The sequence below is a fragment of the Mytilus californianus genome, unplaced genomic scaffold (assembly GCF_021869535.1).
Source record: "Mytilus californianus isolate M0D057914Y unplaced genomic scaffold, xbMytCali1.0.p SCAF_7, whole genome shotgun sequence".
In the NCBI taxonomy this organism is placed as follows: Eukaryota; Metazoa; Mollusca; class Bivalvia; order Mytilida; family Mytilidae; genus Mytilus; species Mytilus californianus.
In genome coordinates this window covers 91,704,363-91,776,451 of record NW_026262723.1, presented here as the reverse complement: position 1 = coordinate 91,776,451, position 72,089 = coordinate 91,704,363, and the positions used below count along the sequence as shown (strand labels likewise).

Below are 72,089 nucleotides of genomic sequence, written 5' to 3'. Positions count from 1 at the left end.
GGTTCTTTGACATGCCAAATCTAACCGTGTATTTAGATTTTTAATTTTGGGTCCCGTTTTTTAAATTGTCTACATTAAGGTCCAAAGGGTCCAAAATTAAACTTAGTTTGATTTTAACAAAAATTGAATTCTTGGGGTTCTTTGATATGCTGAATCTAAACATGTGTTTAGATTTTTGATTATGGGCCCAGTTTTCAAGTTTGTCCAAGTTGGGGTCCAAAATTAAACTTTTTTTGTTTGATTTCAACAAAAATTGAATATATGGGGTTCTTTGATATGCTGAATCTAACCATGTATTTTGATTTTGGACATTGGACCATAATAGGTAAATTAAAAAAATTCAAGTTCTTAGACCACATTCTTTCTGTGTCAGAAACCTATGCTGTGTCAAATATTTAATCACAATCCAAATTCAGAGCTGTATCAAGCTTGAATGTTGTGTCCATACTTGCCCCAACTGTTCAGGGTTCGACCTCTGCGGTCGTATCAAGCTGCGCCCAGCGAAGCATTTTATTTGTTATTATCTTAGATATCATTATAATATCTAATATCTAATGCTATTAATTATGATTTTAACCTTATTTTACATGATTTTCAAAGCATCAGTAAATACAGGTGAGCGACACAGGCTCTTGAGAGCCTCTAGTTTATAGAACCCTCAAATTTTTTGCGTTCGTATTATGTTATGGAGATGTTGGCGTCCGGAGACATTTTGGTTTGTAGACTATAAATTGAGTATTAGTGTATGGATCTGTATGAAATTTTAGCACAAGGTTCCATACCACAATAGGAGGGTTGGGATTGATTTTGAGGGTTATTGTCGTAGCTGTTTTGTAATTCGGGGCCAACAAAAACAATTATTTTTCTGGTTCACAGACAATAACTTTAGTATAAGAGTATAGATCTCTATGATATTTTACCACAAGGTTCTATACTTCAAAGGGAAGGTTGGATTTGATTTTGGGGGTCATGGCCCAAACCGTTTAGGAATTCGGGATTTTCTGCTTTACGGACACTTATTGAGTATAAGTCTATGGATTGCTATTGTATTGTGCCACAAGGTGTTATACCATAAAAGGAAGGTTGGGATTGATTTTAGGGGTTATGACACATTGGTATGACGTTGGCGTCGTCGTCGTCCGAAGACACATTAGTTTTCGCACTCTAACTTTAGTTTAAGTGAATGGATCTCTTTGAAATTTTACCATAAGGTTCAATACCACAAAAGGAAGGTGGGGATTGATTTTGGGGGCTATGGTACCAACAGTTAAGGAATAAGGGGCCAAAAATAAGCATTTTCTAGTTTCCAGACAATAACTGTGGAACGGTGTATGGATCTCTCTGAAATTATACTACATTTTCCATACCACAAAGGGATGGTTAGGATTTGCTTTGGGGGGTTATGGCTCAAACCGTTTAGGAATTAGGGGCAAAAAAGGGGGAAAAACAAGGTTGTCTGGTTAATGGACAAATACTTTAGTACAAAACATAATTTAAAGCAGTGTAAGGGAGATAAATCAAATACATCATTGAAATTATCTCCCTTACACTGCTTTTAAATTATGTATAAAGTAATAATTAATGAACAATTAAGATAATTTAAAACAGTGTAAGGGAGGTAATCCAAATACAAGGTTCTGGTTACTTCCCTTACACTGCTTTTAAATTATGTTTAAAGAAATGCATATTTATAAAGGAAGACCAGTAAAAATATCTGCAAATGTTGCATCCATATGAAAGATTTGACACTATATTTTAAATTCTATTATAAAATTGATTAAGTTAGCACTATGGTAAATTTAAATGGGTAATTATGGTTGCAAACTCCATTGGAAATTTGATTGAGATTATGACCATATCTTGAGGGAAAGAATTTTTTTGGGGAAAAAAGGGGGGTGGGGGGGGGGGGTAAAAAGAAATTGTGGGGGGGTCAATTTTTTCTCATTTCAGATGTCAGAAATTAAAAAGAATTATTCTTCAAATATTATTTTTTTTTCAAATTTCAAATATTGAAAAATTTCAAGAAGTAATCTTTAATTGCACAGTATGGCGCATTAGATTTGTAAAATCTTTGACCACATTTATTTATTTGTTATGCCAAATCTAACCGTGTATTTAGATTTTCAAATTGGTCTACATTAAGGTCCAAAGGGTCCAAAATTAAACTTTGTTTGATTTTAACAAAAATTGAATATATGGGGTTCTTTGATATGCTGAATCTAAACATGTATTTAGATTTTTTATTTTTGGCCCAGTTTTCAAGTTGGTCCAAATTGGGGTCCAAAATTAAACTTTGTTTGATTTCAACAAAAATTGAATATATGGGGTTCTTTGATATGCTGAATCTAACCATGTATTTAGATTTTTTATTTGTGTACCCCGCTATCAAATTGGTTCATATTGAGGTCAAAAGGGTCCAAAATTAAACTTCGTTTGATTTCATCAAAAATTGAATTATTGGGGTTCTTTGATATGCCAAATCTAACCGTGTATTTAGATTTTTAATTTTAGGTCCTGTTTTTTTAAATTTGTCTACACAAAGGTCCAAAGGGTCCAAAATTAAACTTAGTTTGATTATAACAAAAATTGAATTCTTGGGGTTCTTTGATATGCTGAATCTAAACATGTGTTTAGATTTTTGATTATGGGCCCAGTTTTCAAGTTGGTCCAAGTTGGGGTCTTAAATTAAACTTTGTTTGATTTCAACAAAAATTGAATATATGGGGTTCTTTGATATGCTGAATCTAAACATGTATTTTGATTTTAGATTTTTGGCCCAGTTTTCAAGTTGGTCCAAAGTGGGGTCCAAAATTAAACTTTGTTTGATTTCAACAAAAATTGAATATATGGGGTTCTTTAATATGCTGAATCTAACCATGTATTTAGATTTTTTATTTGTGGGCCCGCTATCAAATTGGTTCATATTGAGGTCAAAAGGGTCCAAAATTAAACTTTGTTTGATTTCATCAAAAATTGAATTATTGGGGTTCTTTGACATGCCAAATCTAACCGTGTATTTAGATTTTTAATTTTGGGTCCCGTTTTTTAAATTGTCTACATTAAGGTCCAAAGGGTCCAAAATTAAACTTAGTTTGATTTTAACAAAAATTGAATTCTTGGGGTTCTTTGATATGCTGAATCTAAACATGTGTTTAGATTTTTGATTATGGGCCCAGTTTTCAAGTTTGTCCAAGATGGGGTCCAAAATTAAACTTTTTTTGTTTGATTTCAACAAAAATTGAATATATGGGGTTCTTTGTTATGCTGAATCTAACCATGTATTTTGATTTTGGACATTGGACCATAATAGGTAAATTAAAAAAATTCAAGTTCTTAGACCACATTCTTTCTGTGTCAGAAACCTATGCTGTGTCAAATATTTAATCACAATCCAAATTCAGAGCTGTATCAAGCTTGAATGTTGTGTCCATACTTGCCCCAACTGTTCAGGGTTCGACCTCTGCGGTCGTATCAAGCTGCGCCCAGCGAAGCATTTTATTTGTTATTATCTTAGATATCATTATAATATCTAATATCTAATGCTATTAATTATGATTTTAACCTTATTTTACATGATTTTCAAAGCATCAGTAAATACAGGTGAGCGACACAGGCTCTTGAGAGCCTCTAGTTTATAGAACCCTCAAATTTTTTGCGTTCGTATTATGTTATGGAGATGTTGGCGTCCGGAGACATTTTGGTTTGTAGACTATAAATTGAGTATTAGTGTATGGATCTGTATGAAATTTTAGCACAAGGTTCCATACCACAATAGGAGGGTTGGGATTGATTTTGAGGGTTATTGTCGTAGCTGTTTTGTAATTCGGGGCCAACAAAAACAATTATTTTTCTGGTTCACAGACAATAACTTTAGTATAAGAGTATAGATCTCTATGATATTTTACCACAAGGTTCTATACTTCAAAGGGAAGGTTGGATTTGATTTTGGGGGTCATGGCCCAAACCGTTTAGGAATTCGGGATTTTCTGCTTTACGGACACTTATTGAGTATAAGTCTATGGATTGCTATTGTATTGTGCCACGAGGTGTTATACCATAAAAGGAAGGTTGGGATTGATTTTAGGGGTTATGACACTAACGGTTTAGGAACAAGAGGCTCATGAGAGCCTGATATAGCTCACCTGTGATTTCTGTTTCAGGCATGTGACTTATTTGTAGATCTCACTTTGCTGAACAATTTTTTCATTTACACTTTCTCTCTTTCTATAATAATATTAAAGCAAATCCCCGAATACAATCTATAAACTAGATACCCTAAGGAACATTCAATTAAAGTTTTTAAGTATGTGGCCAAGTAGTTTCAGAGAAGAAGATTGTTGAACAAGTAATTAGACTTAAAAAAAAACTTTTTAAGGGCAATAACTCCTTAAGGGGTGAATTGACTATTTTGATCATGTTGACTTATTTGGAGATCTTACTTAGCTGAACATTTATTGCCATTTATACTTTCTCTCTGTCTATTATAATAAAGAAAATAACCAAAAACAGTAAAATTTAATAAAAATAAACTATTTCCAACAGTAACCCAACAATAGGTTTTCGAACTTGTCTGAAAATTTCATAACAGATAGATCATGACCCATTTATCACTTTATCACTTTAACTCCCTTTCACTTTTGCTGTAACTGCTGTAGTTTTTGAGATATAAGTCATAAACTGCTTTTGTCCCCTATGTTCTATTTTGGCCATGGCGGCCATGTTTGTTGATGGATCAAAACATCTGATACAATTTATAAACTAGATACCCTAAGGAACATTCAGTTAAAGTTTGGAAGTTTTTGGCACAGTAGTTTCAGAGGAGCAGATTTTAAATATTAGCAAACATGATGAACAAATTGTGTAAAATTGTCTTTAAAGGGCAATAACTCCTTAAGGAATCAATTAACAATTTTGGTCATTTAACTTTTGTGTAGATCTTACTTTGCTGAACATTTCTGCTGTTTATAGTTTATCTTTATCTTCAATAATATTCAAGATAATAACCAAAAACTGCCAAATTTCCTTAAAATTACTAATTTAGTGGCAGCAACCCAACAATGGATTGTTCGGTTCGTCTAAAAATTTCAGGACTGATAGATCTTGACCTATTGAACATTTTTACCTCATGTCAGATTTGCTCTAAATGCTTTAGTTTTTGAGATATAAGCCAAAAACTGCATTTGACCCCTATGTTCTATTTTTAGCAATGGTGCCATGTTTGTTGATGGATCAAAACTTTGGATACAATTTATAAACTAGATACCCTAAGGAATTCAGTTAAAGTTAGAAGGTATTTGGCCCGGTAGTTTCAGAGGAGAAGATTCTTGAAATAGTTTACACCGACGACGACGGACGACGACGGGCGCCAAGTGATGGCATAAGCTCGCATGGAGCCCTTCGGGCCTGGTGAGCTAAAAAGGGGCCAAAAACAATACCTTTGTAATACTTTGTACAAATTGCTTATTTCTTGAACAATTTCAATGGGGTTTAATTCAAAGTCTTGAATTCTTGGAGTTCTTTAATATGCTGAATCTAACTGGGTATTTGGAATTTTGATTTTGGGTCCTGTTTTTGAATTGATCCATTATTAAGGTCCAAAGGGTCCAAAATTAAACTTTGTTTGATTTCATCAAAAATTTAATTATTGGTGTTCTTTGATATGCTGAATCTAACCGTGTATTTAGGTTTTTAATTTGGGCCTGTCTTCAAATTGGTTCAAAGATTCCAAAATTAAACTTAGTTTGATTTATAAAAAAAATGAATTCTTGGGATTTGATATGCTGAATCTAAGCATGTATTTAGATTTTTGATTTTGGGCACAGTATTCAAGTTGGTCCAAATTTCATCAAAAATTGAATTATTGGTGTTCTTTGATATGTCAAATCCAACAGTGTTTTAGATTTTAGATTTTGGGCCCGGTTTTCAAAGTTGGTCCAAATTGGGGTCCTAACGGTCAAAAGTTAAACTTTGTTTGAGTTCACCAAAAATTGAATTCTTGGGGTTCTTTGATGTGCCCAATCTAACAGTGTTTTAGATTTTTGATATTGGGCCCATTTTTCAAACTGGTCCACATTAAGGTCCAAAGTATCGAAAATTAAACTTAGTTTTATTTTAACAAAAACTGAATTCTTGGGGTTCTTTGGTATGCTGAATCTAAGCACATAATTAGACTTTTTATTTTGGGCACTGATTTCAAGTTGGTTCAAATTGGGGTCCAAATCAAACTTTGTTTGATTTTAACAAAAATTGAATATATGGGTTCTTTGGTATGCTGAATTTAAGTGTGTATTTAGATTATGGATTTTGGGTCCTGTTATCAAATTGGTCCACACTGAGGTCCAAAGGGTCCAAAATTAAACTTTGTTGGATTTCTTTAAAAATTGAATTTTGGTGTTATTTGATATGCTGATTCCAACCATGTATTTAGAATTTGGATATTGGACCATACTTGGTAAATGTCCAATTTTAAATTATTTAAGTACTTAGACTACATTCATTCTGTGTTAGAAACTATGCTTCAAGCCATTGTTCCACTACTAAATTGTCTATTCTTCTTACCAGTACACTTGGTACAATCAAAAACCTGATAATAAATTGTTCAAATAAGGCCTTCGAAAATAGTGGAATTAATTACTTTTGGAGTGTCAAGAACTCGTTGGAAGTACTTGATAAATTACATGCATATATTGGTGATTTTGAATCTGTTCAAAGTTTTGATTTTTCTACCCTATATACCACATTGCCTCACATTCTCATTAAGAAAAAATTCACACACCTAATTAAATGGGCATTTAAAAAGTCAGAATGTGAATATATATGTTCAAACTCTTTTCGGTCATTTTTCAGTAGCAATAAACAAAAAAACTATGTCAATTGGACATGCTTTGATACTATATATGCCCTTGAATTTTTACTAGATAACATTTTTGTTCGCTTTGGAGATTCCGTATATCGTCAGGTTATCGGAATTCCAATGGGGACTAACTGTGCACTACTTATTGCGGACCTTTTTTTGTATTGCTATGAGTTACAATTTATGACAAAAAACAGCAAAGACCCATCGAAACAACATCTGATACACAAATTTAATAATACTTTTAGATATTTGGATGATATTTTGGCTCTCAATAATGACGACTTCAGTATGTATACTAAAGAAATTTATCCTGTTGAACTTACTTTAAATAAAGCTAATACTAACAATGACCACTGCCCTTTCCTCGATCTTGATATCTATATCATTAATGGAAAGCTTAATACTAAAATATATGATAAAAGAGATGATTTTTCATTTCCTATCGTTAATTATCCATTTTTAGATGGTGACGTTCCCTTGTCACCATCTTACGGTGTTTATATATCTCAACTTGTACGATTCGCTCGTGTATGTAACAATGTTTTAGATTTTAACGAGAGAAATTTATGTATTACTGAAAAATTATTACACCAGAGTTTTCGATATCACAAACTAGTCAAAACATTTACTAAATTTTATCATCGGTATAAGGACATCATTCGTAAATATAGCTCAACATGCAGACTTCTTATACGTTCAGGTATTTCACATCCAATTTTTTATGAAAATATTCTTTATAAAGCACAAAAATGTCAGTATTCACCTCTGAAGCTAACAAAACCTTTAAATAGACTTATTAAGAAGGGATATAGTTACGATACTGTTGTCAGGTCATTAAAGATTGCATATTTTGGCGTTAATATTGATTCACTTATAGGGTCTTTGCATCGGCACTAAACACATTTATTTAAAAACCAGTTGTTGGCATGACACGGGTTATGTTCTTCTCATATATGTTATGATGGTATGATACTAAACCCCTAACGGGAAGGATTGTGCCTGATATTCATATGATGAAGACATAATCTTTCAATCAGTTTAATTGAAGTCTGGAGCTGGCATGTCAGTTAACTGCTAGTAGTCTGTTGTTATTTATGTATTATTGTCATTTTGTTTATTTTCTTTGGTTACATCTTCTGACATCAGACTCAGACTTCTCTTGAACTGAATTTTAATGTGCGTATTGTTATGCGTTTACTTTTCTACATTGGCTAGAGGTATAGGGGGAGGGTTGAGATCTCATAAACATGTTTAACCCCGCCGCATTTTTGTCCCAAGTCAGGAGCCTCTAGCCTTTGTTAGTCTTGTATTATTTTTAATTTTTGTTTCTTGTGTACAATTTGGAGTTTAGTATGGCGTTCATTATCACTGAACTAGTATATATATTTGTTTAGGGGCCAGCTGAAGGACGCCTCCGGGTGCGGGAATTTCTCGCTGCATTGAAGACCTGTTGGTGACCTTCTGTTGTTGTCTGTTCTATGGTCGGGTTGTTGTCTCTTTGACACATTCCCCATTTCCATTCTCAATTTTATATCAAGTATTTAATCAGAATCCAAATTTAGAGATGTATTGCACAAATAATTGAAATTTTAAGTTGAGTCATTGTTAAAAAATAGATATAGCATCATATTCTAATTTTAGAAATTATGTATAAATATAGTTTGAAATTTACTGTTCATTATTAGATATTTTGAAAAGAGGTAAGGTTTATTGATTTTTTAAAGACATTGTATTAATAATGAATGATATTTTGGAAAATGTTTTTTTTCATTTTTTTTGTAAATTTTTTGAAGAACTTCGTGGTAGGTTTGTTTATTATTCTGTAAAAATAGATTTCAGAATGTTATATATATATATTTTTTTATGAAGCAAACCCCTTTAAAAACTTAGCTAATATTGTCCATTAACAAATAAATAAATCAAATTCTTGGTGTACTAAGATATTATGGTCCATTAATAAATAAATAAATAAGTTAAATTCTTGGTGTACTTGGATATGCTGAATCTAACCGTGTATTTAGATTTTGGATATTGGACCATAATAGGTAAAATCCAATTTCAAATTTTTCAGTTGTTTGACTTCTTTCATTCTGTGACAGAAACCTATGCTGTGTCAAATATTTAATCACAATCCAAATTCAGAGCTGTATCAAGCTTGAATATAGTGTCTTTACTTGCCCCAACTGTTCATGGTTCGACCTCTGCCGTCGTATCCAGCTGAGTCCAGCGGAGCATTTTATCTTTTCTTGCCATTATGGCATGGCATTGTCAGTTTATTTCGACTTGTGAGTTTGAATATCCGTTAGATATCTTTCGCTGCTCGGACTATAACAGAAATGCAATTTTTGACAAAAGGGTGCTCTAAAGGAGGTACTTATTCCAATTTAGATTTGACGAAAAAAGTTAAGTCCTTTTCGTTTTTCAATCAGTAAAGTCTGAAGTTGATATGACCATTTTTTACCCTTGGTCTGGTTTCTTTCCGACATTTGTCCATGACCTCACTTTCATCGTTCAGTGTCTTCATAAAATCTACTTTTTTTTCATAACTTGATGTTTGTTGATTACTGACGAGAATACTGTTCACTTTTACACTTTGATATTCTCCTCTGTAACCACTAAATATATTGAAACCAAATGTGACATAGCTGTTCCTTACTATGTCCTTTCCGAGTTTTGTTATTTTGTTACCGATTCGAATTCGTTATCAAAACCACCAACCATTGCCTTTTCAAATTTCTGATAAACCGAACTTGTGAAGGTCCTTTAACGGGTGTTGTTGCTTTGATGCCAATTTGAAATTTACAATGGTTGCTCAGTAGATGAGGTAAAATTTTACATTGCCAACTCTATAAGAAAATGCACTTCAAGGGTTCAAAAAAGGACCCAATGGTAGTTTTCTCCTCAACCACTAAAATTATTCAAACCAAACTAGCCGGATATGTTCCTGTGAAGATACAAATCTTATATTTTTGCGGATTGAAAATTCAAAATGGCCACAAGCAGAGGTCAAAGTTTACATTAAACACTGAGGGGTGACACGCTTTTCAGATGTGGGATTTAGGGGGTAAAAAGGTGGGGATGTAGGATACAGGGGGTAAAAGGGTGAGTATGTGGGATATAGGGGGTAAAAATTACAAAAAAGAGGGATTATGGAAATTGGGATATTACAATCCGTCTTCTTTAAATAACGGATGATGTGAAATGAAATTTTGACAAACCGTTCACAAATCTTCCTGAGAAGGTAATTCTTTTACTTTGATAGGTCCTGATAAAAAGTCCAAATTTTCTAAAAGAGACCAAAAGGGTATGAAATTGGTCTGATTTTCAAATTAAAGTGTTTCTCCAAAACCACTAAACCAATTTAAGCAAAACTTACCAGATATGTTACTGGGAGAAGCTAACGTCATCGAGCGCAGGTCAAGCTTTCCCGGGCTCTTCCCATATTTTTTTTGCAAATTCACCTACTTTTAATATTGTTTAGTAGTTAAACTTACTTACAGAAACATCTTCATGGAAAGTTTAAATGTCAATTGTGCAGAATATTCTTGGGTTACACCTACAATATATTATTATCTATTTTGAAAATAACAAAAACTTCACTCACATTTTCGATGTGAACAAACATACATGTATATTTCCGGCGATCCTGACTTGAGACTTTAAGAATTGAATGTACATCCATTAACTATATGTTCATGCATATTTTGATATTAATCAGGGTAGCAGCATCAGTTTCTAACACCAGCAAAACCCGGTAGAAAAACTCAATAAAGAAAGAGGTATCAATTCAATGCTATGACCATCTGGCTCATAAAGCTAGAATGCAATCTAGTAGTAAGCTGTCAGTTGTTTTATACAGATACATTAAAAATACACAAATGATATACAAACATAAATACACCAACATATATCTGATCATACTATGTGGCGAAATACATTCTAACCCCGGTCCACCAAAATACTCAGGCTTGTACACTATGCGAGAAAGCTTTAAAAAAATAAGTCAAAGTGTGATGAGTGCAAAGAGATGGACAGATAAATGAAGCCAAATACATCAAATGTTCCAGAAACGAACATATAAGCTGGATATGTCATAACTCTATTCACTAACGTGAGTACATCTTTTTTATCGGTCCTGCGACATTTATGAGGAAGCGAGACCTTCAATTCTAGATTCCGTCGTCGGCGTTAACATTTAGGTTCAGTCTGTAAAGTTTTTTATGACATCAATAAATTTGAGGTAGGGCCAATTTCCCCTGATTTTTTTCACAGAAGGGCCAATTTCAAAAAGTGCTGAAAGAATAAAATTTACGATAAAAACAAGAAATAAAAATGTTTTTCGATCAATATCTCGATTTTGATTTATTATGATATGTCGGAAAAATAGTTAATCTAACCCCCCAAAAAAGATGAAAGTCAAATATGCGGAAATTTACCGTGTTTTTATGTGGGAAAAACAGGGAATCCCCCGAGAAGGACATTTCAAAACAAAACAAAGTTATGTTTTTTGTTGTTGTTGTAATTTATATAACTTTTTTCCTCGAAAATGAAATTGGTTTAGTGTGTCCTTAATACCTAAAAAACAACTATTTTAATAAAAAAAATGGAACACCACTAAATTGTACCTATATAGCAGCTTAATAACAAATTTGAATACAAGAGTTGCTGTGGCTCCATCGGTAGCGCACAGAACTGTAAATGACTAGAAGACTGCTTGTAAGAAGAGGTTCAAATCTCTTGAGATTTTTGCATTTTTTGTGGTTGAAATATTAAATTGTAATATTTCTATCATATTTTTTCGGATGTTTGTTTAATTCATAGAGTCATTATGGATCATTTTGACTATATATCATTTCATTAAAGAAAAAAAATAATGTGTTGCTTATTGGGTGCGTTCCTATTACTATCCATACTCTTGACTTACTTCCTATTCCTGTGTTAAAATTTATTATATATATACAAGGAACAATTGCCGTCAAACTGAAGTAGGTGCTTGTACATAACCAATAACACGAGAATTGATTATAAAGCAATGAAGCCCAAATGTTGTGTGTGTAATATACACATAACGAAAAAGGCCATAGCAGAACAAAATTCAAACTAAAAACAATTTTTCGAAACCTTGAACAAGAACGTTTTTGAAAATGGTATTATATGTAACAAATGCAGACAGCAATTTTAATTATCGCCAATCCACCAACTGTGTAGATATTAGTACTGACATTGTTACCACCGTCCCTGTACCGGTACCCAAGTCATCAGAAAATAAAACAACACCACAGAACAAATCAATTACACTACCAATCGTGACTGTAGGTAAAACATCAAGAAAGTGTAGCATCTGTATCACTACAAAGGGTCCATTTGTTATAATGCCAGAGAAGGCCAGATTACATGTGTTTGTAACACAAGGTGTTCTAGTACCAACTGGTGTAAGATGTTGTCCGGTTCATATAGACGGTAAAACCTTAAAAATCGGGACAGCGATAGATACATCCAGATTGAGGAAAACAACATCCCAGTTAAATGCGCCCGATATTATTTGACTTCTTGACAGGTTACGTGGTATGGTATCTCATGCAAAGAAAAATGGACTAGACTTGTTTATTGTTAACGGTTGGTTTTGTGAGTGTAAGGCGGGAGCCCGAACTATGGGATGCTGTGCCCATGTAGCTACGATATTGTGGTACATGGGATATGCCAGACATACAGAATATAAAACCAAAACAAACAGATATTCCGCTGCATTTAAAGATGCCAGTATAGACACTGAAACAGAGACCGATCTTGAATCAGATTAGCTGGTTTATATCAGATAATTAGATTATTAAATGTGTTTTGTATTTATATTTAACCCCCTTTTTTATTATTTTGTTAGTTTTAAGTTAAACAAAGCTATAAAATAAATGTACGCTACAAATCACCTACCAACATTAACACGCTAACTGAAGCAACATCACATGTTTTTTTAATACAAAACTAATTTTAGATATCTATTAGTTGATAATTCATATTTTAATGCACCTCAGAGGCGTTCAAATAATCAATAGTCTTGGCCTTGTTTATTGTAGGAATACCTGTTCAAGGTATGAAAATAGATGATATGCATATTTTCATGTACTATAATAAGCATCTATCGGGCTATTTAAAAACATGATTTACCTACCTAATCAAATGAAAAAAAAAATCAGGGGGAAATGGCCCTACCTCTTTCATGCTATTATATGAAATTTGGACAGACTTGAGCGTGTTTATGACCAAAAGACAGTATATATCCAGAGCAAACTTTTTAATTTTTTTGTTTTCGTTTTATCCTTATTTCACTGATAAATGGACTCGGTGTTTTTACAGTTATCATTAAGGTTACAGTCTAATGTTAAAGTTTTTCAGTCACCTATAACTTTGTCAAACTTCTACAGTATTTTAAGTAAGTTGGACCTAAGCTTTTTTATGATAAAAACAACAGTACCCAGAGCATTTCATTTTCCCGTTTGTTACACATCAATTATACTTTGTCGAACCTTTTATGGATTTTATGAAACTTTAATTGGCATGAGCTTTTTGTTGAATGAAGCAAAATTTTGAAAATATATTTCAATGCATTTTTCAGTATTTTACTGATATATGGACTTTTGTTTTGCAGTTAACAATTATCCCAGTCTGGGATTAATTTTTTTTTTTACATTATGAATCTGTAAACTTTCATGAATTGTTATGAACTTGGACAGAAATAATCTTCAAGATCGAGAAATAGCATTTAAAAAAAACGTTAATTTTTTTTAATTCTGTATTTTACTGATAAATGGACTCACCTTTTACAGTCAACATTACACTTTTACACTGACCGTAGCAATCGCAGGCAAGGTACATAGTTCCGGGCCTTCTACCTGTTCTCGAGTCCATATGATATCACATGCACTGCTTGCTGGCACCTGGCACACCTCTATCTCCTTTTTCTATGTTTAATTATTTCGTATTGATCAGTTGGTTGGTAGAAAAGATGGATTTTGAAAGTTTGGTCTCGCTAACAAAATATATCTGGTCTATATATATATATATATGGATGTCTACCATTGATTGGAATGCTAATATTTTAATGAGTATAGACTGGTTGTGTTGATGCCAATCATTGTCAAGATGTTTTTTCGACTTGATATTAAATTTGTTGTCTTATTTGTATCTTGCGTTTCATCATCAGTGTAAGAATTTGATATTGAACTGAACCAATTGTTTTTGCTTATAGTAAAGTTAAATTCGTTAAGGTTTCCAAATAAGAACCTCTATATTGGATCATTCTACAGAAATCCAAAAGGCACCATAGAACTCTCAAGAAACAACTGGGAAAACGGAACAATCAAATCATCACCTCAATATGGTACAAATATAAACCAAAAGATGTCTGACATTATGAGCGACCACAAGATTGAAGAAGTTGTATCAGACGATACTATAACACCAAGAAGTCATCGAAATTCCACACTAACTACCTTTGTTAACAACAGAAAATAAATTGCTTCGCCGAGTGCAGCTGGATACGACCGCAGAGGTCCAACCCTGAACAGTTGGGGCAAAAATGGACACAATATTCGCGCTTGATACAGGTCGGAATTTGGATTGTAATCAGAGTTGTAATTAAATATTTGACACATTATAGGTTTCTGACACAGAATAACTGTAGTCAAAGAACTTAGAATTGGTTATATGATTTAAATTTATATTCATTTTTTTGCTTTTGTGCAATACACTATGCTGTTGCGAATTATACCCCTCCCCCCCAAAAAAAAAATTAAAAAATATTTTACCCCCCTTTTTTTTTGCTTTTGTACAATATACTATGCTGTTGCGAATTGACCCCCTCCTCCAAACAAAATTTTTTTTTACCCCCCTCCCTTTTTTTTTGCAAAAAAAAAAATATTTGAAGAAACTTTCTTTTTAATTTCTGAAATCTGAAATGAGAAAAAAAATGCCCCCCCCTCAATTTTTTTTCACCTCCCCCCCTTTTCCCCCCAAAAAAAATTCTTTCCCTCAAGATATGGTCATTATCTCAATTCAAATTTCCAATGGAGTTTGCAACCATAATTACCCATTTAAATACATCATAAAAGTCTTAAAATTGAAAATGACATACATAATCATGTCTAAAATTAATATTCCTTAATCAGAATTTTTAATAGTAACTTCTAAAAATAAATTGACAGCTAATCACCTCAAGACAATGCATCATTTCTTTATACATAATTTAAAAGCAGTGTAAGGGAGGTAATCCAAACACAAAACATTGTACTTAAAAGTAATTATCCATTCACAAGGAAACCCTTGTTCCCCCCCCCTTTTTTTTTGCCCCTAATTCCTAAACGGTTTGAGCCATTACCCCCCCCCCCCCCCACCAAAGCCAATCCTAACCATCCCTTTGTGGTATGGAAACTTGTGGTATAAATTTCAGAGAGATCCATACACCGTTCCACAAGTTATTGTCTGGAAACTAGAAAAATGCTTATTTGGGCCCCTTTTTGGACCTAATTTCTACACTGTTAGGACTATAACCCCCAAAATCAATCCCAACCTTCCTTTTGTGGTTATAACCCTTGTGTTTAAATTTCATAGATTTCTATTGACTTATATTAAAGTTATTGTCCGGAAACCAAATGTCATCGGACGACGCTGACGACGACGACGACGGCGTGATACCAATATACGACCGCAAAATTTTTTGCGGTCGTATAAAAACGTGACATTGTCACATAGTCAATACCATGCAACCCAGTGCAACACCTCTGAATATGAACACAACTTCTATTTTAGGACAATCCGAGACTGAAACCAGTTATAACTTTCAGGAAACATCGTAATGGATACCGACTTGGAAACATTCAAAGAAAACCTCTGGTTGCACTTTCATCGTGAGATCAGGGACGCGGTGGCGCTTTAGAATTCCGTCCATGTTATTATCCTGCAACCACATTTTTATTTGTACATATAATTTTGCGTTTTCCGTTGATATGTCCGTTTCTCGGGTACGTAAAGAGTAATAGGTCAACTGTATTTGGTATATCGAATGACTGTATACGGTATATGACAATAATAATGTTCGTCTGATACTAGTAGGGTTCATCTCAGCGTTACCTCATTTTCATGGATGATCGATGATGTAATATATGATATCTAATATTCCAGATTATATTGTATTTTTCTTCTTTATTTTTTATAACAATAGAAGATCGAGAGAATGGAAACAGGGAATGTGTCATAGAGACAACAACACGACCAAAGAGCAGAAAACAGCACAAGGCCCACAGGCACGTGTCTCTGTTTTTTTTATATATATACTTAATATACCTTATATACGGCGCGTGACGTTTGCGCTTTTTGATAGGACACTTGATGGACATTAGCGCTTTAATATTTTTGGACATTTGCGTTTTTAAAAAAATGACATTTGCGCTTTATTAACACAACATTTGAGTTATATTATGGTTAACAGTTTAAAAGATCATTCGATCAAAACACAATACATTCATTCGGCACTAAACACATTTATTTAAAAACCAGCTGTTGGCATGACACGGGTTATGTTCTTCTCATATATGTTATGATGGTATGATACTAAACCCCTTACGGGAAGGATTGTGCCTGATATTCATATGATGAAGACATAATCTTTCAATCAGTTTAATTGAAGTCTGGAGCTGGCATGTCAGTTAACTGCTAGTAGTCTGTTGTTATTTATGTATTATTGTCATTTTGTTTATTTTCCTTGGTTCCATCTTCTGACATCAGACTCAGACTTCTCTTGAACTGAATTTTAATGTGCGTATTGTTATGCGTTTACTTTTCTACATTGGCTAGAGGTATAGGGGGAGGGTTGAGATCTCATAAACATGTTTAACCCCGCCGCATTTTTGCGCCTGTCCCAAGTCAGGAGCCTCTAGCCTTTGTTAGTCTTGTATTATTTTTAATTTTAGTTTCTTGTGTACAATTTGGAGTTTAGTATGGCGTTCATTATCACTGAACTAGTATATATTTTTGTTTAGGGGCCAGCTGAAGGACGCCTCCGGGTGCGGGAATTTCTCGCTGCATTGAAGACCTGTTAGTGACCTTCTGCTGTTGTCTGTTCTATGGTCGGGTTGTTGTCTCTTTGACACATTCCCCATTTCCATTCTCAATTTTATATATATTTTATATACCGCTAAAAGACTATATTTGCCATCATGCTTGTGTCAGATAAAAACGACAACACTTCAAGAGGGCGAATGGAAGTAAATTCCTTATAACAACCATGACTCTCTCTAAAAGACAACATGGACAGCAGGTGGTTTTAAAAAAATCAAATTTCGGTTTTCACAAATTGAAACCAGCTTACTAGATAAGCCATGATGTTACGGTTCCACGGAATATCCATGCAATAGAATGGACACAAGAGGAATATAATTTCTAATTTAAATCCACGAATTTTATTAAGCTGTTTACGGAATTATGTTCAAAATTTAAATGTTCCATCCATAAAAACTTCCTTTTCTCTATCGTTTATCCGAATAATTCTTTTCTGATTTTGTCGTTTGTTCAGTAGAACATTCAAAGAACATGTGAACATATTTCCATTACTTTGTTTAATTTGGTTAAGATTACAGGTAAACTATCTTGAGTAAAAAGCGCAAATGCCCGGTCAATTAAGTTTAGATGTATTAGAGTTTAAGCGCAAATGTACATAAAAGCGCAAATGCCCGGTCAATTAAGTTTAGATGTATTAGAGTTTAAGCGCAAATGTACATAGTGTTAAGGGGCGCATTGCATTTGCGCCAAGTTTTACAAAATCCAATCTTTCATTTGCGCCACAAGCTTGTATTTCATTTGCGCCAAATTTGAATTTCATTTTATTTATTTTCCAAAAATGGTTTGGTAGTATTGCAACTTTATCACTAAGAACATTATAGACCAACAAGTCCGTAACAACAAACGAGCGGTCATAGTTCCAAACAGTAAGACAGACCAGTTAAAACACTCTATTTTTGTGCGCACTGCAGTAGTGAGTGGAACCATCTGGAGGACTCGGTAGCGTGCGTCATTACAACCGAGGAGTTTAAAACAGCACACCTCAGCAAGCGCGACTATCTTGTGCGCAGACCAACCCGTCACACAATAGCCGAAAGGAATCTGTGACGTACCCATCCATATACAGAAGTGGGAAATACAGATACAGATTGCAAGATTTTGTTCCGGGGTCGAAATCAAACGGACATGTTTTATCCTCGGTCCTTTCCGGCGGAAGCACGTGTAGTAAAGTTGACATCGTTTGCACTGACCGTCGATTATGAAATTAACAGAAGAAGAAACTAACACAATGAAAACAGAAACTTGTAAAAAGGAAAAGAAAATCGTAAGCTTTCATAATTTTGCCCGAAAGTGGATACTATCCTCGTATAATGGGGTTTCGTGCCATTAAGTGCATTATGACGTCACAATTTCTATCAATCGAGTAATTCTTTCCTTCTGTATTTGTTTAATATGTGTAATGTTATAATCTCATGTTGCCCCTTGTGGGCTCTTTAATTTGGAATAAAATATATTCTATTCTATTCTATACTACTTACTTACTAAATGTTACTTATAAATATTGTTTTCCGGTACAGGGTCCACAACGGTTCCTCTTCACCAGACTCATATATTATATTTTGATCTCTATTATTTCTGTTGTTGTTATCGAACCAAATGAATTTTATTCAAAGTCGGTAAAAAGCATACAATACAGTTAAACATATCCTCGTATTATTTATCGGTTTTCATGCAATTAAGAACGCATTGTGACCATTCAATTATACTGCATGAGTTATCATAAGCTACAAAAATTCAGGCAAGATATTTTCTTAAAATGGATAAATAATTGTATCAACAATTATCCAACAGAGAGGATACGGATCTCCTGTAGTTGGTGATCGCAATACTGGTATACTAGTATTGTGCACAATACTGGTATAAAAATATGTACCAGTATTGTATTCCAGTATTGTACCAGTATTGTGTTTTTTTTTAAATAAACAATACAGATAGGTAATTAATCTTTTATTAAAGGTGTCATATATATATGCATAATGATATTAACATATGACATGACAATTTTATATGGAATGATTGTATGTTTAACCGGAGACATAATTATACACATATGTATATATGTCTATATACACATGTATATATGTCTCTGGTTTAACTGATGATGCCATTGATGGTACACTGTGATTGTAACCAAAGAAAGTTTTAAATCTTCTGATGTTTTTTTTCTTAAGGGAACTGTACTGTCTCAGCATTTTAATAAACTCTTTACTTTCTTCTGTTTGCTTCCAGCTGTCTCTTTCCAAAACCCAATAGTATATTTTGGTGAATTTTATATTGACATTAATGCTGTTATAGCTTCTGTATCATTAGCATTGGCATTGTTTATTTTTTCTTCAGAAGGCATTTCTACAACCCCCACTTCCTATATTGATATTTAGGTATTCAGTCTGTGGACTTTCTCTTATGCTTACTAGATTACATGCTTGTTTAGATAGCACCTGTATGGCTCTCTTACTGTAGGAGTGCTTGTCTAGTATTAGTATTTGAGTATTTGTACCAGTAGATATTTTTGCTACAAATTGTATTGCCCATTGGTCTGAATCAAATGCTTTAACTACCCTTAACATTCATGTAGACAAACTAGTTAATTTGATTATAATCAGGTTCCCCTATTAAGCAACTTTTTATGTTTAATGGATATTGATATCTTTTATCATTTTTATTGTGAAAGATTAATAAGAAAATAAAGACAAACAAATGCATATGATCTTAGTATACATGTATTAAAAATCTGTAAAAAATATACGCTGGCATACATGTAACTGCTGAATTTACAGTGTTATAGTGTAATAATTTGCTTGAATTTATTAAATAATAACTCAGATAATAAAGCTTTTATTTCTAATGAATAGGATGAGTTGATTACAATAATCTTTTGTTTATTTGTACAAGTACTAGTAATTATTTCTAACTGGTTGTTAATTGATTTCACAATTATCCTCTATAATCATCTTTTTTAGTTCATTTAATCTCCCTTTGATTTTCAATATCTAATTTTGCTTAAAATTCATTTTTCATAATACACCTTAAATAAAGTATAGTGAACAATACAACTACAATACTGGTATATCAGTAATGTACCAGTATTGCTGTTTTTTTTATAAAAAGTTACAATACTGGTACAAAATGTTTATACCAGTATTGCGATCACCAACTACAGGAGATCCAACAGAGATAATTAAGGCAAAAAAAAAATATATGTGTGGTTCTAGTTACATGACTTCCTGAAAAAAAAAATAGGATAGGTAGGTAAGTTTTTTTGTTTGAATACGACCGCAAAAAATTTTTGTTTTGCGGTCGTATACTGCTATCACGTCGTTGGCATCGTCATCGTCTGAAGACATTTGGTTTCCGGACAATAACTTTAGTTTAAGTGTATGGATCTCTATGAAATTTAATCAAAGGGTTCAATACCACAAAAGGAAGGTTGGGATTGTCTTTGGGGGTGATGGTCCCAACCGATTAGGAATTAGGGGGCCAAAAAGGGGCCCAAAACAAGCATTTTTCTAGTTTCAGGACAATAACTTGTGTATAAGTATTTTGATTGCTCTGAAATTGTACCACAAGATTCAATACCACAAGTAGAAGGTTGGGATTCATTTTGGGGGTAATTGTCCAAACCGTTCAGGAATTAGGGGCCAAAAAGAGTCTAAAACAAGCATTTTTCTAGTTTTCAGACAATAACTTGTGTTTAAGTGTATGGATGTCTCTTAAATTGTACCACATTTTACAAAAAGAAAATTTCTTCAAACATTATTTTTTTTGGAGGGTGGGCGATTTTTTTTGGGGGGGGGGCAATTTTTCTCCTCAAGATTTAAGAAATTAAAAAGAAAATTTCTTCAAATATTATTTTTTTTGGAGGTGGGGGGTTAATTTTTTTTTTCCTCAAGATTTAAGAAATTGTTGAATATTTTGGTAATTTGTTATCAAATGAAAGATGAATGATTGGTGATCATTGTAGAACATTTTTTGACAGATACATTGCATGCAATTTATAACGGAGGATATATTTTGCTGGTTTCTAAGGTCTGAATTACCTGTTTTGGCACTTCCTAAGTTCCTGGAACCAGTATACTCTTATATGCAATTAAAGGTTATTGATTTTTCTTTTCACAAGAGAAGTTAAGGTAGTGCTTTGACATGAAATGGCTGTCACTTTATTTTTGAACATGGGACAAAAAAGGTATGAATGCTTGAAATTGAGGAATTTGACATGGAAAGCAAATGGACCAAGAGTTACATGTAATGGTGTACCTCCTATAATAATAAATGTTTACAGTTATATATTGTATTAACTAGTTCTAATCTCACATGATTTATTATTATTAAGAGATTTGTTCAAGGAACTCCCAAGTAAATGAAAAAAATCAGAGATACATGTAACTTGAATTATTTTTTGTTTTAGAAGGAAAAAACAAAAGTGAAAAAGGAAAAGAAATCAAAGAAAAAAGACAAAGCAATCAATGGACTAGAGGAGTCTGCACTATCCAATGACTGCACAGAGGATCAAGCAAAAGTTGATGACAAAACAGCAGTGAAGGAATTAACACCTGAGGAAAAAAATGGTGCATTCGACAATTTTAACATATCTGAACAGTCCCTAAAGAAACTAAGTGGTAAAATATTTTTCCTTTGCATCCATGTACCGTCTTTTGGTGTGTATAAAACGCACTCATGAATAGTACGCACCCCCTTTTTATACGACCGCAAAAAAATTTTTGTGGTCGTATATTGGTATGACGTTGGCGTCGTCGTCGTCCGAAGACACATTGGTTTTTGCACTCTAACTTTAGTTTAAGTAAATGGATCTTTATGAAATTTTACCACAAGGTTCAATACCACAAAAGGAAGGTTGGGATTGATTTTGGGGGTTATGGTAATAACAGTAAAGGAATTAGGGGCCAAAAAGGGGCCAAAAATAAGCATTTTTGTAACTTCCAGACATAACTTGTGTGTTAGTGTATGGATCTCTCTGACATTGTACCACAAGGTTCCATATCACTAAAGGAATGCTGGGATTGATTTTGGGGGTAATTGCCTCCAAATTTTAGGAATTAGGGGCCAAAAAAGGGGCAAAAAACAAGAATTTCTCTAGTTTCATGACAATAACTTGTGTGTAAGTGTATGGATCTTTCTGAAATTGTACTACAAGGTTCCATATCACAAAGGGAAAGCTGGGTTTTGAGTTTTGGGGGTAATTGCCCTAAACTTTTAGGAATTTGGGGCCAAAAAACACATTTTTTTCTAGTTTCCAGACAATAACTTGTGTTCAAGTGTATGGATCTCTCTGAAATTGTACTGCAAGGTACCATACCACAAAGGGAAGGCTGGGATTGAGTTTGGGGGTGATGAATCATAATGGGGGTTCAAAAAAATTTGGGGGGGGGGATTTATTTTTTTTTCATTTTTTTTCTTTTTTTCCTTTTTTGTTTCTTTTAAAATTTTCCATTTTAAGTTGGTTATTTCTGATTTATATTTAAAATCAAATAATAATGATATGGTAGGAGATACACACCAAACAGGATGTGTAAATTATTATATAATAAGTATTGTGCAATAGCAAGAAATTTTCAATTGCACAGTATTGCACAATAGCAAGAAATCTTCAATTGCACAGTATTGCGCAATAGCAAGAAATCTTCAATTGCACAGTATTGCGCAATAGCAAGAAATATCCAATAGCACAATATTGCGCAATAGCAAGAAATTGTCAATTGTACAGTATTGCGCAATAGCAAGAAATATTTAATAGCACAGGATTGTGCAAAAGAAGATACTTCCTATAAATTGCTTATTTCTTGACCAATTTCAATGGGGTTTTATTCTTGATTTCATGGGGTTCTTTAATATGCTGAATCTAACCGTGTATTTAGTTTTTGGATTTTGGGCCCCGTTTTTAAATTGGTCCACATTGAGGTCCAAAGGGTCCAAAATTAAACTTTGTTTGATTTCATCAAAAATTGAATTATTGGGGTTCTTTGATATGCCGAATCTAACTGTGTATTTAGATTCTTAAATTTTGGTTCCGTTTTCAAATTGGTCTACATTAAGGTCCAAAGGGTCCAAAATTAAACTTAGTTTGATTTTAACAAAAATTGAATTCTTAGGGTTCTTTGATATATGCTGAATCTAAACATGTATTTAGATTTTTGATTATGGGCCCAGTTTTCAAGTTGGTCCAAATCGGGGTCCAAAATTAAACTTTGTTTGATTTCAACAAAAATTGAATATATGGGGTTCTTTGATATGCTGAATCTAACCATGTATTTAGATTTTTGATTTTTGGGCCCCGTTATCAACTTTGTCCACATTGAGGTCAAAAGGGTCCAAAATTAAACTTTGTTTGATTTCATCAAAAATTGAATTATTGGGGTTCTTTGATATGCCGAATCTAACCGTGTATTTAGATTCTTAATTTTTGGTTCAGTTTTCAAATTGGTCTACATTAAGGTCCAAAGGGTCCAAAATTAAACTTAGTTTGATTTTAACAAAAATTGAATTCTTAGGGTTCTTTGATATGCTGAATCTAAACATGTATTTAGATTTTTGATTATGGGCCCAGTTTTCAAGTTGGTCCAAATCGGGGTCCAAAATTAAACTTTGTTTGATTTCAACAAAAATTGAATATATGGGGTTCTTTGATATGCTGAATCTAACCATGTATTTAGATTTTTTATTTTTGGGCCCCGTTATCAACTTTGTCCACATTGAGGTCAAAAGGGTCCAAAATTAAACTTTGTTTGATTTCATCAAAAATTGAATTATTGGGGTTCTTTGATATGCCGAATCTAACCGTGTATTTAGATTCTTAATTTTTGGTTCTGTTTTCAAATTGGTCTACATTAAGGTCCAAAGGGTCCAAAATTAAACTTAGTTTGATTTTAACAAAAATTGAATTCTTAGGGTTCTTTGATATGCTGAATCTAAACATGTATTTAGATTTTTGATTATGGGCCCAGTTTTCAAGTTGGTCCAAATCGGGGTCCAAAATTAAACTTTGTTTGATTTCAACAAAAATTGAACATATGGGGTTCTTTGATATGCTGAATCTAACCATGTATTTAGATTTTTGATTTTTGGGCCCCGTTATCAACTTTGTCCACATTGAGGTCAAAAGGGTCCAAAATTAAACTTTGTTTGATTTCATCAAAAATTGAATTCTTGGGGTTCTTTGATATGCTGAATCTAACCATGTATTTAGATTTTGGATATTGGACCATAATAGGTGAATGTCCAATTTAAAATTTTTAAGTTCTTAGACCACATTCAATCTGTGTTAGAAACCTATGCTGTGTCAAATATTTAATCACAATCCAAATCCAAAGCTGTATCAAGCTTGAATGTTGTGTCCATACTTCCCCCAACTGTTCAGGGTTCGACCTCTGCGGTCGTATCAAGCTGCGCCCTGCGGAGCATTTTATTCACCCTTGAAACTTGAGAAAAAAACACGCTTAACACGCAGGGACTTTCTGGGAAAATCCCAACTTGAAACTTGGTAAAATGAATCTATTGGAAATGATTTCTTTTTTGGAGACAACTTGAACTCCAGTCCTGGTTGATTACAGGATAATGAAAATATTGTTGGAGAATAAATAATTTAGCAAACGATGTTTGATTCTTTATTGTATCTGGGGATGTGTTGATTGAGAACAACAGGAAGTGTTAAATCGGGAAGTTGTTTAAATGCAAATTGTAGTTGGTGAATCTTGTACGGAATATTGAATCATTACGAATATTCTTAATTACACAATAAATGAATAAATTGTCATATTTATGTTGATAAATTAGTGCTGAAATAAATATTAATACCTGCTAATTTTATTTATTGTTTGTTTGTATTCATTGAATCGTTTAATCCAGATTATCACAGTCTTATTGAATATCAATAAGGAAGTCTAATCGCTGCCAAAACAAATCAATTGACTGATTAATTTTGTTCCTTTATCAAGTCTGTTCAGTTTACAAGATGGCATTGACATGTCTGCAATTATGATTTGTATGAAGGTTTTTATGCCCCCGCTGTAGCGGAGGGGGCATTAAGTTTTACCCTTGTCCGAATTTTGGTGGTTTCACTTTAACTGTTCTAGAGTTATGCCCCTTTACAAACGGGAAAATTGCTGAATTTTTGGTTTCCGTTCTCTAACTTAAGTTTGCCTCAACCAAATTTTATGAAACTTATACACAATACTTATTATTACAAAAACTCAGATCAAGTACAAATTTCGGTAGCGTCACTTTTACTGTTCTTCAGTTATGTCCCTTTATAACTTAATATGATATGCAAGCGGGGGCATCATCTGTGTCCCATGGACACATTCCTCATTTATTTAAAAAAATGTTTCAAGTTAAAATGTGTTTAAAATCATCACTTTATTCAACTTTACAACCTTTAAAAGTCACACGACACATGATCACCTATACAAAGTAAGTAATAAACTTGGGAAACACCTACACTAATTTGGTCTTTGACAGAATCCTTCATCTCTAATTTAGACATGATCAAATGCAACTTCCGGGCGGCAACACAGAACACAAGAAAACACTGAAAAACAACTACTCAAGCTTGAAAATTGATTTTTATTTGCATATAACATTACAAATCCGTTACAAGAAGGTACAAATATACATGTAAAACATAACAATCACCTTTATACTACGGAAATATTTTCCTCCAGACCACCTGGTTTCTTGTTTGGAATTCGGCCTGAAAAAAAGTCTAAAGAATAGTTTAGCCATACATAATACACCCCTTCCCCTTTCAGAAATCATTCCCAGGTTAAAAACCCGTGTACTATACACACTTAAAGACGGTAAACACACATTTAGTATACAACAAATAATCATAGGCTATAATCATCGAAGTGGGCTTATTTTCCGGGTTTTGTAAAGCAAAGTTTCATTTGAATCCAGCTTGCATGTGGCGTAAGCAGACAATTAAATATAATTTCATTTAGAAAATTTTACAAAGAAAAAATCTGAGGTTTAGGCCATCTTTACTAGACTTTTTTTATACGACCGCAAAAATTAAAAAAATTTTGGTCGTATATTGGTATGACGTTGGCGTCGTTGTCGTCGTCCGAAGACACATTGGTTTTCGCACTCTAACTTTAGTTTAAGTGAATGGATCTCCATGAAATTTTACCATAAGGTTCAATACCACGAAAGGAAGGTTGGGATTGATTTTGGGGGTTATGGTACCAACAGTTAAGGAATTAGGGGCCAAAAAGGGGCCAAAAATAAGCATTTTTGTAACTTTCAGACAATAACTTGTGTGTAAGTGTATGGATCTCTCTGACATTGTACCACAAGGTTCCATATCACAAAGGGAAGGCTGTAATTGATTTTGGGGGTAATTGCCTCAAAATTTTAGGAATTAGGGGCAAAAAACAAGCATTTTCTAGTTTCATGACAATAACTTGTGTGTAAGTGTTTGGATATTTCTCAAATTGTACTACAAGGTTTCATATCACAAAGGGAAAGCTGGAATTGAGTTCGGGGGTAATTGCCTGAAACGTTTAGGAATTGGGGGCCAAAAAGGGGGCAAAAATAAGCATTTTTCTAGTCTCAAGACAATAACTTGTGTTCAAGTGTATGGATCTCTCTGAAATTGTACTGCAAGGTACCATACCACAAAGGGAAGGCTGGGATTGAGTTTGGGAGTGATGAATCAAAAAATTTGGGGGGGGGATTTTTTTTTTTCTTTTTCTCCTTTTTTTTTTCTTTTGAAATTTTCCATTTTAAGTTGGTTATTTCTGATTTATATTTAAAAGCAAATAATAATGATATGGTAGGAGATACACACCAAACAGGATGTGTAAATTTTTATATAATAAGTATCGTGCAATAGCAAGAAATTTTCAATTGCACAGTATTGCACAATAGCAAGAAATCTTCAATTGCACAGTATTGCACAATAGCAAGAAATCTTCAATTGCACAGTATTGCGCAATAGCAAGAAATATCCAGTAGCACAATATTGCGCAATAGCAAGAAATTGTCAATTGTACAGTATTGCTCAATAGCAAGAAATATTCAATTGCACAGTATTGTGCAAAAGAAGATACTTCTTATAAATTGCTTATTTCTTGATCAATTTCAATTGGGTTTTATTCTTGAATTCTTGGGGTTCTTTAATATGCTGAATATAACCATGTATTAAGTTTTTGGATTTTGGGCCCCGTTTTTAAATTGGTCCACATTGAGGTCCAAAGGGTCCAAAATTTAACTTTGTTTGATTTCATCAAAAATTGAATTATTGGGGTTCTTTGATATGCTGAATCTAACCGTGTATTTAGATTCTTAATTTTTGGTTCCGTTTTCAAATTGGTCTACATTAAGGTCCAAAGGGTCCAAAATTAAACTTAGTTTGATTTTAACAAAAATTGAATTTTTAGTGTTCTTTGATATGCTGAATCTAAACATGTATTTAGATTTTTGATTATGGGCCCAGTTTTCAAGTTGGTCCAAATCGGGGTCCAAAATTAAACTTTGTTTGATTTCAACAAAAATTGAATATATGGGGTTCTTTGATATGCTGAATCTAACCATGTATTTAGATTTTTGGGCCCCGATATCAACTTTGTCCACATTGAGGTCAAAAGGGTCCAAAATTAAACTTTGTTTGATTTCATCAAAAATTGAATTCTTGGGGTTCTTTGATATGCTGAATCTAACCATGTATTTAGATTTTGGATATTGGACCATAATAGGTGAATGTCCAATTTAAAATTTTTAAGTTCTTAGACCACATTCATTCTGTGTCAGAAACCTATGCTGTGTCAAATATTTAATCACAATCCAAATTCAGAGCTGTATCAAGCTTGAATGTTGTGTCCATACTTGCCCCAACTGTTCAGGGTTCGACCTCTGCGGTCGTATCAAGCTGCGCCCTGCGGAGCATTTTATTGTATCATGGACTCACTTTTCCAGTTTAAAAGTGACACAAGGAGTAATTACTGTACAAACAAACCCTAATATAGATAGCTCCTCATCAAAACATTTATCACTATCAAGGTTAATTCAGTGTCTGATAGGTCAAATTTACCTGTTCATTTGACAAGTAAGATAAATCAAGAAATCAGTTGATCTTTTTGAAGTTGACTCTAGTGCTGAACTGGTTTGCAACAAAATAATTTTAGCAATACATGTACAAAGAACAACATTGAAACTGATTAAAAAAAAGGTTTAAGAGCGAAAAATGGACAGAACCACATTGTTCCAGTGTGCATGCAGGTGTTAAACTTAATTTTGCCACTGAAAGCTTTCAAATTGAAAAACAAAATTATACCAGTTATTTTATGATTGTTTAATGCATTTAATTGAAAAAATAACATGATGAGAACTACTTGAACTGAAAGATGCTTGACGAATAAGGTACATAGATTTCACATATATATATATATATGCTGTTTTTGTTCTAAGTTCAAATGATTTCACATATGATTCTAAATTACAAATATTTTATTATATGTACAATGATTGCAGCAGTCGTAAGTCTCTTAAAGATAATATATAATATAAGAAATGAGACTAAATTTAAACAATGAATTTGCCATTTTAAAAAGCCATTGCCTGTGATTACATGTATAAATTTGGATTGTAATGAAATACATGATACTTTTTTTTTTCAGAAAGAGGAGTAACCTACTTATTTCCTATACAAGCCAAGACATATAACATTGTGTATGAAGGAAAAAATCTGATTGCGCAAGCACGTAAGTACATAGTCGGTCAATTAGGCAGACTTCACCAAAGAAAAAAAGTATTCATGTCATTTTGGTTTTAAAGTAAATGTCACTGTTGACAATTATAATGAATATGAATGACATGAGATGTTGGTAAATCTCAGTGAGATAGCAACCCATCGACACTAAACACTAAATACAGCTGTATATTACATGAAAAGATTAGTAGGAACCACCATAAATACTTATCAGTACAATCGACCACCTGACTATTATGAAAATACAAATGTACAATCACGGACAAAACAAATAAATCAGATAGCCTGACTTGGTAAAGACCCAAATGTGGTGGGGTTAAACCAGTCTTTATATCTTGTCTCATCATTCCCTTATTCAGGTTTTGAATTATATTTATCAGTTAAAAAGGTTGTATTTTATTTGCTCATTTAGAGGGTTGTGGGTTGTAATAACATCACAAATTTTGAAAAAACATCTTTTTATACTAGGATTTTAAAAGAAAAGGAGGTTTTTGTCGAGCCTGCGACTTTTGTCGCAGAAAGCTCGACATAGGGATAGCGATGCGGAGGCGGCGGCGTTAGCTAACTTCTTAAAAGCTTTATATTTTAGAAGATGGAAGACCTGGATGCTTCATACTTTGTATATGGATGCCTCATGTTACGAAGTTTCCGTCAGTCACATGTCCAATGTCCTTGACCTCATTTTCATGGTTCAGTGACTACTTGAAAAAAAAGTTCAGATTTTTTGTAATGTTAAATTCTCTCTTATTATAAGTAATAGGATAACTATATTTGGTATGTGCGTACCTTGCAAGGTCCTCATGCCCGTCAGACAGTTTTCACTTGAACTCGACCTCATTTCATGGATCAGTGAACAAGGTTAAGTTTTCGTGGTCAAGTCCATATCTCAGATACTATAAGCAATAGGTCTAGTATATTCGGTGTATGGAAGGACTGTAAGGTGTACATGTCCAACTGGCAGGTGTCATCTGACCTTGACCTCATTTTCATGGTTCAGTGGTTATAGTTAAGTTTTTGTGTTTTGGTCTGTTTTTCTTATACTGTATGCAATAGGTCTACTATATTTGGTGTATGGAATGATTGTAAGGTGTACATGTGTAGCTGGCAGGTGTCATCTGACCTTGACCTCATTTTCATGGTTCAGTGGTCAAAGTTAAGTTTTTGAGTTTTGGTCTTTTTTTCTAATACTGCATGCAATAGGTCAGCTATATTTGGTGTATGGAATGATTGTAAGGTGTACATGTCTAGCTGGCAGGTGTCATCTTACCTTGACCTCATTTTCATGGTTCAGTGGTCAAAGTTAAGTTTTTGAGTTTTGGTCTTTTTTTCTAATACTATATGCAATAGTTCAATTTTATTTGGTGTATGGAAATATTTTATGATCTATATGTCAGTCACGCAGGTTTTATTTGACCTTGACCTCATTTTCAAGGTTCATTGCTCAGTGTTAAGTTTTTGTGTTTTCGTCTGTTTTTCTTAAACTATAAGCAATAGGTCAACTATATTTGTTGTATGGAAGAATTGTTAGCTGTACATGCCTGCCTAGCATGGTTCATCTGACCTTGACCTCATTTTCATGGTTCATTGGTCAATGTTTAGTTTACTTGGTTAATGTTAAGTTTATGTGACAGTTGTAATAAAGCTTTATATTTAGGACTATCAACATAATATCAATGATTAGTAAAGAAGGCGAGACATTTCAGCGTGTGCACTCTTGTTTATGACTACATATCTAACTATCAATTTCAAATAAGGTTTTATTATACGACATTTTTTGCGGTCGTATATTGGTATCACGTTGTCGTCGTCCGAAGACATTTGGTTTCCGGACAATAACTTTAGTTTAAGTAAATAGAAATCTATCAAATTTAAACATAAGGTTTATAACCACAAAAGGAAGGTTAGGATTGATTTTGGGGTTTATGGTCCCAACAGTTTAGGAATTGGGGGCCAAAAAGGGACCCAAATAAGCATTTTTCTAGTTTCATGACAATAACTTGTGGAACAGTGTATGGATCTCTCTGAAATTATACCACAAGTTTCCATACCACAAAGGGATGGTTAGGATTGGCTTTGGGGGGTTATGGCTCAAACCGTTTAGGAATTAGGGGCAAAAAAGTGAGAAAAAACAAGAGTGTCCTGGTTAATGGACAATAACTTAAGTACAAATTACAGTGTAAGGGAGGTAATTCAAACACAACTTTGAATTACCTCCCTTACACTGCTTTTAAATTATGTAAAAAGAATTTTTGTATTGACTTGAGGTGATTAGCTGTCAATTCATTTTTAGAAGTTACTATTTTAATAATTTTAAAAATGTTGATTAAGGTAAATTACTTTTAGCTATGATTTATATGTCATTTTCTATTTTGAGACTTTTATGATGTATTTAAATGGGTTATTATGGTTGCAAACTCCATTGGAAATTTGAATTGAAATTATGACCATGACTGAGGGAAAGAATTTTTTTTTGGAAAAAGGGGGGGGGGGGGGGCAATTTTTTCTCCTCAAGATTTCAGAAATCAAAATGAAAATCCTTCAAATTTTTTTTTTGTTGAAAAAAAAAGGGGGGAGGTCAATTCGCAACAACATAGTGTATTGCTCAAAAGCAAATTCAAATCATATAACCAATTCTAAGTTCTTTGACTACAGTTATTCTGTGTCAGAAACCTATTATGTGTCAAATATTGAATTACAATCCAAATTCAGACCTGTATCAAGCGCGAATATTGTGTCCATTTTTGCCCCAACTGTTCAGGGTTGGACCTCTGCGGTCGTATCCAGCTGCGCTTGGTGAAGCAATTTATTAACAATTATCATTATGAATCATAGCTAAAACAAAGACTAGATAGCAATTATGTCACTTAAAATATGTGCATTAGCGTTTTTTCATGGCATCACAGATTGCCCATATTTAGATTTTCTACAAAATCTAATTTCCATTGGTTTTTAGGACCTGAAACAAAAAGTGCACACATAGACAAAATTATCTTTCAAAATCATGTTTTTTATAGCAGTCTAGCAGATTACATATTTGACTTGAATATTTAGTTCGTCAAACTTACATCCTATGTTTTTCTAGGCCCAAATGTGTTTTAAATGATATTTAATGTAGAATTTTATTTCTTTTGTAGGGACTGGAACAGGCAAAACTGTAAGTCTTGGTTTTCACTAATTACATGGTAAAACATATATAATACAGAAATACTTACAAACCAACCTTATTGTGTTGATAACTGAGATAAGATCAGATATTGTGTCAGTCCCTGTAAAATTCCTATCAATACATTGTTACTTAAAGACCAACCTTATTGTGTTGATAACTGAGAAGATCAGGTATTGTGTCAGTCCCTGTAAAATTCCTATCAATACATTGTTACTAACAGACCAACCTTATTGTGTTGATAACTGAGAAGATCAGGTATTGTGTCAGTCCCTGTAAAATTCCTATCAATACATTGTTACTTACATACCAACCTTATTGTGTTGATAACTGAGATAAGATCAGGTATTGTGTCAGTCCCTGTAAAATTCCTATCAATACATTGTTACTTACAGACCAACCTTATTGTGTTGATAACTGAGATAAGATCAGGTATTGTGTCAGTCCCTGTAAAATTCCTATCAATACATTGTTACTTACATACCAACCTTATTGTGTTGATAACTGAGATAAGATCAGGTATTGTGTCAGTCCCTGTAAAATTCCTATCAATACATTGTTACTTACAGACCAACTTTATTGTGTTGATAACTGAGATAAGATCAGGTATTGTGTCAGTCCCTGTAAAATTCCTATCAATACATTGTTACTTACAGACCAACCTTATTGTGTTGATAACTGAGATAAGATCAGGTATTGTGTCAGTCCTGTAAAACTCATATTAATACATTTTTAACTGATGAGTCAAACTTAGTTGAATCTAAATCTTAGTCAACTCCAATATACTTGAAGTCCCCTTTAAGAAATATTTACATTAATTAAACCTGATGTGTCAGCTCAAATGTAAAAGAAAATATTGATCAGGTTGGATTGTGTTTTTGCAGCACATTTTACCTGTCAGATGAAATTATTGAACAAAATAACCTTGACGGTGCTGTCCCATATTTTATTGTACATGTATGACAGGCAGGATTTTGGGGCTGTTAGCTCCAGTTGTTTCTGTGCAATATCTGGAGAATCCTTCAACCAATAAATTTCTAATTTTGAAATGTTCTTACTCAATACTGATGACAGAATTGAGGCCGTGCTAAACAATTTTCACTTTCCCTTGATCTCATTTATTTGTACCTCACATCTTTTTTTATACGACCGCAAAAAATTTTGCGGTCGTATATTGGTATGACGTTGGCGTCGTCCGAAGACACATTGGTTTTCGCACTCTAACTTTAGTTTAAGTGAATGGATCTCTATGAAATTTTACCATAAGGTTCAATACCACAAAAGGAAGGTGGGGAATGATTTTGGAGGTTATGGTACCAACAGTTAAGGAATTAGGGGTCAAAAAGGGGCCAAAAATAAGCATTTTTGTAACTTCCAGACATAACTTGTGTGTTAGTGTATGGATCTCTCTGACATTGTACCACAAGGTTCCATATCACGAAGGGAATGCTGGGATTGATTTTGGGGGTAATTGCCTCCACATTTTAGGAATTAGGGGCCAAAAAGGGGCAAAAAACAAGCAGTTTTCTAGTTTCATGACAATAACTTGTGTGTAAGTATATGGATCTTTATGAAATTGTACTACAAGGTTCCATATCACAAAGGGAAAGCTGGAATTGAGTTTGGGGGTAATTGCCCAAAACGTTTAGGAATAAGGGGCCAAAAAGGGGCCAAAAATAAGCATTTTTCTAGTTTCCAGACAATAACTTGTGTTCAAGTGTATGGATCTCTCTGAAATTGTACTGCAAGGTACCATACCACAAAGGGAAGGCTGGGATTGATTTTGGGGGTAATTGCCTCATTATTTTAGGAATTAGGGGCCATAAAGGGGCAAAAAAACAAGCATTTTTCTAGTTTCTGGACAATATATTGTGTGTAAGTGTATGGATCTTTATGAAATTGTACTACAAGGTTCCATATCACAAAGGGAAAGCTGGGTTTGAGTTTGGGGGTTATTGCCCTAAACGTTTAGGAATTTGGGGCCAAAAAGGGGCAAAAAAACAAGCATTTTTCTAGTTTCCAGACAATAATTTGTGTTCAAGTGTATGGATCTCTCTGAAATTGTACTGCAAGGTACCATACCACAAAGGGAAGGCTGGGATTGAGTTTGGGGGTGATGAATCATAAGGGGGTTCAAAAAATTTGGGGGGGGGGGGATTTTTTTTTCTTTAAAATTTTCCATTTTAAACTGGTTATTTCTAATTTATATATAAAAGCAAATAATAATGATATGGTTTGAATAGGTAAATTAAAATTTTTTAAGTTCTTAGACCACATTCATTCTGTGTCAGAAACCTATGCTGTGTCAAATATTTAATTACAATCCAAATTCAGTGCTGTATCAAGCTTGAATGTTGTGTCCATACTTGCCCCAACTGTTCAGGGTTCGACCTCTGCGGTCGTATCAAACTGCGCCCCAGCGGAGCATTTTATTCATATTTGTAACTACAAGGGGAAAAATAATTATATTTTTGTTTCAGCTGTCATTTGCTCTGCCATTGGTGGAGATCCTACAGAAATGTGACAAAACAAAGAAAACAGCTAGGGCACCAAAGGTAAGACATATACCTTTTCCTGTTGGAATTGTATCTCAACGACAATATCAATTATTAGGAAAATAAATCATATATTTGCCATATCACAATAAACGAATCAAATCATAACTTCTGTTAAATTTTATTTAAAGCAAGACACCAAATTTGAGACTGGTCAGAAATTTCATCAGTTTTAACTAGGACACGCAGAGTGTGAGAAATTAGTCCATATGTAATCGAGAACTGGAATGATTGGACAATGCAGGACTTGTATTTAAATTGGATATGTGTTAAACAAAAAGTTGTACAACTTACACTTTAATAGTTTTAAATCTTTGAAAAAACTTTGATACTGTTTTCAGTCATGCAGCCTTTTGTTAAATGGAAGGAGAGACACAAAGGGTGAGACAAATCTGTGCTGGCATCATACTTAAATGGCACATTACATTGTCTATCTGTAGACACAATGATTTTTGTTATGTAACTGATTATTATCGGTGGTCCCTCTGTCTATATCACTCTGCTTAGCTCTAAATAAAATTGCATATCACAGCTTTGTGATGTCAAATACATTGACCCGGCCTTAATAACTTTGACCCGGACATATCACCGACCTCATAATATATGAACCGACGTTGATCCAAACTTATCACGTCATCTTCCGGTTTGCTGGTGAAACAGAGAAAACACTCACTTCTATCATGCAAAATACGCAAATAAAACCCAATAAATCTATTATCTGGTTGTCTGCATATTTATATTGTAAAATATCAGCTGCTGGACACAATATGAAGCCTTTTTGATCTCGTTCCCTGCGCTCACTCGACAAAAAGCTTCAAATTGTGACTAGCAGCTGATATTTTACGATATCAATATGCAGACAACCTGATAATTGGTACACATTGCAATCACCTTGTTATATTATTGAAAACTGAATTTCTTTTGTAGGTTTTGGTTATGGCCCCTACTAGAGAGTTAGCTAAACAAGTCTGTGAAGATTTTTCTTCTGTTAGTACAAATCTATCAGCATTCTGTATATATGGTGGTTCACCCTATGCACCACAAGGTAAGGAGTTTAAACTGTTAGGGATTCAGGTAGAATCACAATAGTTAACATGTTAAAGTTTGTTCTTAAGGTAAACTATGATTGCTTATTATAGGGATTCGGGTAGAAAAAAGGAACAGTGAATCACAATAGTTAACATGTTAAAGTTTGTTCTTAAGGAAAACTATGATTGCTTATCATAGGGATTCGGGTAGAAAAAAGGAACAGTGAATCACAATAGTTAACATGTTAAAGTTTGTTCTTACGGTAAACTATGATTGCTTATCAAATATGAATAAGAATAAATCAGTTTTTATATGTCCCATAGATGGGGTAAATTATGGTATACCAAAGTAAAAGTGAATAATGAATTTACGTTTCAGAATATGCACTGAGATCTGGAATTGATATTCTGGTTGGGACACCTGGTAGAATATATGATCATATAGAAAGAGGAAATCTTGATCTTACTAAATTAAAGCATGTAGTGTTAGATGAAGTGGACCAGATGTTAGATATGGGTTTTGCTGATATGGTAGACAATATATTACAGCATGCCTATGGTGCAGGTAAGATGTTTATAATGTCCTAAATGGACTTCCTCAGTTCTTGCATTCATTTGACATTAGTCATCCCTGAAGTTTTTACAAATCTCTGTCTGAATAATGCTAATTGGTTTATTAAAAAGTGTACCATTTAGAAATTCTCATAATCCACTTAACAACTAGCAAGGCAAGCACATTTTCAGGGCCCATAGATGATAAATTAAGGGAATTATGAACAGTAATACTACCAAAACTGGTACCAATGACTCAAAACTATTCCTACCAAAACTGGTACCAATGACTTAAAAATTTTCCTTCCAAAACTGGTACCAATTACTCAAACAAATGTGAATGTTACAATAAAATGATTGCAATTCATAGGATTATCTGTCACGTTTAAAAGTTAACTAGCGGTAGTAATGAGGCATTATAAACATGTGCCATCTACATGAAAAGGAAGAAAGAAAAATAAATCAAATTTACAAGCTAATTACATTCTGACAGTTTAAATCAGGTTGTAAGCCTTCACTTAAAGTGATTTTTCTTCAACAGAAAATTCATTGGAAAATTTTCTTCAGTCGTGAAGTTTGGAAATATAAATAAAATTTAGTCAGAAGGATACTTGGGGTTATTTATAGTTAAGCATTACTAAATGGGTAAAACTAAGCTGATGGCAAGGCATATTTGTTTCACCTGTCATCTGTATGTGTTGTCAGTAAACTATAATATTCTAAAACAACTAGACTAGTGGAGATTTATTCTTGTCAGTTGATCTTTGTTTGTGTTAGAGAATTATAAATGTATATAGAAATCCTGTCCAATTGTATTTTATTAATATAAGTGGAAAATTTATTCCCACATCAATGGAAAATTTAAAAGAACAAGATGTAGGGTATATCAATAAACATTGTATTAAAGTTTAATGACAGTATGCAATTTTTTAAGTGATAATGGTATTAAAAACCCAAATATTAGCGAGACCCTCATGGGTAGTCAAGGTTGTTAAACACCCCCTAGTAGTATTAAACAGAGTGTAAATAATTCAATATTATGTATTTTAATCAGCTTTTTATGCAATTTTAAGAGCAAGAGAAGAAACCACAGACCCTTCTTTTTTCTGCTACCTTGCCTCCATGGGTTCAACAAACTGGCAAGAAATATTTTGGAGATAATGTGGAAAAAGTTGCTCTTGTTGGCAGTCAGGAAAATCGTACAAGTAAAAATGTAGAGGTAAGGTAGATTCAGTTAATAGAAATTAAGTTTTAATTTTAAATTTTAGAGTAAATTTATCTGCGGTTATTCAGAAAAATATACTGATCAATAAAATTTAAATTGGAAGTGTTTGCACTATTCAAATTTAAAATAATTGAATATTCGTTAACTATACAAAACAAAATAATAATGAATGGATAGGTTTTAATATATTTTTTTATCGTTTTTCAGCATTTAGCCATTAAATGTAGTTACTTTGATAGAGCTTCAACTATTGGGGATGTTATTAAAGTTTATAGTGGTAACCATGGGCGAACTATGGTCTTCTGTCAGACAAAACGTGATGCAGATGAGTTAGCAGTTAGTCCATCTATCAAACAGGACTGTGAAGTATTACATGGAGATATTCCACAGATGAAAAGAGAAAGAGTACTCAAGGTAGTGTACATCTCCATGCATGCAGTTTGTTTTTTGATTTTTTTAAATTAATTATGCAGTACTGTTTATATATATGTATATGAAGATATGGTACACAATAATGATTTTAACAATTACAGTACAAAATAATGGTCGATCCAGCTCATGCACAGTTTCTTGGTTTGCTTTAGAAAATTTGTAAAAATGGACAAAAACAAAAGTGGACCCCTTTCATTCCCAAGATTTAATGAGTTCACCTTCATCCCCTACAAAAGTTGTTGTATTTTTCTCCTGAATAAAGATTAAGAAAGTTTTTCCAGATTTAATGTTGTAAGGATAATCTATTAGCATTGGTACTGTGACAATTGCCATGAAAAGGATAAGTTAGGATTTGTGGCAAATTGGCTCAAATATCAATTGTATTGCAGTTACTCCAAATTAAGAAGTAAGAGTTGAATATTTGTACTTCAACTGGGCATTGATTTTTTTATGATTTGTTCCCATATAATTTGTTTTGCCATAAAATGATTCGGGCTTGAGAAAATTGGCACAATTGCCTAAATCTTTACCCTTTGATTCACACATTCTGAGAAATAATATAGAAAATAACCCTCACCCAAAAAGATATTCCTAGAATTAACAAATTAATTTTTTTTCTGTAACAATTCTATGCAGTAGCCTTGCTTATATAAGTAAGTCAATACTAACATTAGATAAAATTGAAATTGAAATAAGATTTTGGAGCATAAATGGATATTATTCCTAAATCTTTGAGAGTATAAAGAAACAAGGTTCTGATTCTGAAGAATTAATAGTTGCATTTTACTTAAAAGTTGATTTGTTTTGTAGAGTTTCAGAGAAGGTAAATGCAAAGTATTGATATCTACTGATGTAGCAGCAAGAGGGTTAGACATCCCAGAAATTGACCTAGTAATACAATGTAGTCCACCAAAAGATGTAGACTCTTACATTCACAGATCAGGTAGAACTGGCCGAGCAGGGAGATCAGGGATTTGTCTGTGTTTCTATAAACCTCAGGAGGAATATGATATACAGTTAGTAGAAAGGAGAGCTGTAAGTTTGCAGTTATGTCAAAAATGAAACACACTCACACACTTATAGCATCCATAATTAGGTCTTCATGGTAGAATTGTCCCCCACTGCGGGGGATATGGTAATAGTGTCCTTTTGAAATACTTTATGAATGCAACTCTGTGGAGACTGTTTGACAGAAAACTCTCGTACTTAGTAGAATTGTTTGCATATTGTACCACCATTTTGATGCGACAGTTTTTATTACTGGAGTTATGGGGCTTTGATCATTTTTTTAGTGTAGTTATATTACACCTTGTGAACGCAACTCCTCTAAGACTGTTCGACAGAAAACTTGCAGACTTTAAATAGAAGAATTTTTTGCCATTGTTTAGTTGACTCTATTTCACCACCATTGTGATTCAACAATTGTTATGGGAGTTAGACCATTTTTTTTCGTATTGTAACATTGATACCAAGTGAACTAAACCCTGATGAGACTGTTTTACAAAAAACACTCATACTTAGTGGGATTGTTTGCAATCATGTGTAGTTGACCATATTGTACCGCAATTTTGATGCAACAATTTTTACTGGAGTTATTGGACTTTAACCATTTTTTTGGTGTATTGTAACATTGATACTTTGTGAACACAACTCCTCTGAGACCTTTTGACAGAAAGCTCTGATACTTTAAAGGATTGTTTGTTATCTTGTTTTGTTGATCATATTATACCTTCATTTCTGTTTTTCCATTTTATAGAACTTCTGGAATTAGAATATGATTTCTACTAGTGTACCACAATGAACTATTGAATAACGTACTGTAAATTCAGAAATTATTGCAAATTTTGTAAAATGGACTAAAATGCAAGATTAATTATTATGATTTCAGGAAAATCTGCATACAGTTATATGTATCAGATATAAGAATGTGAGTTCTTATTATTGCGATACTCATTCAGTCGCATTAATAAAAACCTTGCAATAATTTATGCATTTACAGTAATAATAGCTTAACGTTGTGTCAGCACAAAAATGGCTATATTGTTACAAAAGATTTGATACAATTAATATCTCAAGTTACAATTTTAAATAGTTTATAAATAACTTCATTTTATAAGTTTTACTTATCGTAATTTGTAGATATAATTTCTATAATATTTATTAGACAAACAACTAATTAAAGATGACATGCACTTGTTGTAGATGAACTCTCATATAAGATGTTTCACAAAATCTGATAAGCATGTTATCCTGTACCTTTAATATTTGTTTAATGCTTTACAGAATATAAAATTTAAGAAGATAGGAGGACCAACAACAGAAGACATTATAAAAGCCTCAGCAACTGATGCAGCAAGGTAATGTTATATACACTATTTGCACACAGTACTAAAGTGAACTTTTCTTATCACTTGTGGTTGTTCTTTGAACATTATAATAAAAGACTTTTAACTCTGAAACCACTGTGCCAAATAAGACCAAACTTCATCAAATTTAATTTTCAGGGCTGTTCCAGATTTAAATACATGAGGGATGGCAGACACTCAAATTTATATATTGTGGGTGGTTTTATTTTCTTTAGAATTTTGTAAAATTTGAAGTAAAATGAAAATTTTATATTATTGGTGGTTGGAGCCTAAAAAAAGTACCTGTGTGTCCTTCCCGTCCTGTTTTAGGTTTAAGTTTTAGTTTCAGATAGTATAACCATGAATTTGGTTTCACATCATCTTGAAACTTTGTGAACATGTTCATTATGATGTGATCTTTTTAAAATATATACTAAATTAGGGTTTTGACCCAGATTTTGTGGTTCACTGAACATAGAAATGGGATTGTGTGAGGGGGCATTGTTTCCAATGGACACATATTCTTGTTTCTTGCTGTGTAACTTATAATATGCATTCCTTTGGATTCATTGTTGTTTTGCTTGAGTTGTTGTCCTTTAACTCTTCCTATACATTGTTAAAAATATCAATTGGGGGAGATATTAAAACTTTCACATATACATTTCTTTTTTATTTAAAAAACCAAGTTCATAAAATTTGGGACACTTCAGAAATCATGTTCCTTTAACCTTTTCAAAGGTAATATACTGTGGACATAAACATTTTACTGAGATATGAATATCAGAAATTCTAACTTTTAAATACCATATTGGGGTCTTGGAAACCAAGTGGTCGTGGAAACTGATTAACTTCTACCTTTGACTTTTACCTTGCACATGTTTGATATTAACTTCTGCACCTCTTGGGTAATAGAGCTGCTTCTGTGGCAGCATGCTTGTCTTGAGTTAGAGGATCATGGGATCAATCCATAGGGAATCTTATATGTAATTGCATGATTAGCATTTGGCCATTCCATGTTAGTCATGTACAAAGCAAGGTACATTCTTATCATATTAATGTTTTCTTACATTTTAAAGTAAATTAGTTTTTGAGCTTAGAATTGACCACCAAACAATTACCTAATCTTCCACCATTCAGCCAAATAACTTTTAATTGTTAAGAGTTTTTTAATCTATTTGGTGGTCTTTACATCAGGCGCTCTGGTTTTCATAAGAAATTCAATGAAAACACAGTCTCTATAAAGGTAGCAAACTAATGAATCCAAAGCACCACTATACATGCTATAATAAGTTGATATTGTTAATTACAGGTCATTAGAACTGGTTGATGATGAAACATTACAGTACTTCAGGGAATCAGCACAAGCCTTGGTGGAGGAGAGAGGAGCAGTAGATGCTGTTGCTGCCGCTCTAGCTGTTATATCAGGAAGCACAAAAATTGTACCAAGGTCATTGTTATCTTCCAAGGAGGTTAGTACACCACTTTTGTTTGTAAACATTGACATATATCCAGGAGAAAGGAGTATGATATGTGGATTCGTTTATTTTCGTTGGTGTCAATTTTTTGTGGTTAGAGAAAATAATGTCACTTCAAAGGTATTTAATTTCTTGGTCTCATACATGTAATTTGCGCCATTCAAAGTAACCAAAATTTGTATTTCGTCAAGTATTTAAATTTGTAGTTTTCCTCTACCTATGAAATCCACAAAAATTAGTATCCCAAGAACATAAATGAATCCACAGAATCATCACTAGATAGGAATTAAACCCATTTCTCTCAATTTAGAAAACTACTTCTGACCATATGTCGGTGTAATGGTCCCATGATGTGATTACACAGAAAATTTCTTTGATGAACCTTGTCCACAATGTGACTACTGAAGGTCGGTGGTTCTCCAAGCTCTCCGGCTTCCTCCACCAATAGCACAATAGTGATGAAAGTTGAGTTAAACACCAATCAATCAATCAATCCACCATGTGACCAACCATTATATTTACATTGCTATAACTAAACACATACAATACATATTAAGGCAATCTGTTTTTGTAGAAATCATTCAAGGGACAATTTAAGAGAAGAAAATTTGTTTATGAGCCAGCTCTTTTTTTTACTTTCAATATATAGCATTATCTCTAATGCCAAAATTCTGCAAATTCTGCAAACAATAATTGATGATCTTCATTCTAGAAATATAAAATGTAGCATTCAGTTTTACTGGCAGTTCTTTACATTCTACCATTGGTATTCTTGAGCAAATGAAGCTTCTTTAAGCAGTAGTCATTACAAGGCCATCTATGGAACTAATGTAGATATATTCCATTCACTTATTGTAAATTCAGTAATATAAGCGTGCATACATTATAGTGTCATTTTGTATACATATTTTGAGAATTTTTTACCTAATTACCTTTTGGTGAAGCTTGGTTAATTTTCATCTGGATTCTTGATATGAGAGATTTCAATTAACAATATATGGATCGAATTCTTAAAGTAGTACCAATTGAAAAATTTTGAAAATCTATGAAAGGTTTATAGAAAATTTTTATGGAAGTGATGTCCCTTTGAAAAAAAAACTATGTAGAAAATGGCATTCTTACAGTGCTTGATGGGTTTTGATAAAAATTATTGGGGTAAAGATAGTATTCATGCAATCAAAACGTTTGTGTGGTTTGCATGATAGTTATCAATTTTCCAGATTTTATCACTATTTTTGATAAACACAAAACAACGTGCATTGAGCACAACATTATATACATCCTTCCAATGAGCATTTCAAGAAATTTATCAATGAAATATATACTTTAAATTCAGAAATTATTGTCAGGCTTTTTTAATGGCAATAATGCGACTGGGTGAGTAATGCAATAATAAGAACTCACATTATGATATTTGATACATATATCTGTATGCAGATTTTCCTTAAATTGCAATAATTAATCTCACATTTTTGTCCATTCTTCAAAAATTGCAATATTAAATGCACGCAATAATTTATGAATTTACAGTACTTGGATATTCAAGTTGCAAAATGATGTGATAGTTGTCAAAACAATTACATTTATTGTGCATGGTGTATGAATCTGGTATCTGTCCTTAAAATATCCATGATGGCATTGTTAAAGTAATATATAAAATTAGGGTTATCCTCCTTTATACATAATTGTAGTTGAAACGACTACAATTATATCTCTAATTGATAGTATTGTCTTCCAATGCCTAATATACAATTCAATGTTAAGGTTTTAGTTACCACTGCAAAATGAATGCAATATTTACCCTTCAGTGCTCACAAGCACTTTGATATTTGATATCATATTCAAAAGTTGGTGTCAATAAGATTGTTTATGGATGTTATGGCCCTGATTACTTGTGCTACAAGTTGTATGTCCAATAATTACACTTTGTGGCTTCTACAAAAGTTTGCATGTTCCATGCAGTTTTCTTTAGAAGCAAAATGACCACTGTATAATGATGACTACCTCTGGTAGATTGTGTTCAGTGTTTAAATAAATTCTTCAGATGTTATTATTTAAAAGCTTTCATGAAAAAATCATAGAACAATATCCTGGTACATTTCTTTCTTACGAACTCCTTATTTGTTTTGTATGTTTATCATAGTTTTATGAATTCAGAAAATAACTCTGAATGCATGTAAGAAATATCGTAAACTGTCACCAATGAACATCTGCTTGCTAAGTCTCAACAACCCACTTGAGAGTCAAACTCGCATTAACAAGACCATCAAAGTTTCTAATGGTATCTTATAAATTTAAATAACATCTGCAACTGATCCTGGAGTCTGGGTTTCGGATAATCATATGAATCCCTTGTTAAACAAGATATTCTCTTAGATATACTGTCAGACCATATAATATTTACCAAAACAGCCATAAGTAGCTTCATCAATGCATGAAAGACCTTTTGAGAAAAGCTATAGAACAAAATATTGGAATTCTTATTTTTAGCAGTTTTAATATCTTATATGACTTCTAGATGTCTTTTTGATTTTATTGTGTTGTTGGGTTTCTGCCTGAATATCTCCTTTTAATCAAATTAAATAATAAGTTATCTTTTCTGTGAAACGACACTGAAATAACATATTTTAACAAGAGTTGTCTCTCTTAGTCTGATAAAATATTTTTTGCTGTATGATTATTATAAAAATTTTAAACAAAGTAGTCTTGGAAAAAAAAAAAATTTCAGAGTCTGTCTGTAAATTGACTTTTTATGAAAAAGTTTGCTTTGATGCTAACATGAATGATTTATGTTTATAAAAAAGTTTGTAGCTAAAGTCAGTCACATGAGCTGGAAGAAATGAATCTAATAAGAACCAAATAGGAAACCATATGTAAATAGTCACTGTTTAGTCAGTGCAGAAGACATATGATGAGCACCTGTTTGTGCTTTTCTGATTTGTCAGATACCTACTTCCTGTTTGCATATACATACTTTGAATATGCTAAGCAGGACAATGTGTCCATTTTTGTTGATTTTAAATGAAAAATGTGATGCTTTAGTTCACACAGTTTTTTATGTTTATACCATAAACAAATTCATGGTTTTTCAGGTTGATGGTAAGTACATTATAATGGTTTTTATTTATAAATAATATTGGATCACATCATTTCAAAATTTTTTAAACTTGAAAAGAAAAATCCTTCGTAGTTGTAATTTTGAAGTCTTGTTTGTTCTTCCTTTGAAGGAGAATCTCAGTATAATTTTTTTTTAGGTGAAAGGTCCAGGACTTTGGAAATTCTACAAACCAAAGTGGTACTTTTATTAAATAAGGTCTGCTCTCTATCGTTAAGAAATAATTCAAAGTTTGAAATTCCTCCAGCACTTTGTAACTTATAACTCAAGAAATTGAGGTCCACCTGTTGAAATAAAAGTTCATGGACCTCTGACTGACATAATTTTGAACCACAGGTAGGGACAGTATGACACATTAAAAGGTCATTTGCCCTGACTTGTACAGAGAATCAAATAATGATGTTAAATATAATAGGTCAATGCATTTCTTTGAATAGTAACCTGCCTATGAGTTTATGTTCTTGGGACACCATCTAATACACAACAAGAGAGAAACAAGACCTAGTCATACCAAAATAATTCAGTCACAAGAAAAGTGTTTGTAAATCATTCAAATATTAAACTTAAAATGTCAACTGTTGAGGTGTTATACCACCAAATCATAGTACGTCACATCCGGTTGCATACGAAAAAGGGTTGAAAAAAAATATTCCCTTGCATTTGACAGTTGTAGGAAATTAATCCTACATTTCATTGCAGTAAAAAATTTCTGAGTCATAAACATATATGTTTCAAAGCACCATTTTTTTTTATTATTTGGTGTTTCTATAGAATATTTTGGAAACTTGAGGTTACATGGTTACTAAAGATTGTACACAGGAAAAAAAGGGGCGAAAATTTGATTGGTTAACTTCCAGTGATGGGTATTTTCTTATATGCAATGAAATGTTATGTGAAATTTTGTCTATAGTATTGATCAGGATAAAACTTTACTCATGCTAAGTATTTCTTTATTTGAAACAAAGATAAATTCTGTACAATTTTTTGAAAAGTGCAAATTTAACAAAGACTAATAGGTGAAAATTAATGGTGGTATTACACCTATTATGGGAAGCTGCACATGCACCTTTGACCTTGTGTGTACTCTCATTTGTTAAAATTTCATGATATTTAAGTGAAATATCACAAAAATGAAATATTCTGAGTATATTGAGTCACAAAAACACATTTTATGAGAAAATTGCCTTGAAATAGGACTCTACCATGAATATTAGTAGACAGAGCAAGCCATACTCAGTGTTTTGGGGAGCTTTTTCTGACTTTTTCTCCTTATTTCTTATATTTTGCTATAATAGAAAACTTTTTCCTAAGTAATACTTTAATGCATATATAGTTATAAGTAAATGAAATTATTTTTGAAGCAGTAACAACAAATTATTCACTTAAAGGGAAGCTTTTTATGTACCTTTCTGGAATGCGGTGTAAATTTAAGTTTTACATAAGTACATATTGAAACCTCCATGGAGTCAGTAAACTTTTATGTGGATAGTTCATTCAGCTTGAATACTTCAATTACTCATTTATTATCACATTTCTTTCATAAATGAGTGAAAGTTACCCCAGATTTTTTATTTATTGGCCTTAAAAGTTTAAATTTTGAGGAAATGAGAGGTATAAATGGACCAAAAGGAACCTTATAAGGAAGACAAAGAGGTCCATTAGTGGTATTTATCATCCTAGAGTCATCTTTTGTATCATATTCAATTGTTTGTAGGCAGATGAGATAAATATTTAATCATTTATTGGTCCACACTATATTCTATTATGAAGCAGCTTGATTTTGATTTTTCGAAGAAATTTTGCTTGAATCGCTGTAGATGTCGTCTTACATTATACTAGATTTTTCTCAGACTATTGAACTGATTATGACAAAACTTGACAGTAATGCTTGAAATAACCAGTATTACAAAGGAAAAAAATCTTATTCAGTTTATTCAACAAAAAGGTCTTCTCAACTGTTGAAACATCATTTAAACAACTGCAAAATAAATTTTACTATTGTTTTAACAACAGACTACTCTTTTTATACGCCCGTTTACGGGACGTATTATGGTATACCGTTGTCCGTCTGTCCGTCCGTCCGTCATCAACATGTCGGACATTACTTCAAAAACGCTTTAACCAGTATGCATGAAACTTTGGTGAATTGTTTATATCTATTGACGTAAGCTCCCTTTCGTTTTTTATCAATTTCAGATTTACCATTTCCAAGTTTTGGGGTTTTATGCATTAAAAAAGGGGGGATTTTCCAGTTTTCAGACAATAACTCAAAAACAATTTCACCAATTTGCATGAAACTTTTTGTAAATTGTTCATATCTATTGACGTGAGCTCCCTTTTGTTTTTTATAAATTTCGGATTTACCGTTTCCGAGTTTTGGAGTTTTATTCTTTAAAAAAGGGGGGATTTTCCAGTTTTCTGACAATAACTCAAAAAATATTTCACCAATTTACATGAAACTTTTGTGAATTGTTCATATCTATTGACGTGAGCTTCATTTTGTTTTTTTATAAATTTTGGATTTACCGTTTCCGAGTTTTGGGGTTTTATTCATTAAAAAAGGGGGGATTTTCCAGTTTTCAGACAATAACTTAAAAACAATTTCACCAATTTGCAAAAAACTTTGGTGAATTGTTTATTTCTATTGACATGAGCTCCCTTTTGATTTTTATAAATTTCAGACTATTAAGTTTCCGATTGGGTTTTATTCATTACAAAAAGGGGATTTTCCAGTTTTCGTCAATAACTCAAAAATGCTTTCAGCATTTTTTATGAAACTTTGGTAAATTGTTTATATCTATTTTTGTAAGCTCCCTTTTGATTACTATGAATTTTCGATTTTACATTTCCGAGTTATAAGATTTTATTTGTTTATAGTCTGACAACAGATTTACTAAGTATTGCGCATTGCACAACAGCAAGAAATCTTTCATGTAACCAATTTCAAGTTCTTTGACTACATTTATTCAGAAACCTATAATATATCAAATATTTAATTACAATCCAAATTCAGACCTGTATCAAGCTTGAATATTGTGTCCTTTTTTGCCCCAACTGTTCAGGGTTGGACCTCTGCAGGCGTATCCAGCTGCGCTCAGCGAAGCAGTTTTATTAATAGTTGTTCTATGGAGGTTTCAATAATACTTTCTACATATACTCTTCAATTGTAGCTTTTTGTTGGTAGAAAAGTTGAAATCAAATATTAGATCTATTTTCTTTACCCAAATAACAAGCAATTTGATTCATTTTTAATATACTCTTATTTAGATCAAGCTGCTTGACATTGAAAAGACTATTCTTGCAAGTAAACAGTTTTTTTGACATTGTCATGAACAGTTTGTTGACAAAACATAAAGTACAAGCCAATTGATGTGATTTACTGATAACATACAGAAATTATAGATTAAACCCCCTGTGTTGGTCGATCGCCAGATGTTTGAACAAAGGCACGTAGGCGATGTGACGAATTCTTCAGTGATTGCTGTCATAACTTAAACATTTAAAAAAGCAAGATTTAATTATTTTATAAAATGCACAGTCGTGGCCTTTTATTATTTGTAGTGATACAGTTAGCATTAAATTTAGAATATTAGTTAAAGTATTTTCTTTGTTTTTCATATGCTTTACAATTAATACCCTTTTGTGATTGTTTATCTTTTTAATGTATATAATAAATACTGCATGTCAAGGGAAACAGTATCTATGGCATATCATACATTGGTGCATAATGCAAAAAATTATTTCCATTTATACACAAGGTGTAATTATGTCTTATTTTTAAAATGTGTGGTACAGTATTTTTTGATTCACTGAAAGAATTGCTTGAAATTAATGTCTAGATGTTTTTGTTTAAGATTTTATTTCCCATTGATCAGATTGCCTTATGAAATATAATTATATCTTTGGATTTTTGTATTTTATATGAAAACACAAACACTGGACTTTATTAGTCCCCTACCAACGAAGTGGATGGGGACTTTAGGTTTGCACTCTGTTCGTCTGTTCGTCTGTCCATCCGTCAGTCCGGCAACTCAGTTTTCCACACTTTTTTTCTTCATTCTTGAAGATATTGATTTGATATTTGGTATATAGTTTTATCATGACAAGTTATAGATCAAGTTCGAATTTATTCCGGTCTGATGATTCAGTCCAGAGTTATGGTTCATAAACAACCTCCATAACTAATGTTAGAGTACTATGTTAAACCATATATCTGTACAAAGGGAGATAACTCATTTTTAAAAGACATTCTTTGGTTAATTGTTTGAGGAATTTTGTGGCAGGTTTATATGTTATTTTGTATAAAAATTTTCTGAATGCTACATGTATATATATATCTATATATATTTTTTTTTTTATTAAGTGAAATCCTTTAATTAGATAATAATCTATTTTTATTAAGGTATATATTTCTTTACATTACATTGTGTAAATAAAAGTTGTTGACATTTTATAGATAAGTTACAAATCTTTATTAGTTTGTGACAAATGAAAGAAAAAATATTTGGAACTATTAATTATATTTGTAATTTGAAAATAGATATACATTGTATTACATCATATCTAATTTTAGAGAACTATTAATCATATCTACTGTTAGAGTGTTATAGGTTTTCCTCACTTTTTTTCATCATGCTTGAAGATATTGATTTACAATTGGTATATAGTTTTCATCATGACAAGTTACAGATCAAGTCCAAATTTTTGTTTCGGTCTGATAATTTAGTGCAGAGTTATGGTCCTTGGACTTGAAAAAATTCACTCATATATTCAGTTTTCCACACTGTTTTTAGTCATGCTTGAAGATATTGACTTGATATTTCTTTTTGTTTACACCATGACAAGTTATAGAACAAGTTAGCATTTTGTTCCAGTATAATGAATTTTTACCTGGTAGGGGACTATGTATTAACATGCAATACTCTCAGAATGCTTGTTTTCAATAGAATATACCATCAAAACTATTTACCAGTTAAGAAACCTCTTTTCCTCTTTTGTCTACCCTTGCACGCAGAAGAAAACATTGTGCCAACAGATTATTTCCATGGTCCAATAAAATCTATTTCAATGTACTCATATACAAGTGTTAGGGTTTGGTTTTATTTTTTTTTTTGGGGGGGGGGGGGGGGTTACAATGATGTTGGTTGTATATTGATATTCCATCTTCGTTTAACAAATTTGAGTCAATATAATGGCTACCTTACAAGTGAAACAAACTTATACACTATATTTTCAGTGTCTGTCCATAAAAAGGCTTTAAATGGCTTTTTAGTCCACTGCCGACGAAGTCGAAGGGGACTTTAGGTTTGCACTCTGTCAGTCTGTCCGTCTGTCCATCCGTCAGTCCGGCAAATCAGCTTTCCACACTTTTTTTCTTCGTTCTTGAAGATATTGATTTGATATTTGGTATATAGTTTTATCATGACAAGTTATAGATCAAGTTCGAATTTTGTTCCGGTCTGATGATTTAGTCCAGAGTTATGGACCATAACTGTGGACCATATCTAATGTTAAGAGTACTATGTTAAACCATATTTCTGTATAAAGGGAGATAACTCATTTTTTAAAAGACATTCTTTGTTAAATTATCTGAAAAAATTTTTGGCAGGTTTGTTTGTTATTTAGTATAAACTAATTTTCTGAATGCTATATATATAGAAAAAATTATGAAGAGAAATCCTTTAATTAGATAATAATTTATTTTTATTAATGTATATATTTCAATACATTACATTGTGAAGATAAAAGTTGTTGACATTTTATAGATAAGTTACAAATCTATATTAGTGTGTGACAAATGAAAGAAAAAATTTTGGAACTATTAATTATATTTGATTATAATTTGAAAATAGATATACACTGTATTACATCATATCTAATTTTAGAAAACTATAAATCATATCTTATGTTTTTTTCACTCATATAATCAGTTTTCCACAATGTTTTTAGTCATGCTTGAAGATATTGACATGATATTTACTTTTTGTTTACACCATGACAAGTTATAGAACAAGTTAGCATTTTGTTCCAGTAAAATGAATTTTCATCCAGTAGGGGACTATGTATTGCCATGCAATACTCTCAGAATGCTTGTCTATTATAATATTGTTATGATATAACAAATCCTAAGGTACTATATTTTTTATTATTATTGTCTTAACTTTAGTACTGACATAAAAGGTAAACTTAAATATTAAAAATGTGCATGCAAATTTCAAATATGGCCAAATTACGCGCTCATTACATTAATTCGTTTTCCTTACAGAAATGAAATTGTTGTCAGTGCAGTTGTGCTTCTGTAGCTACCATCTTTTTGATTTTTAAGAGATTAAGTTGTGGCTTCAGTTGTAAACTAATTTGTAAAGAAGGTTGTCATAATGCAGGGACAGAAAAACAATCAACTACAGTCCCCATGAATAAAATTAAACAAAGCAAACAGCAATCATTAAATCAATATGAATAAGAATAAGGAAGTCTTAAGAGATTCAAAGGACTGCATTCTTAGTCAGATCATATCATACAACTGAAGATCATGCATTTTTTTTTATCTCTTGAAGTGCTACATATTTATGTACATATATTATACAAGAAGAAATTTCCTTATACTAAAAATATGGTTAAAAGTAGTAACAGTTGCATCAAATACTTACTTAGTTGACTTATTTTCAGGAAACTGGAACATCTTTTTTTAGTTCATCTATAATTAAACTGGGAGAAAGCGTAGTCTATATATATAGAATTATAGTTGATATCGTCAGCCATGTGTTAGTAAATTCCTTCAAGTTATTTTTACTATTCAAATTTCCCATTTATTTATAAAACAATAAATATGTCTAAACACCCACATTGTTCTATATATAGAAAGCAATTTGTCTATGTTAAGTACATTTGTAGTTGTAACATGACCTCATAACAGTTGACTAATGCATGGTCTTAATGAATCTTTTTATAAATCTACACCAAATCTTACGTATTGTGTATTTTTGAACTGAATGGATGAATGTATATTGCAGTTTAAAAAAAGAATGTACAAAAATAGAATCTTATCAAAGTTGGCAAAATTCTTTTAGAATTGAAATAGATACTGAAGTTGATATTTTGCAAAAACAGTCATATAAAAGGTTACAAAAGCCCAATTAATGGTTTACATTTTATCTACATTATTTTTATACCCAAAGATGGTATTCAAAGTGAAAAAAATTCAGAAAATTAAATCCATATTTTCCAAAGTGTAGAAAATATATTGATTGTGCTAGCTATGCAGCCATTTAAAATTTGCCTTTCCCATTAAATGCAGAAATTGATAGCTTCCATAACAACTGTATTTACGGTCAACTTTTGCCAGTCATTCTAACAGCCTCTTGTTTAATATGCAACAAAGGATATTCTGCAGTTTGAAGCAATCATTTTGGCTTTCTCCTTACTGTGCAATGGCCAAAGATTTCAGTTCAAAACCAGGACTTGATAGAGAACAATATAATTATAGGAAAAGATTTTGCATTTTCAGACCAAATATGGTTAAATTGAAGTTTCAAAAATTTATTGCATGTCTTCACATGTTAAAGAACTGTATTTAATGAAAAATTTTAGTCAAAAAATATAAAAGCAGTTGTGGAGACTTTTTATTTTATCGTAGACTGCTCACATGAGAAGTGAGGATTCATGAGCTTCAATTGAATTCTTTCATTGTTGACATGAGGGGATAGACCTCATCAGCTTATTTATAAATGTAAAACGAGGAATAAAGATGTTTTCCTGAAAAACCTATTCAGAAATATTTTTCTGAGTAATTTTTGTAAATAAGTGCAAAAGGGATTGTCATCACAAGATAATGGATTGGTTGGTCTAGATGACTTTATATCATCATGTAACTTTTAAGAATGAGTCAACTTAGTTAAACCAAATATAGTATAAACAGTTGTTTATGTATTAGATTTATTGACCATTCCTTTTTGAGGTAGCCACTACAATGCAATAAATTTGCAAATGAAATTAAAGATACTTTACTAAATTCTCCTTTGTAAACAGCATTTGAAGAGGATTGATGTTATTTAGTGTCAAATGGCATTTTTTAATGCATATTCAGGATGAGAACAAATTAACAATTAATACATTAGGGAGGTGAAGGGTTAGATGTTTGGACTGCCTCTGATAAATGAGGGAGGGTATGTTGCCATTGTTGGATAGGGCAGAAACAGGCCACATACAGACCTTTCGAAGAGTTATTGCAAGGGTTCTTTCTTGAATATACAGAGAGCACTGCACTATCGGGCATCGGCTTTTAGGTCCCCATTCCAACAGGATGTGGCAGCTTTTTTTATAATACCTGCACAGCCAAACAGATGCCCCAAATAGCAAGGGTTTAATTGTTTGACTGGAAAAGTCCAGGGATTAGGCCAAAAAATATAATACATGTATTTCTGCTAACTTGCTGAAAAAAAATTGGGAAGGTACTGGTAGGTAGGCAATATCATTTTATTTTACCAACATTGTTTAGCTGGTTACTACTAGGGAATCAGTCTGACTTTAACAGTGCTTGTTCCAAAATGGCTTAAAAAGTGTTAGGGTAGGCACTAAAAATAGGGTGGGTAGGGTTAGCGGAAACACATGTATTATTTTTTTTGGCCTAACCATATTTCTATAAACCAGTCAATCCAAGGGTCATTTGTAGAAGAGTTGTAAGTTTTGTATGAAAACCAGTGGATATAGATACTACAGTACATAAACTATTGGTCTAGTTTTTGTCTTGCCTTGATGGAGTCAAAAAGCGAGACATAGGTATGCTGTTTCCGGCGTCGGCGGCGGCGTCAACAATGTATTAGTTTGTGATTAGGTCTAGTTTATGGTCAACCACTAGTGGTAGGTCAGTGGTGATATTTGGTATGCAGTTGTATCAGCATTGGCACATCTCATTTCCATGGAGATTATTTGGCCCTGCCCCCTCCGTCATGGTCTATTGACTTTGACACTTTTGCTTAGTTTACATGTATTAGTTTGTGATTAGGTCAGTTTATGAGGAACCACTAGTGGTAGGTCAATGATATTTTGTATGCAGTTGTATAGGCATTGGCATATCTCATTTCCATGCTGATCATATGGCCCCGCCCCTTCAGTCATGGTCTATTGACTTTGAAACTTTCGCTTAGTTTACATGTATTATTTTGTGATTAGCTCAGTTCAAGGGGAACCATTAGTGGCAGACCAATGTTAATTGGTATGCAGTTGTATAAGCATTAGCACATCTCATTTCCATGGAGATTATTTGACCCCGCCCCCTCAGTCATGGTCTATTAACTTTGAAACTTTTGCTTTGTTTACATTTTTTAGTTTGTGATTAGATCAGTTTAAGATGAAGCGTTAATGTTAAGTCAGTGATATTTGGTATGCAAATTTATTGGCATTTGCAAGACTCGTTTCCATGGAGATTATATAGCCCCACCCCCTCATCATGGTTCATTGACTTTGAAACTTTTACATAGTTTACAAGTTAATGTTTGTGTTTAAAGGGAACGACTTATGATAAGTCAATGGTATTTGGTATGCAGTTGTAATACCATTGGCACGTCTCATTTCCATGGAGATCGTTTAGCCATGTACTTTCAGTCATGGTCTATTGACTTTGAATATTTGCATAACTTACACGTTAAAGTATTGCTATTTTAATTTCAACATTTGCATTAGGCCAAAAAAAAATAATACATGTGTTTCCGCTAACCCTACCTACCCTAATTTTTATACGACCGCAAAAATTTTTTGGGGATCGTATGATGTCGTCATCGTCTGCGTCATCATCCGAAGACACATTGGTTTCTGGACAATAACTTTAGTTTAAGTGAATGGATCTCCATGAAATTTTTTTTCAGCACATTAGCGGAAACACATGTATTATTTTTTTTTTGGCCTTATCAAAATTGCAAAAAGGTGAGACATATCTCTGTGTTAACAGTTTTTGAATATAAATATATAGACATATAAAGTCTGGACAATCTAGACTTTTATTCATTGTTGAGGAGTGAGGACTGTATGTTATACTCTAGATGTCTTTTTGTTATTTTTGTCGTTTAGTTGATGTCTCATTTACATACCGGTAAATCCTACATCTCATTATATTTATATAAAGGACTAGTTCTATTTTATCAGGCCAATTACAAACAAAATATTAGAAATATATACATGTATTTACTTATAAATATTAAACTGCTTGACATTGAAATTCCTATTTATTCAAGTAAATTGGTTTTTTTTACATTGTCATGAAGTTTTTGTTGACAAAACATAAGTACAATCCAATTCATACTGTTTACTGAAGATATAATAAAAGGTATCTCATTGAAACATAGACTGATAACTAAGCTCACAGAACTAAAAATAATTGATCTTTTATTCTTGACCTCTTTTTTTATGTCCTTGATTTTATATAACATATATGTATTGTGCAGTTTGTTTGGTTTTTAAGGTTATTATAACATGATTATTCCCTTTGAATGGGGTTACAGGTATAAAATGATCCCCTTAAGAAAAATGGCGTAAAAATATAAAGAATAGAGAATAATGGGCAAAAAGTATTAAGAATGAAGAAAAATGGCGTAAAAAATTAAAGAATACAGAAATGAAGGACCCCCTTCCAGACCCTTCCTTATTTCTCCAAAAATTTCAACAATTACAAAAATCCACAGGACTAAAAAAATTTCAAACTTGAATGGAATATTGAATGGAATATTATGAATGATTTTCATTAATTTCACTGTTATTGAATCCACATAATTCCTTAATTACTTTCTGAAAACATGGTTTATTATGTGGTTTCTGGATTATACAAAGAGAACCACTGAACCAAAGAGGTTAAATTTAATGGAATGTTATTGACTACAAATTACAGGTCAACTTCCATATTTTTACTTATTCCACTATTTTCAGAGATATGTTCTTTATTTTCTGAAAAATCATTTTTTTAGTTTCTGGATGATACAGAGAGCTTAACGATATGGATTGAAATTTTAATGATGGCTTGTAGTAACACTTCAGGAACACTCTGTCGTCTGCTTTATTGTCATTGTTGTCCCTCTGTAGTTGGCATTGTTGTCAGTGTCGTCCATATCACACTTTGTTAATCTGCAACTCCTTGACAACAGCTTTACAGAATTCAGCCAAACTTGCACTGATTCCTCCCCAGGACAATAGGTTGCGTACCTGCTATTTAAATTTGTAATTTGAGTAATTTTGGGGTTTACCCATACCAAAACATGGACACTTTTGCTTACATGTCCTTGAAAACAACTGAACAGAATATATATATACCACTATTCTTACACAGATTCTTTTACAGGAAATGACTCTTCTGCTATTTCAATTCAATCCGATATATTTTGGGAGTGTCTCATAATAAAACATGGACATCACCATTTCTGCTTTAATATATTAACTGGAGACCGTAGGCAACACATTTCTGCCTTTGAAGACTGAAATTTTTTACCACAAGATTTAGGTCAAGTTCAATTTTCCTACATTTTCTTTTATCATTCTAGAGACTTGGTCTTTTATTTTCTGAAAAATTATCTGTGGACTGTTTTAGACGTAGCTACACTAGTACTCAAATTTGCCGGCCATTACTTAAAATCACAGGCACTTGTCTGTAAAAAATTACCGATATACTTTAATATAACATGTTATATTAAAGTATGTTGGTAATTTTTTTCAGAGACAAGTGCCTGTGATTTTAAGTAATGGCCTATAAAATGCTGCATAACAATTTGAGGCCATCATTAAAAAGTTATTATTGCTTGAAGTCAGAAGGTTATTTGGAGACAGATCTAGGGTCATTCGGGGACTAAATTCAGCTAAATACCAAAAGTGTAAAGAGATCTATTATACAGGTCGTGAAAACTAATGAATCAAATGAGCTGATTTTTAATTGAATGTTATTGACCATTAAAAAACATGTCAAGATTTAATTTCAGTACTGGTACTTTCACCTTCAGTGTTCAAGTGTTTGTTTTTTTCCTGATTTTTTTTCTAGATTTGAGGCTTCCAGATGATCTAGAAGGGGTTGCTGTAATAAATGGATAGACATTATCATTGACTAGGTCATGTTGATAGTAAAGTTTTTGTTGTTGGTTTTTTTTATGCCCCACCTTAGGGGAGGGGGCATTAAGTTTTACCCTTGTACGTCCGTACGTCCCAAAATTGGTTTCCGTTCTCTAACTTTAGTTTGCCTCAACCAAATGTTATGAAACTTATACACAATGCTTATTACCACAAAAAAACAGATCAAGTTTGAATTTTGGTGGTGTCACTTTTACCGTTCTAGAGTTATGCCCCATTACAAATGGAAAAATTCCTGAAATATTTGTTTCTGTTCTCTAACTTTAGTTTACCTCAACCAAATGTTATGAAACTTATGCAAAATGCTTATTACCCCAAAACTCAGATCAAGTACAAATTTGGGTAGCGTCACTTTTACAGTTCTTGAGTTATATTTCTTTATAACTTTATATGCAAGCAGGGGCATCATTTGTGTCCCATGGACACATTCCCCATTTATTTTTTAATATTTCAGGTGAATATTTATTTTATTTAGTTCATGTGGATAATGCAACTACAGACACAACATGAGACCAAATTCTTCAAATCTGAATAAGTTAATGTCATTTTGTTTTATCTATTTATAAACTTCCTATTTCATGAAACCATGTCACTTTAAATTTTCTTAAATATAAGAACATTTGCTAGAAGTAATGTATATATTTGTCCCGGATTGAATTATTTATAAAACTGTAAGCCAATGCTTTGTAAAATCAACCGAGCCTATTCAGGAAATACAATTCTATAAAATCGTATTAGTCCTATAGGTAAATGTAGATATTACTAAGTAGGTCAGAACAGGTAAAACTATTTGACAAACAAGATTTTCAGAAAATCTTTGCTGGGACACTCACTGAACAGGGTGACCTGTAGTATGGTCTATTATTAGGTGTATATCGATTTATGAGTAACATTATTATTGACTTTTATCAGACACTTGTTCCATATTAATAAATTAAGTATTTAATTTGTAACATAATATTATAGTGCATTTACGAATTTGTATAAACAAAATCAACAGTAATTTGGAAATTTTTCTTTCTTAGATAATACAGTGGCTGTAAACTTTGGTTCAATCCAAATGTCTATTAAATGTGAAAAAGGGTATCATGAATTCCTTTATTTCTATGTTCTAGTGTACAAAGTCATGTGGACTCACAATTTTTGAATGTTTGATGTTATTTTTTACACACCACCAGATGGTGTGTGGCCTCATGAATAAGATTGAAATGTCTGTCTGCAATGCCAAGGTCACAAACTTGGTTCACCTATTTGCACCAACACATTCTGCAATAAATGATTAAGTCAATGTGGTGATAACATCACAAAATACAAAATGAGCTAATTTCTAAGCTTAATTTCTTATAAACCAAGATAGTGAAATGGGATAGATTGATTGATTGGTAAATTTTAAAGCCCAATCAGCACAAAAAGGCTATATCATGGTGAGATATGTAATAGAGTACAATGAAATATAATCAAGTGTCCACTTCACCTCAAGTCCTTTCTCATAATGATAAGTCTGTCATTGACATCTATATATTGAAATATTAGTGTCCGACTCTGAAGGTTTGAATGCCTTGATATTATTGTTGCCCACTACCAAAAAGTGTGGTTATAATAACTTTTATGTGTATCAGATAATAGATTAAAAACAGGAATCACCAAAAATACTGGACAGTACAACTGACCACACCAACCACCAATACAGACTTCTATACAAACAAAGAAAATCAATAACGAAAAACACACTATCCAGATAAATGGTACAGGGTTATTGGGGCACTTAAGATTGTTGATTCCATTATATTCTGTAAAAAAAAAACATAATATGTATGGCCATTAATTCCAGATAATATGTATGGCCATTAATTCAAGAACCAACATAATTTCTGGTTGTATTAACTAATTTCTCATTCTGTTAATTTTATTTCTGATTTCTATAAAGAGCTTTGGTTGGTCGGCAGAGCTAGATGCTAATTACATCCAGAATTGTAAATTTACTTCATATTTAAAGTTAAGGCATGACAAGGTATAATTATAGTTGGCATGTTATTTAATGCCATGGAGACATAAAAACAACCACTGTTTATTTTGTGTAGATAATGATGGGTGTGTTTATACCTTAACTGGCTATATGTGTAGATAATGATGTAACAACAGATAGTACTATTAAAGATATGACTGCAGAAAGTTCGCAAATCTTTAAAAACTCCTTGACCATTGTTCTTACAATGCATTTGGTTTTTGGCCTTGCAAAGATTAGAAATTGTCAAAGAAGGCCTACTACTAAAAATGCTTACAGAAGGCAAAAACATCCGACTTGAATAGGATAAACAAAATCCCCCTACTTAAAATCATCAGTTTAATTTGGGTTTTGAGCTCGCAAAGTACCTATTGTCTTACTGTCTGTCGTCAATTCATCCTCCTGCTGTACTGATCAAATTTTCAATATGTCTTCCGAAATCATTGGATCAATTGAAACCAAATTTTATAGGAATAATCGATGTGTAGTCATATATATCCCCACTTCATTTCAAACAAATATTAAAACATGGTTTCCAGAGGCTTATTACTGATTGGGAAAGAATTGTAAGGCTATTTGTTTTGTTCAAGGAGTGTTAGTGCTCTATTTGCATTTGCACATTTGAAAAATGTCTGTCACAAAACACAAGTCTGACAAACAAAAGATAAGGAATTATTTACCACAAACAACTGTTTTTTGTTTCCTTTGATACTCACCAAGTAAATTGTGACATTCCATTTTATAGAACTGCACCAATGAAAAATAGGTTTCAAAAACAACAAATAACTGCTACAAACTCCAGTTCTGACATGACTGATATCTTCACTACAGTAGTTGTTATGATGTAAGTGTGTCTCAATTGATCCCAGAAACATTTCCCTAGCGTCACTTTTATTGCCTTATTCTTTAACTAAAGAGATGGTACTAAATTTATGACACTTGTTTTGCCTTATTTTGAAAAAAACTTTGACAGGAAGTCCACTGAAGCATCATATTTTTCAAAAAAAGATTTAAGAAGTTTAAACAGATTAGAATATGTCCATGCAGGGGAAGGAGGGGGTCAAATCTATTTCCTTCTTCTCTACGGATATGTAAAGTTTATGATAGTTAAGTACATGTTTGGATAAAGATACAATTAAATTTGCACATTTATAACATTCTTAAAGGTGTTGATTAGTATGCTGTATAGTACATGGTGTAGTTAAAGTTTGCAATCTATGTAAGGACCTGAACAATATGTATTAATCTGTTTTGTCATGATTTGGATTTGGAAGAAGTTATTATTACAGAGCTCACAAAATTCTAATTTTTTTCAGGGTTTCACAACATATATATTTACAACAAACATGGAAATGAGAACAATGAGTTATGTTTGGAGGGCACTAGAGAAACAGTTACCAGAGGAAATCAAAGAAAAAGCAATGAGAATGAGATTTTGTAAAGACAAAATGGTAAATATGTTCAATTTCTTATTAAAGTCAAGCCTTTAACATGCTCAACATTTCTCTTTTTTGTCTGCAAATTGATTGCAGCTGCTCACACATGTGAGGTAAACTAGCTTTACTTGTGTTGAGGGAATCTCCCTATTACCCAATTGCAAACAAACATGGTCACCACTATCTCTTAGAACTTGGCTATAACATTAACAATTTAACAAAAATTCAGGGGGAAAAAAATAAAAATTTCTAGAAAGGTCCAATTGCCTTCAAATTTGAGAGATATAAATTATAATTTTAAAATGAAGCGTCGAGTAATGTATCTAGGTAAAGTAACATGCTTTCCTGTTACCTTGTGAGCTAGCATATAAAAAGTCTGGTTAGTACAAAGCAGCGTTTATTTATATTTGAATAACGGATGTTAAGAAACCAGTAATGAAATAATCATCATACTGGTGTCTGACATCTATATTGTGTTTCTATCCCAAATGAAACCAATTGAGAACATGATGCACAGATCATGGACTTTTACCACAACGTAAAAAAAATAGATATTGGACATTTTCCTGTCTAAGATATAACTTTTTATACGACCGCAAAAATTAAAAAATTTTTGGTCGTATATTGGTATGACGTTGGCGTCGTCGTCCGAAGACACATTGGTTTTCGCACTCTAACTTTAGTTTAAGTGAATGGATCTCCATGAAATTTTACCATAAGGTTCAATACCACGAAAGGAAGGTTGGGATTGATTTTGGGGGTTATGGTACCAACAGTTAAGGAATTAGGGGCCAAAAAGGGGCCAAAAATAAGCATTTTTGTAACTTCCAGACATTAACTTGTGTGTAAGTGTATGGATCTCTCTGACATTGTACCACAAGGTTCCATATCACAAAGGGAAGGCTATAATTGATTTTGGGGGTAATTGCCTCAAAATTTTAGGAATTAGGGGCCAAAAAAGGGGCAAAAAACAAGCATTTTTCTAGTTTCATGACAATAACTTGTGTGTAAGTGTTTGGATATTTCTGAAATTGTACTACAAGGTTCCATATCACAAAGGGAAAGCTGGAATTGAGTTTGGGGGTAATTGCCCAAAACGTTTAGGAATTGGGGGCCAAAAAGGGGCCAAAAAAAACACATTTTTCTAGTTTCCAGACAATAACTTGTGTTCAAGTGTATGGATCTCTCTGAAATTGTACTGCAAGGTACCATACCACAAAGGGAAGGCTGGGATTGAGTTTGGGGGTGATGAATCATAATGGGGTTCAAAAAATTTGGGGGGGGGGGGGGGGGTTCTTTTTTTCCTTTTTTTTTTTTCTTTTAAAATTTTCCATTTTAAGTTGGTTATTTCTGATTTATTTTTAAAAGCAAATAATAATGATATGGTAGGAGATACACACCAAACAGGATGTGTAAATTATTATATAATAAGTATTGTGCAATAGCAAGAAATTTTCAATTGCACAGTATTGCACAATAGCAAGAAATCTTCAATTGCACAGTATTGCGCAATAGCAAGAAATCTTCAATTGCACAGTATTGCGCAATAGCAAGAAATATCCAATAGCACAATATTGAGCAATAGCAAGAAATTGTCAATTGTACAGTATTGCGCAATAGCAAGAAATATTCAATTGCACAGTATTGTGCAAAAGAAGATACTTCATATAAATTGCTTATTTCTTGATCAATTTAAATGGGGTTTTATTCTTGAATTCTTGGGGTTCTTTAATATGCTGAATCTAACCGTGTATTAAGTTTTTGGATTTTGGGCCCCGTTTTTAAATTGGTCCACATTGAGGTCCAAAGGGTCCAAAATTTAACTTTGTTTGATTTCATCAAAAATTGAATTATTGGGGTTCTTTGATATGCCGAATCTAACCGTGTATTTAGATTCTTAATTTTTGGTTCCGTTTTCAAATTGGTCTACATTAAGGTCCAAAGGGTCCAAAATTAAACTTAGTTTGATTTTAACAAAAATTGAATTTTTAGGGTTCTTTGATATGCTGAATCTAAACATGTATTTAGATTTTTGATAATTATGGGCCCAGTTTTCAAGTTGGTCCAAATCGGGGTCCAAAATTAAACTTTGTTTGATTTCAACAAAAATTGAATATATGGGGTTCTTTGATATGCTGAATCTAACCATGTATTTAGATTTTTGGGCCCCGTTATCAACTTTGTCCACATTGAGATCAAAAGGTTCCAAAATTAAACTTTGTTTGATTTCATCAAAATTTGAATTCTTGGGGTTCTTTGATATGCTGAATCTAACCATGTATTTAGATTTTTGATATTGGACCATAATAGGTGAATGTCCAATTTAAAAATTTTTAAGTTCTTAGACCACATTCATTCTGTGTCAGAAACCTATGCTGTGTCAAATATTTAATCACAATCCAAATTCAGAGCTGTATCAAGCTTGAATGTTGTGTCCATACTTGCCCCAACTGTTCAGGGTTCGACCTCTGCGGTCGTATCAAGCTGCGCCCTGCGGAGCATTTTATTATCCTTTGACATGGGATTTTGGTATATAGCAACCAGTATAGCATGTGGGTGCAACATCACTAGACAATGTGTCAGTAAAAATCAAAATACATTCTGAAAGAATATTAGCTGGGCATTAAATCAATATTAACCTTACTTTGCAAGCGATGACCAATCCTAATATGGCATATTTTACCTCTGCTTATTTCACACAGGAAAAATTTAACATAATAATGCTTAATGTATGATATTTTTCTTATTGATTACAGTAGTTCATGGATACATTTTTTTATAGGATTTACGAACTAAACAATCAATTTTAATAAATAGTTCAGTGGATACAGATTTCTCAATAGAATTGACAAACAAAAGTCCATATACCCTGTATATTGTTCAGATAAATGAAAAATGTGTTATCATAATCCAAATATAAGATAGTGATTACATAACGTTTGTTTACATTATTGACAAAGCTATGTAGTTCTACATTGGCCTGGTCTGAACCACTAATCTGAAGATTTTTATCTGTGTCCTTGTTGGGTCACTAATGTCAAATATTCTAGTTCTCTTCCTAGTTTAGACACGCTGAAAAATTCTTTTGGTGTCAACACTGTATTTAATATACATTGTATAAATGAATAATGAGCTTAAATTGTGGTGGGGGGGGGTTGTCTAAATAAAAAAATAGTAAAAGATTTTCCCCAAATCTCCATTTCCATATTCAATAATATATCAAGCTCTCTTTAAACAGAAAAAGTTTAATTTGATTTTTGTCTTTATTTAACAGAATTTAGAAGCCATTTTATAAACAATCAATATCATGGTAGCCATATTATCAAGTGGAGGATATTGAAGAACCCCTCAAATTTTTTGCAAGTAACTGACTAACTGTACCATAGTGGAAGATTAAAACCCCCATACTATTTCCCCAGATAAGTGGAAGAAATGCTTAACATTTGCCGTAGTTTTTTCTGAAGTTATTTGTATAAACTGGTGATGAATGCTTAGCTACCTAGATCTCCTCCACTACTTAGTTAGATTGGCCAATGATTTGTATGCCCCACCTTTGATAGTAGGGGGCATTATGTTTTCCAGTCTGTTTCTGTTCATCTGTCCATCTTGTATCAGGTTTTAAGTATTTGTTTGAGGTGGTTAACCATGAAATATAAAACTTTGTACACTAATGTCTTTCTCATTATACTGGTAATGTAAACTTTTTAAAATATATTAAAATTAGGACTTTGACCCAACCTTTGGGGTTCATTGAACATAGAAATGTGAAATTGTATAAAAATACCTGTCTTGAGTTCACTTCAACATTTAGTTAACTTTTATCCCAAATATTCATTATAATGTTAACTTTTTAGAATCTCTTGAAAATAGGGCTTTGACCCAAACTTTGGGGTTCAGTGAACAGATCTGTACTGTTTGTCTTTTGTGTTTTGTTTGAATTGGTCATTTTGGGGCTTTTTTATGCAGTATAGGTTTTGCTTATTTTTGAAAGCCTTACAGTGACCTATAGTTGTTAAATCCTATGCCATTTGGTCTCATTGGTAATCATACCACATCTTCTTATTTTATAAGGAAATGTATATAAAGTACCTGTCTTGAGTTCATTAAAACATTTTAGTTACCTTTTATCCCAAAATTTTCTGGTGGGTTTTAATGCTGTTTTTGTTTTTATGGCCCAGCCTCAAAGTGGTCGTGGCCATATAGTTTTACCCTTATCTGTCATTCCGGCAATCCATCTTTCCCTCATTTTGCTTTCAACGAACAGTTATACAGACTTTCTTTCTAAACTCCTTCACATATTGAGTTGATTAAATTTTATTACAATGTTTTTAAAAGGTTTTAAATTTTATTACAATATTTTTAAAAGGTTAACATCAGCATTATTTTGAACAAGTTTAAAAATCAGGACCAATTAGTTTTGGGGGAGTTATATCCCTTAGAAATGTAAATAAAATTGAAAACAGCATTGTTAGTGCTTTTGTGCCATCATTTCACGTTGTAGTTCAATAGAATTTATGTCTGAGATATCTAGGATGAGATTGAAAATCAAGGCTGATTAATTATATTTTGGGTACTTGTGCTACTGAAAGTGTAAATAATATTAAAAAAAAATCAGAATTGTAAGTGCTTGCACACCTTCAGTTCTCATTTAAGAATTGAATGCTTCTTTTTGTAAATTCATTGGGGTTGAAAAGCGTTGACCAAAGTACATTTTGTATGAAGCGCGTAATGTACACACGGTCAATGCTTTTACACCCCTATGAAATTACTAAAAGAAGCATTCAATACTTATAATTACATTTTTTCGCTATGATCACGAAAACACGATTTCTATTAAGTTTTTCTTTTTTTTACCTGTGCACTTTATTGTGGAAACGGATGTCATCATGTATGTTTCAATTAATGCAATTCATTTTGAAATGAAGAATGACGCAAGATTGCTGTTAGCCAATCAAAATAACGTATAATAATGAAAAATACATCTAATGTAATTATTAGATTTTAATACAATTACATTGGAAACCTCTCCGGCAGGTTAGAACATCAGAGATGGAGAATATTTTTTGGGGTGTTAAAACCCTTTAAAATGTAAATAATATTAGTGATCAAAATCACAAGCCCTCTGGGACTTACATTTTTCATTCAGGTTTAATTCAATTAATGTCAAATGTTTACTTTAGCTGCTATATAGATGAATTGAGAAATAAGTGCAGATCAATTATTTTTATGAGAGTTGTGCCCTTGGAAATACTAGTGATATTGAAAATTCGAATATATGGGTGTTTTTATACGACCGCAAAAAAAATTTTGTGGTCGTATATTGGTATGACGTTGGCGTCATCGTCGTCGTCGTCCGAAGACACATTGGTTTTCGCACTCTAACCTTAGTTTAAGTGAATGGATCTCTATGAAATTTTACCACAAGGTTCAATACCACAAAAGGAAGGTTGGGATTGATTTTGGGGGTTATAGTACCAACAGTTAAGGAATTAGGGGCCAAAAATAAGCATTTTTGTAACTTCCAAACATAACTTGTGTGTTAGTGTATGGATCTCTCTGACATTGTACTACAAGGTTCCATATCACAAAAGGAATGCTGGGATTGATTTTGGGGGTAATTGCCTCAAAATTTTAGGAATTAGGGGCCAAAAAAGGGGCAAAAAACAAGCATTTTTCTAGTTTCATGACAATAACTTGTGTGTAAGTGTATGGATCTTTCTGAAATTGTACTACAAGGTTCCATATCACAAAGGGAAAGCTGGAATTGAGTTTGGGGGTATTTGCCGAAACGTTTAGGAATTGGGGGCCAAAAAGGGGCCAAAAATAAGCATTTTTCTAGTTTCCAGACAATAACTTGTGTTCAAGTGTATGGATCTCTCTGAAATTGTACTGCAAGGTACCATACCACAAAGGGAAGGCTGGGATTGATGATGGGGGTAATTGCCTCAATATTTTAGGAATAAGGGGCAAAAAACAAGCATTTTTCTAGTTTCAGGACAATAACTTGTGTGTAAGTGTATGGATCTTTCTGAAATTGTACTACAAGGTTCCATATCACAAAGGGAAAGCTGGAATTGAGTTTGGGGGTATTTGCCGAAACGTTTAGGAATTGGGGGCCAAAAAGGGGCCAAAAATAAGCATTTTTCTAGTTTCCAGACAATAACTTGTGTTCAAGTGTATGGATCTCTCTGAAATTGTACTGCAAGGTACCATACCACAAAGGGAAGGCTGGGATTGATGATGGGGGTAATTGCCTCAATATTTTAGGAATAAGGGGCAAAAAACAAGCATTTTTCTAGTTTCAGGACAATAACTTGTGTGTAAGTGTATGGATCTTTCTGAAATTGTACTACAAGGTTCCATATCACAAAGGGAAAGCTGGGTTTGAGTTTGGGGGTAATTGCCCTAAACGTTTAGGAATTTGGGGCCAAAAAGGGGCCAAAAAACACATTTTTCTAGTTTCCAGACAATAACTTGTGTTCAAGTGTATGGATCTCTCTGAAATTGTACTGCAAGGTACCATACCACAAAGGGAAGGCTGGGATTGAGTTTGGGGGTGATGAATCATGAGGGGGTTCAAAAAATTTGGGGGAGGGGGATTTTTTTTTTTTTTCATTTTTTTTTTTCTTTTAAAATTTTCCATTTTAAGTTGGTTATTTCTGATTTATATTTAAAAGCAAATAATAATGATATGGTAGGAGATTCACACCAAACAGGATGTGTAAATTATTATATAATAAGTATTGTGCAATAGCAAGGAATTTTCAATTGCACAGTATTGCACAATAGCAAGAAATCTTCAATTGCACAGTATTGCGCAATAGCAAGAAATCTTCAATTGCACAGTATTGCGCAATAGCAAGAAATATCCAATAGCACAATATTGCGCAATAGCAAGAAATTGTCAATTGTACAGTATTGCGCAATAGCAAGAAATATTCAATTGCACAGTATTGTGCAAAAGAAGATACATGGTATAAATTGCTTATTTCTTGACCAATTTCAATGGGGTTTTATTCTTGAATTCTTGTGGTTCTTTAATATGCTGATTAGAACCGTGTATTAAGTTTATGGATGTTGGGCCCCGTTTTTAAATTGGTCCACATTGAGGTCCAAAGGGTCCAAAATTAAACTTTGTTTGATTTCATCAAAAATTGAATTATTGGGGTTCTTTGATATGCCGAATCTAACCGTGTATTTAGATTCTTAATTTTTGGTTCCGTTTTCAAATTGGTCTACATTAAGGTCCAAAGGGTCCAAAATTAAACTTAGTTTGATTTTAACAAAAATTGAATTCTTAGGGTTCTTTGATATGCTGAATCTAAACATGTATTTAGATTTTTGATTATGGGCCCAGTTTTCAAGTTGGTCCAAATCGGGGTCCAAAATTAAACTTTGTTTGATTTCAACAAAAATTGAATATATGGAGTTCTTTGATATGCTGAATCTAACCATGTAATTAGATTTTTGTTTTTTGGGCCCCGTTATCAACTTTGTCCACATTGAGGTCAAAAGGGTCCAAAATTAAACTTTGTTTGATTTCATCAAAAATTGAATTCTTGGGGTTCTTTGATATGCTGAATCTAACCATGTATTTAGATTTTGGATATTGGACCATAATAGGTGAATGTCCAATTTAAAATTTTTAAGTTCTTAGACCACATTCATTCTGTGTCAGAAACCTATGCTGTGTCAAATATTTAATCACAATCCAAATGCAAAGCTCTATCAAGCTTGAATGTTGTGTCCATACTTGCCCCAACTGTTAAGGGTTCGACCTCTGCGGTCGTATCAAGCTGCGCCCTGCGGAGCATTTTATTTGTATAATATTTTGATAAAGTCCCTGAATGCTTTTTGCAATCTAATTCATGGTACATGTAGCTCTTACAGTTTCTAAGCTGTAGGACCAAAACTGGGTATAATTTTTAGAGTGCCTCCAATTTTTTTATTTTTTTTTCATATATCCCGCATAAGATATAAGAGGAGCATTATGTTTTGGGTCCTGGCTCCACCTGTGCATAAATCCCTGTGTGTCTGTCCCTGAACATGGAAATGTGATAGGTTCAAGTTTTGGTGTAAAGAAGGTTTAATATTAAAGTTAAAGTTGTCTGTGTTCATTATTAAGTGAACTGTTAAGGGTTTTGAGCAAAATTTTATGGTTCACTGAATATGGAAATATTGTACTATGTACACATATTCTTAGTTTTAATCTGATGATTTGTTTGAATTCTTTATGTAAATTTTTAGGTTTATCAATGTTATCAAAAGGTATATGTGTTTTTTCATAGCCAAATGAAAGGTAATTTCATTTTCTAAATCTTTACATCCATATTTTTTTACAAAATGTACTGTTCTAATTTAATGTCCAGTTTGAGTTGATTAAAAAAATGTGAGAAATGAGTTTTTGAAAACGTGTGAAAAAGACCCTGATCTTGAAAAATGTAACAGAGCCCTGATACTGCTAAAAGCTGCCCCTTAAAAAGAGACTTAATGTCCTGGTAAGAATAATTAATAAAGAACATGAGCAGATAGGGATCCAGGATTTTGAAAAAAGGGGGCGGGGCTTCAAGTACATGTAAAAAGTCTATCCATTAACCAAATATGTGGCCCCCCCTCTTCGTCCACCTATGATGAAGAGGAAAAGATATTTATATAGAATATATTTTTCCTTAAATAATTTTGTACTACTTTATTTTTGTAGTCGAGTGTGTTTGATTTACCATCAGAGTTTGAAAGCGAGGTAGCAACAAAATGGACTGATACAAATTTTGACACTTTACAAAAAGCTACAGCACTACCAGAACTTTTAGAATCAGAATCTAGTAACAAAGGAGGTTATGGTAATGGATGGGGCAGTGGTGGAAGAGGAAGAGGTAGAGGACAAAGAGGGGGTGGAGGTTTTAGCAGAGGTTCAAGAGGAGGTGGAAGAGGAATGTCAAATGGATTCTCAGGACAGAAAAGGAAATTTGACTCTTCAAATGGAGAGCCTCAGAATAAAAAAATTAGATTTGATTGATGATAGCCATTTTAGTAGAACATGTAATTGTTAAATGAATTATCAGACAACATAGAATTATTATAATTTTGAAAAGGAGGTCAAAATGAATAGTGTGAAAATATATTGGAAACAAATGTCTGGAATTAGCATAAATATTCTTCAATTTTTGGTAATTTTTTTTCAGAATAATAAAGAGATTAAGAAGTTTTATTCACACTTTTGAATAATGAATATTGGACTAAACATAAAATTTGTTTTTGATAGAAAAGGTTTTAAAGTGCAATTGTTTATTTTGAAGTCAGATAATAGTTTGTTGTAACCTAATTTTTATCAATTTGTTGATATTATATTTATTTACAATATCTAATAAACACATTTCCATTTATCTTGTTTTTATCTGTTTTTTCGTTATACCTATTAGTAACTATTAGTATATGCAACTGATCTACAGGTAACCACCAGACAGGTGATTTGTTTTGTTTGTTTCTGGGAATTTGGACACCTGTATAGAAACAGTATTATACCTTACAACAATGCACTATGACTAACCTAATATATTCAATACCTACAATGCATAAAGAAGTAGTATTAAGTCATAGTGGAATGTCATCAAAATCCAATTTCTTCCAAGTTTGATGAAAATATTATCCCATTTCCTCATCTATTCTGTCAGTCTTTAACAGTGGTTTACCTAGTCAAGAAGGCCTACTTCAATAATTATATTCATACAATTATATTCTTATAAATTAAATTCCCTTTTGGGGTGAATGATAAGATATATGGCCTGGAACTTTATAATACTGAGTTGTACTGTGTAAGCAATGAGAAACATTGGTGAAGATTATGCCCCTTAGTTACAGATGTTGCTGTGATAGATAAGGTCCAACATCATCAGTCTGTATGATAAGGAAGCCAGCATGCAGTCATTGGCACATGATACGCAAGTTACAGTTGGCAGCTACTTTATTTGATGACACTTAATTTGTGTTTTGTCCTCTGCAACACAGTGCAGGAGATATAAAAATACCTGGCATCCTCATGCCCAATTCTCATGAAATTTATATTAAGGGTTTATATCTACAGCAATTTTCTAACAGGTTTTTATACGCCCGTTTACGGGACGTATTATGGTATACCTCTGTCCGTCCGTCCGTCTGTCTGTCCGTTGTCAACATGTCGGACATTAACTCAAAAACGCTTTAACCAATTTGCATAAAACTTTGGTGAATTGTTTATATCTATTGACGTGAGTTCTCTTTCGTTTTTTATAAATTTTAGATTTTACGTTTCCGAGTTATGGGGTTTTATTCATTAAAAAAAGGGGGATTTTCCAGTTTTCGGACAATAACTCAAGAATGCTTTCACCAACTTGCAAGAAATTGTGGTGAATTGTTTATATCAATTGACATGAGCTACCTTTCGATTTTTATAAATTTAAGATTTTACGTTTCCGAGTTACAGGGTTTTATTCATAAAAAAAGGGGGATTTTCCAGTTTTTGGACAAAAACTCAAAAAATGCTTTCAGCAGTTCTTATGAAACTTTGGTGAATTGTTTATTTCTATTGATGTAAGCTCCCTTTAGAATTTTATAAATTTTACATTTTACATTTCTGAGTTATGGGGTTTTATTCATTAAAAAAGGGGGGATTTTCCAGTTTTCGGACAATAACTCAAAAATGCTGTCAGCAATTCTCATGAAACTTTGGTAAATTGTTTATATCTATTGATGTAAGCTCCCTTTTGATTTTCATAAATTTCTAATATGACATTGAGAATTAATTGAACTTTATTTGTTTATAGTCTGAAAACAGATTTACTAAGTATTGCGCAACAGCACAGTGTATTACACAACAGCAAGAAATAATTCAATTCATATAACCAATTTCAAGTTCTTTGACTAGATTTATTAGAAACCTATAATATGTAAAATATTTAAATACAATCCAAATTCAGACCTGTATCAAGCTTGAATATTGTGTCCATTTTTGCCCCAACTGTTCAGGGTTGGACCTTTGCGGGCGTATCCAGCTGCGCTCAGCGAAGCAGTTTATTAGAGAGAGTTATAAGGCTGTATCAGGCAGGAGTTTTGACTACTGAAGAAATGTCTCCCATATACCAATTAAATACAAATCACTACAGAAAAAAATATTTAATGAACAAATAGATAACAGATCATAGCAGTAGATTATTGCTGTTGTGAGAATGAAATTCACCATAGTAATCCACCACAAATACCTGAGTCAACACAAAGTCATGGCCAACAAAATAAACTGATATATATGCTTTTTTTATGAATAGATCATTATAGGTAACTGTGATACCTGTTGTAATATTAGGTTCATTAAAATTTAAATGTACATGCATAACAAAGTAAACAATTAGCAATGGAAATATGATATGTATCAAGAAACTAATGTGGATAAATGGAAATTAACAAAATTATGCAAGATCGATCGAAATAATTCAGGAAAAAATCTAATCTCATAGATATCTTTTGTTGAAATCAAAGAATAGCGAAATACTAGAAAATTCTTATCTATATCTCAAATTTACAATAAACTAGTGTACTGGTTGATTTGGAAATGACTAATCAATTTTATCACAGGTACTGGAATATTTTAACACTATTAAAGTTTCTAATAAAACCCACATAATACTGCTTTCAATAAAGAAATAAGAACATAATTTAACTGTAAACTTGTATCCTGACAAATCTTAATTCCTTTAAATGTCAGCCCTATCTGTGGCTACACTGGACATCCATTAATTTATTTGCTTGTTAAATTTTCACTTTGATATCATTAATAATGCTTCAAAGTACATCAGGTTGTAAAAATTTTAATAACGGGTACTCATCAGATAAAACTTATGGAAATTCCAAAGATTGATTTTATTATTACACTTTACTTATTGTAAGATGTCCACAGCGCCTGTATCAACAAAACAATAGGTCTACAGATCCAATATCA

General features: G+C 32.6%; 2 protein-coding genes across 4 annotated transcripts in view; one reads left to right on the top strand and one right to left on the bottom strand.

Annotated features, from left to right (window-relative positions):
* Positions 1–18,087: 18,087 nt before the first annotated feature.
* LOC127708664 (nucleolar RNA helicase 2-like) lies at positions 18,088–69,504 on the top strand. 2 transcript variants are annotated; one of them, XM_052213745.1, is made up of 14 exons: positions 18,088–18,230; positions 21,372–21,582; positions 28,597–28,680; positions 31,823–31,842; positions 34,332–34,406; positions 35,334–35,451; positions 35,814–35,999; positions 37,060–37,205; positions 37,419–37,625; positions 38,454–38,678; positions 39,927–40,000; positions 41,298–41,457; positions 60,002–60,136; positions 68,823–69,504. In XM_052213745.1, exons 1-14 carry the CDS (start codon positions 18,165–18,167, stop codon positions 69,135–69,137), a joined length of 2,022 nt encoding a protein of 673 aa, XP_052069705.1. In that variant the 5' UTR covers positions 18,088–18,164; the 3' UTR covers positions 69,138–69,504. The 2 variants fall into 2 exon arrangements, with proteins under 2 accessions (XP_052069705.1, XP_052069706.1); XM_052213746.1 differs by having other exon boundaries at positions 18,094–18,230; positions 21,375–21,582.
* Positions 69,505–71,254: 1,750 nt separating this feature from the next.
* LOC127708700 (interferon regulatory factor 1-like) overlaps positions 71,255–72,089 on the bottom strand; it is a 13,409-nt gene continuing 12,574 nt past the window's right edge. For both annotated transcript variants that reach the window (XR_007985350.1, XM_052213818.1), the window contains exon 9: positions 71,255–72,089. This exon is cut by the window's right edge and continues 1,133 nt beyond it. The gene's annotated coding sequence lies outside the window, so the exon portion shown is untranslated.

Bases quoted from the DNA above. Each gene is read 5' to 3' on its own strand.
- LOC127708664 (XM_052213745.1), top strand. From the start codon at position 18,165: ATGAAATTAACAGAAGAAGAAACTAACACAATGAAAACAGAAACTTGT. The intron at 28,681-31,822 runs GTAAGTACATAG...TTTCTTTTGTAG, and splicing joins AAATCTGATTGCGCAAGCAC to GGACTGGAACAGGCAAAACT. The intron at 36,000-37,059 runs GTAAGATGTTTA...TGCAATTTTAAG, and splicing joins ACAGCATGCCTATGGTGCAG to AGCAAGAGAAGAAACCACAG.